Source organism: Bidens hawaiensis, unplaced genomic scaffold (genome assembly GCF_021521415.1).
Source record: "Bidens hawaiensis isolate Kalapana, Puna unplaced genomic scaffold, B.hawaiensis_p1.1 tig00004477_1, whole genome shotgun sequence".
NCBI lineage: Eukaryota > Viridiplantae > Streptophyta > Magnoliopsida > Asterales > Asteraceae > Bidens > Bidens hawaiensis.
The window spans coordinates 1545919-1618007 of record NW_027491270.1 but is presented as its reverse complement, the minus strand read 5'-3'; positions in this window follow the sequence as shown (position 1 = coordinate 1618007).

Genomic DNA, 72089 nt, shown 5'->3' with positions numbered 1-72089 from the left:
TTTCATAAGACCAAGTGTTTCTCCTTGGGGCGCACCAGTGTTATTCGTAAAGAAGAAGGATGAAAGTATGAGAATGTCCATAGACTATCGCGAGTTGAATAAGCTTACGGTAAAGAATAGATATCCTTTGCCAAGGATTGATGACCTATTTGACTAACTGCAAGGATCAAGTTGGTTCTCAAGAATAGATCTCAGATCAGGATATCATCAATTGAAGGTGAAAGAGGCAGACATCCCTAAAACAACGTTTCGGACGCGGTATGGACACTACGAGTTCCTCGTGATTTCATTCGGTCTAACGAATGCTCCCGCAGCATTTATGGACATGATGAATAGGGTGTGTCGGCCGATGTTGGATAAGTCAGTTATTGTCTTCATCGGCGATTTATTAATTTATTCAAAGAGCGAGTCTGATAATGCTGAGCATTGGAAAGAGGTATTGGAGACTCTGAAGAAAGAGAAGTTGTACGCTAAGTTTTCGAAATGCGCGTTCTGGCTACGGGAAGTGCAATTTTTAGGTCCCGTGATTAATCCTGAAGGGATTACCGTGGACCCAGCTAAGATTGAAGCGATAACTAATTGGAAAACTCCACAGAATCTAACTGATATACGAAGCTTCCTTGGGTTAGCTGGCTACTATAGGAGATTCATCGAAGGTTTCTCCAAGATAGCAGCACCTTTGACCGCTATGACCCGAAAGTCGATAGTATTCGGTTGGGGTAAGTTTCAAGAAGAGGCTTTTTAAGAGTTAAAGAAGACACTCACGCAAGCTCCAATCCTTGCTTTACCCGATGGTGACGAGGATTTGGTTGTCTGTACAAATGCTTCGCATCGTGGGTTAGGTTGCGTGTTGATGCAACGAGAAAGAGTGATAGCTTACACGTCTAGACGGTTGAAGGTCCATGAGAGTACCTATCCGACGCATGATTTGGAGCTAGCTGCAGTAGTGCATGCTCTCAAGATATGGAGACACTATCTGTATGGTACTAAGTGTACCATTTACACAGATCATAAGATTTTAAAGTACTTCTTCGAGCAGAAGGAATTGAACATGAGGCAGAGAAGATGGTTAGAATTGATAAAGGATTACGACTGTGATATTAAGTACTACCCTGATAAATCTAATGTGGTTGCCGATGCGCTAAGCCGTAAGAATGAGGAAGTCATTGCAATAGTGAAGTCATACCAGTTGATTATGAACTCAAGTCTATTTGAAGATATCGTCAAAGTGCAATCAGAGGTGCTGGTAGATGAAGGGCAAGTGAAGAAAGAAAGAATTTTCGGTCAGCAGGACGAGTTGGTGGAAAACACACATGGTGTTAAGACTAGGTTTGACCGTATGTGGATTCCACGCCACAGAGATCTCAGAGATCGAATCTTAGACGGAGCTCATAAGTCGAGATATTAGATTCACCCTGGAGCTACTAAGATGTACCAAGATTTGAAAAGAGATTATTGGTGGCCGGGTATGAAGAATAATGTAGTAGATTATGTCAGTAAGTGTTTAACTTGCTTGCAAGTCAAAGCAGAGCACCAGAAGCCTAATGGGAAAATGCAACCGCTTGAGATACCTGTATGGAAATGGGAACACATCACCATGGATTTCATAACTAAGCTACCTCGTACAGCTAAGCATCATGATACCATCTGGGTGATTGTGGACCATTTGACCAAGAGTGCTCACTTTCTGCCTATACAAGAGGCTATCTCGTTAGATACGTTAGCAAGCTTATTCATTAAAGTGGTTGTATCTAAGCATGGAGTGCCGTTATCAATCGTGTCTGATAGAGATACTCGGTTTACTTCGAGGTTTTGGAAGAAGTTCCATGAAGCTATGGGAACAAGATTGAACATCAGTACGGCGTATCATCTTCAAACAGATGGACGGTCTTAAAGGACGATCCAAACCCTTGAGGATATGCTACGTGCTTGTGTTTTAGACTTTGGAGGGAGTTGGGATGATCATCTGCATCTGGCAGAGTTCTCTTATAACAACAGCTACCATTCAAGTATTGGTATGCCACCATTTGAAATGTTGTATGGAAGGCGTTGTAGAACTCCGATATGTTAAGGAGAGATTGGTCAAAAAGAGATGGGAAGTTTCGAATTTGTTCAAGAAACCTCTTCAAAATTCTGTCAGATCAGAGCAAGAATGAAAGCTGCTCAAGATCGACAGAAGTCGTATGCTGATAAGCGGCGACGGCCGATTGAGTTTAACGTTGGTGACAATGTGATGCTCAAGGTCTCGCCTTAGAAAGGAATTATTCGTTTTAGGAAGAGAGGGAAGTTGAGTCCGAGGTACATTGGACCATTTAAGATTGTGGAACGTGTGGGCGAAGTTGCTTACAAATTAGATTTACCAAAAGAGTTGGAAGGAATACATTCTACCTTTCATGTTTCTCATCTGAGAAAATGTCTAGCTGATAACACTTCTCATGTGCCAGTAATGGACATTGAGGTTGATGAACATTTGAACTACATTGAGCAACCAATCGAGATAGTTGATCTCAAGGAAAAACAACTCCGACACAAGGTTAAACCCTTAGTGAAAGTGATATGGAAGCATCACAAAGGATCGGACGCTACATGGGAAGCTGAGGATGAGATGCGCAAGTTTTATCCGAATTTATTTATGTAATAGTTAGGTTTTGGGGACGAAACCTCTTTAAGGAGGGAAGACTTGTATCATCCCGTTTTCTAGTTTCGGTTATTAAATGAAAATACGAGTTATTATGAGTCGGGCTAGTGTTGGGTAAATGGATATGGGTCATGGACTTGGGTTATGAAGGAAATGAGGAAAGACCATGGGCTTAAGCCCATGATCAATAAATATATATACCTTTAATCACCCATTTAATTTCTTTTCACACATATTCCATACATCATCAAAACACACTTAAGCTCTCTCTCTAGTTTCTCTCTCTAGCCGAAATCACCAAGGAGAACCGATCCCGATCCAAGGTAATGATAGTATGTTGTTATATGAGCTTAAACCCGTTAGATATGGTCACGAAACGACGAGTCGACACCGCGGTTTTCCGGCGGTGGCGCCGGAAAAGATAATACGAGGTTAAGGATATCAGAGAATCTTCTGCCATTCTCTGACCTAACCCTAATTCTTTAAATGGAAGTTAACGAATTAGAGGTGATTCGTTAACGGAGATTTAACGAATTAAAGGTGATTCGCTAGCTGATTCGCCTATGGGAGCATAACGAACTAGCTACAGTTCGTGTTCAATTCTTTAAGGGGAAAGGATGACGAATCACCCTTGATTCGTTATAGCCAGTTTGTTAGAAGAGATAACTGTAGGTCCCCCCGAGGCGTCGCCGATCGATACGAGATCCGCACGAGGTCTAGGAGTGCGGAATCCTCCTACACTCGTTTAATGGTGTAGAAGACGAAGAACACGATTACACACATACAAACACACGAACAAACACACGAATGGGATAAACACATCTGCAGATCTCTTATATCATAACCAAACCATGTTACAAAACGAACAAAAACAAAGACACGGCCGACCCGAGGTGAGCTCTACCTCGGGCCGTCCCACACAACTCTCCCTCTTGGTTTCTCTCTAGACAAATAAACTGATCACAAAACACTCTGACTTTCTGGATTCCCAACTCTAAACAAGACACACCTATATATAGATACACAACTTCACAGGCTTGGGCTTAGGCCAGTAGGCGAAGTTGTTATAACTTCGCCTATGGCGAAGTTGTTCTAACTTCGCCTATGGCAGAAGTTGTTACAACTTCTCCTATGGCGAAGTTGTTATAACTTCGCCTATGGTGAAGTTGTTCTAACTTCGTACTTCGTTTCCGCTGATCAGAATTGCATAGCGACGGTCACAAAATGCACCAACAGACTCCCCTTTGACCGTTGCTCTCAATTCTAACAAACACAAAAGATCATCTGTTACAAAACATGCACCAACAGACTCCCTCTTAACTGATGATCTTCTGTTTGCTCTTCAACCAGCCGTGTCTGAAACTGTCTTGTAGCTTCACAAATCTACCAATCACCCAGCGTCTTCCATATAAGATCTCCCCTTCAGTGTAAGCTTCTCCGACTATATAGATTGAGGTCTTTGAAATGCATGCATCCCCGTGCCTAATTGATCATCTCAACCAATCACGTGAGTCCTTCTGACTTCACAACACGTGAAGTTGGGCTCCCTCCACAACTTCACCAACACGTCGGCATACGATAAGGTTTAATCTTTAAGTACTCAACATCAAGTGATCAATTTCATCACAAAACCACATTGACAGAATCTAACACACATGACCATTAATTAATCCGAAGCATCTTCAATCACCAGGGATAACGATCAAGAACATAAACACTTTAATTCCCGATTAAATCCAACTTGTTCCAGAATTTTCACTTTAATAAATAAGCATCACGTTTCAGGATCCAATTCTCGAACGCCTTGAAAATAACATAAATAATATGCTCTGACCGCAATCCAGTAATGACAAAAACCTTCAGTTCAATTTGACTTTCTTCAGTTGGTCAACCTCGAACAACAACTATTTCATTGCCCACAAACACCCAAATATGTGTCAATATCCAGTTTCAATCAATATCCCATTCACAACCTCAACTCCATATCCAGAGTTGACACGTATTTGTTCACACGTAAGACCAAGAGATAACAAGTTTCACTCGTTGACGGAACAACGTCTTAGGTCTCACAATAATCGTGTACACCTGGCCACACAGACGAAAACTCCAAACAATTTTTTTTTTTAACTTCGCCAAAAGTCAACTTCGCCTAAAAGTCAACTTCGCCCCTCCATAACTTCGCCTGTCCATAACTTCGCCTGTCCATAACTTCGCCTGACTGATAACTTCGCCTAAACCCTAAAATTTAAGCGACAACTTCGCCTGAAACCCATAACTTCGCCTGCGGCAGCTGTTCGGCCAAAAACCGCATCAGAAACGTGCCAGAAACACCAAAACGCAGATCTCGAACCATAGCATAAGAGCCTAAGGCTCTGATACCACTTGTAGGTCCCCCCGAGGCGTTGCCGATCGATACGAGATCCGCACGAGGTCTAGGAGTGCGGAATCCTCCTACACTCGTTTAATGGTGTAGAAGACGAAGAACACGATTACACACATACAAACACACGAACAAACACACGAATGGGATAAACACATCTGCAGATCTCTTATATCATAACCAAACCATGTTACAAAACGAACAAAAACAAAGACACGGCCGACCCGAGGTGAGCTCTACCTCGGGCCATCCCACACGACTCTCCCTCTCGGTTTCTCTCTAGACAAATAAACTGATCACAAAACACTCTGACTTTCTGGATTCCCAACTCTAAACAAGACACACCTATATATAGATACACAACTTCGCAGGCTTGGGCTTGGGCCAGTAGGCGAAGTTGTTCTAACTTCGCCTATGGCAGAAGTTGTTACAACTTCTCCTATGGCGAAGTTGTTATAACTTCGCCTATGGTGAAGTTGTTCTAACTTCGTACTTCGTTTCCGCTGATCAGAATTGCATAGCGACGGTCACAAAATGCACCAACAGACTCCCCTTTGACCGTTGCTCTCAATTCTAACAAACACAAAAGATCATCTGTTACAAAACATGCACCAACAGACTCCCTCTTAACTGATGATCTTCTGTTTGCTCTTCAACCAGCCGTGTCTGAAACTGTCTTGTAGCTTCACAAATCTACCAATCACCCAGCGTCTTCCATATAAGATCTCCCCTTCAGTGTAAGCTTCTCCGACTATATAGATTGAGGTCTTTGAAATGCATGCATCCCCGTGCCTAATTGATCATCTCAACCAATCACGTGAGTCCTTCTGACTTCACAACACGTGAAGTTGGGCTCCCTCCACAACTTCACCAACACGTGGGCATACGATAAGGTTTAATCTTTAAGTACTCAACATCAAGTGATCAATTTCATCACAAAACCACCTTGACAGAATCTAACACACATGACCATTAATTAATCCGAAGCATCTTCAATCACCAGGGATAACGATCAAGAACATAAACACTTTAATTCCCGATTAAATCCAACTTGTTCCAGAATTTTCACTTTAATAAATAAGCATCACGTTTCAGGATCCAATTCTCGAACGCCTTGAAAATAACATAAATAATATGCTCTGACCGCAATCCAGTAATGACAAAAACCTTCAGTTCAATTTGACTTTCTTCAGTTGGTCAACCTCGAACAACAACTATTTCATTGCCCACAAACACCCAAATATGTGTCAATATCCAGTTTCAATCAATATCCCATTCACAACCTCAACTCCATATCCAGAGTTGACACGTATTTGTTCACACGTAAGACCAAGAGATAACAAGTTTCACTCGTTGACGGAACAACGTCTTAGGTCTCACAATAATCGTGTACACCTGGCCACACAGACGAAAACTCCAAACAATTTTTTTTTTTAACTTCACCAAAAGTCAACTTCGCCTAAAAGTCAACTTCGCCCCTCCATAACTTCGCCTGTCCATAACTTCGCCTGTCCATAACTTCGCCTGACTGATAACTTCGCCTAAACCCTAAAATTTAAGCGACAACTTCGCCTGAAACCCATAACTTCGCCTGCGGCAGCTGTTCGGCCAAAAACCGCATCAGAAACGTGCCAGAAACACCAAAACGCAGATCTCGAACCATAGCATAAGAGCCTAAGGCTCTGATACCACTTGTAGGTCCCCCCGAGGCGTTGCCGATCGATACGAGATCCGCACGAGGTCTAGGAGTGCGGAATCCTCCTACACTCGTTTAATGGTGTAGAAGACGAAGAACACGATTACACACATACAAACACACGAACAAACACACGAATGGGATAAACACATCTGCAGATCTCTTATATCATAACCAAACCATGTTACAAAACGAACAAAAACAAAGACACGGCCGACCCGAGGTGAGCTCTACCTCGGGCCATCCCACACGACTCTCCCTCTCGGTTTCTCTCTAGACAAATAAACTGATCACAAAACACTCTGACTTTCTGGATTCCCAACTCTAAACAAGACACACCTATATATAGCTACACAACTTCGCAGGCTTGGGCTTGGGCCAGTAGGCGAAGTTGTTCTAACTTCGCCTGCGGCGAAGTTGTTCTAACTTCGCCTATGGCAGAAGTTGTTACAACTTCGCCTATGGCAGAAGTTGTTACAACTTCGCCTATGGCGAAGTTGTTATAACTTCGCCTATGGTGAAGTTGTTCTAACTTCGTACTTCGTTTCCGCTGATCAGAATTACATAGCGACGGTCACAAAATGCACCAACAGACTCCCCTTTGACCGTTGCTCTCAATTCTAACAAACACAAAAGATCATCTGTTACAAAACATGCACCAACAATAACGAATTAGATGGACTGGTTCGCTATGGACTGATTCGTTAAGGAGTCCAGTTCGTTAAAGGGTTCAATTCGTTATAGGATCCAGTTCGATAAGATAAGCCAATTCGTTATGAGCCAGTAATGAATTAGAAGTTTAACAGAATGACAAGAACAGTCTCTGGACTTAGTAAAGAATGATATAATTACAAAGAAGCCCTTGAACTTTTAAGTTAGTAAATTAATTAATGATTCAAAATTTTAATGGAAAATGTGTTAAGACAGTTAATGGAAATAAAATTTTTCCAAGCTGACCTGGCAGCTCGACCCAAGCCAGGGGCTCTGCCCCTTGGACCCCGCTAGGGGATGCCGCCCCTAGAACCTCCCTGCCAGAGGCGCTGCCCCCGGACCCCCGTTCGTTGAGGGTTATAGTTAGACCAGAAACGCGATATGGGTAGTGATAGTTAATTGATACGTGTAATTGTTATACAGTTAGTCATGCACAGCTCAAGAAAGGAATAAGCATAAACGGTGAACGTAATCGCGTTCAGGTGAGTTTCTAGCCCCTTTCCTTGTCATGTATTCGGGGTTGTGTGCATACTCGATGTGATTAGTTAATACACTTATCTTAAATGATAAGTGTATGCCATATATGTTTTATGTGAAACGAATGATCGACTGCTTGTCAGTACATGAACGATCTTGAATATTGCATGTACTGTCAGGTGAAGGTTTGATGATAAAATTGTTGTATATGAAGATTGAATGTTGTATGTATGTATGAAACTTACAATTATGTAAATAGAAAGGTATGGTATAGAGGTATGGAAGAAAGGGTGACCGGACCCTAATAATATCCGAGGATGGAGGGTACTGGACCCTAATAATATCCGAGGATGAAGGGAGGGTACCAGACCCTAATAATATCCGAGGATGAAGGGAGACCGGACCCTAATAATATCCGAGGATGAAGGGAGACCGGACCCTAATAATATCCGAGGATGGAGGGTACCGGACCCTAATAATATCCGAGGTATATAGGGTGAAATGCCCTTTATAACTTAAGGTTAGTTATAAATTTGTATGGACGAGTGAAGTACAGGTTATGTATGTAATGCATACCTTCCGGCACGTATTTGTGTATGTAAAGTAAGATATGTGATTAACTAGAATTCACTCAGTGTAGCTGACTTTTAGTATGCACGCAGGTTAACAGATTGAGACACATGGTTTGAAATGGACACATGGCAGGATTGAAGAGGCTGGCACCCGAAGATTATCATGATGTTTTGAATGTTATAAATTATGTTCGTTTTAAAAGACAAGTTTGGATATTTGTAACGAATGGTTGATGTTTTATAATATTCCGCGAAAGTTTTAATTAACTCTGATATTTAGAACTGCGTTTATGAGTAAATCCAACGTCCAATGTAGGGCACCGGTAACAGGGCCTTACAGTATATTTGTAAACTAGAATAGTACCCGTGTTACACACGTTGGAACATTTTAAACGTTGGAACATTTTTAAAAACATAATATATATGTAACATCATATAAATGTAATGAAATGCAAATGTTGTACTTATAAACAAATGAAAATTTTACATGAATTATAAGATATCATAACTTATTTAAATCATATAAAAAACATACAAAGAATAAAAAAGATAAATAAAAAGTTAAATTATTTTATTACTTATACCATTAGTACAATAATAAGCAAACAAAATAAATTAGTCTCCAAATCAATAAAACAATTTTATAATGTCGATTCCACAATACTACTATCTCAATGTTAATTCAAAAGATGAACTCTCTGTAAGATATTTATTACAAATCAATAACTGTAATGTTTATTACTCTTATATAGTACTTGTGTTTATTTACACATCAATTTAAAACATTTATTACACATCAATTTTAAAATGTGTTAAAAGATGAACAATATCTAAGACATTTCTTTTTATAAGTATATTATAAAATTATGTTACAAAACAAATTGTTATGACAATCAAAAACCTAAATTTAGTTTTTCATAATACAATAATTAATTGGTCTTTAAAATAAAGTCTTAATCAATATTCAATAACATATTAATTTTCATCCAAGTGTAGTTGATATATAGTTGTTCCTAATATATATCATTCAGGAAATTAGAAAAAAACTTTTTTATTCAATTTTTTGTAACTCTTTTGTAGATAAATTGTGTTAAATAATCATGGAATACATATAATAATAATCAAATATTGTTTTAATAAATTGCGCTCTTTAGTTTTTATGTTTCTTTCAGTATGTACCCATTTAACTTGTTTCCTTTGTAGCTATATTTTGTTTTTACCCATTTAGAGAATTGCATCTACTCAGTAGATTAAACTTTTTGTCATATTTCGTACATGCTAATTTAGCAGTGACGAAAATAGAAAATTAATTTTTTTAAAACTTTTTTTCCTTATGGGAATAACATGAATAAATTAAGAAAACATTCCATGTTCACTAATAGTTATTTTACGGAGAAAAATGTATAAATTGAGGAGAAAACGTGTTTTATTTTTTAGCAAACACTATTTTTTTGACAACTATGTTAAATCTATATATATATATATATATATATATATATAGTTAGTAAATTTTCATCTTAAAAAAATCCACTTTTGAATTAAATAACCTAGTGAGTGAACCAGTGTAATACATGAGCGGAAATTATAGAAAGCGTAAAAAATATATATATATATATATGTTTTGAATTTAAATGAATTGTAAACGTTATATTTATAATAACAGGTTATTTTAGATGAATTATAAGATATTACATCATGAATATTAAATAAACGGTAAGTGCATTATTTGAAATTAAATTATATTATTAATTATTGTTAATAAAATTAGAATAACATACACATTTACCAAAATTAGAGTCAAATCATATTAATAAAAATAGTAAAATGGCTAACCTAATAAAATTCGGTTTTTGAAAATATGGTCAAAGTCCAAATGTATCACCTATTTTTGTTAATTTAATAGAAGTGGTAAAAAATTCGAATTTCAAAATGGTTTAAATAAATAATTTTTATTATTCTCATTTAGGAAGAAATATATATTAAAAGATTTATTTGAAATTGACATTAAATTCATAATAGCTTAAAATATTTTGAAATTGTTATTAAAAATAAATTTTTTTATTTAAGGCATGAATAGTGAAAAAGTATGAAATGAGTTTATCATTATGGATAATATTAAAAAATATTAAAAAGTGTTGAAAAAAATTAGTCAAAATAGGAATGGGAATTATGGTTGTCTATATGTAAATGTTATTTAAAACTATTTAATATAAAGGGTCAAATTCAATTAAATCGTTAATATATTTAAATTCGGTTTTTTAACAAATTGCTGAAAGTCAAACTGTATAACATATTTTTGTAAATTTCATATAAATGGTAAGAATCAGATTTGTATATTCAGTTATATATATATATATATATATATATATATATATATATAGCAATGTTATAATAAGAAGTTGATTTTTCCTAAGAAGTGTAGAAAGTGTGTTTTCACCATTAGATCTAATAAAACATACCGCACAATAAACATACTTTCTATATCCACCATCAGATCAACATATATAACGCACAAAATTACTTCTTACACTACTTAGACACGCTTCACTTCTTATTTTAACCCCATCACACACACACACACACATATATATATAAATATATTATTTTTGACATTATGAATAAATATATTAACAGGTTTAGATAAATGTGAAATTAAAATCATAATAAATTTAAATATGTAGAAATTCTTAATGAAAAAAAAATTAATTAAGGAACGAATTTTGATAAATTATTAAATGTATAAAACTTACTTTTCGTAAAGGTCATACAAAGATTAAAAATTTTAGTCAACTTATTATTATGGATAATTAATTATAAAATTAACTTGTTATCATATACTAAAAATGTATACAGTTGTCGTAAACTTATTTTGAATTTTAATTGGGGGAAATTATTTGAAATTATTTTAGAATTTGTAAAGATTTAAATATAACTATAAAAGGAATTACCATAATTAAAAAAAAGTAGTAACAAAGTATTATAAATAGAGAAAATTCCAATTTGCCTCCATGGAAAACATCATCGCGAGATGGAATAATCACTGAAAAAGAATTTGCGCACGTTGTACCCTTGGATTTCTCGGGTGTGTTTTTTTTAACTCCTACAGTTAGTTGACCTTCCTTTGACCTGTTAAAATTTTTTGAAATAACTCATTTACCTCTTTATCTTCATCTTCATCATCTAACCTAGAAATATTCATCATGTAACCCATAAATCTTGTTCAAAATCTCAAGAACCCTATTTTTTAAATTTGGGGCTTTCTCAAATCTTGTCCAAAATCTACAATTCTAATTTCAAATCTTGTTCTACAATATTATAACATATTTGTGATACATACGAGAATTTAGAAAAAGAAAATTATAGATTTGTTCTTGGCATCTTCTCTCACACACAGTGTGTATGTGTGTTCTTGGTGTTTTAATAATAATAATAATAATAATAATAATAATAATAGTAATATGAGAACCAAAACTTCATCCATGGCTGCCCTATTTCTTTAGTTTAGTATAATAATAATAATAATAATAATAATAATAATAATAATAATAATAATCATCATCATCATCTTATGTCACGCACCACTCACCGGAAACCCTATGTCCTCCACCGCCACCGTGGTCGTCCTAGACAACGACGGCGGCCAAATAAAAGCCGGGTTCGGTGGCGAACGCAACCCTCGCCCGTACACCCTCCTACAGAAAAACCATTACTCCCCTCTCTCCATCCTAACCACAAACGACGCCGTTTCCAAACTCCGATATAAACAACCAATTACTCTCGCCGGAGTTAGTTGGAGAACCGACGTCGTTAACGGTGGCAGAGATCAAGGGTCATGATTTCATCAAGGGAGTTGAGCGGCTTGACTGGGATGGTATACTGAGGATGATGTTGAGCGGCTTGATGATGATGATTATTATTAAGATCCATGCCATCCTATTATTATCTATTAATAATGAAGAATATTATCTATTATTATTATTATTATTATTGTTGTTGTTGTTGTTGTTATTGTTGTTGTTGTTGTTGTTAAGAGATGATTACCAAAATGCCCTTGGCATCCGTCAGTCAACTGATGGTCAATTAACAGAAGGAGCCAAAAAGGCCCGCCCGAGTTATATAAGGGCACAACATTCGCAAATTCTTTTTCAGTGGTTATTCCATCTCGCGACGATATTACCCATGGAGGCAAATTGGAATTTTCTCTTATAAATATGTAAATGTTATTTAATATTTAAAATGATTTAATATTAATGGTCAAAACTATTTAATATTAATTGTAGTAACAAACTACTATAACTTTGTAAATTATAATATAAATAGAAATGATAACAAACTTATTTTACTTCACATCATTTGTCCACTTATAAGTCAAATAATGTCTCAATTAAACAGAATTTAAATGATATCGTTTTGTAATTTATCAAAATATGGTTGTTAGTAATATAGTGAAAGTTTAAATGTATATAACTTATTTTAGTAAAGTTCATATTAAGGTTGAAAATTTTAGTCAATTTATTATTATGGATCATTAATTATAAAATTAAGTTGTTATCGTATACCAAAAATGTATACAATCCGTAAACTTATTTTGAATTTGAATTGGGGGAAATTATTTGAAATTATTTTAATATTCGTTAACATTTAAATATTAATATAAAAGAAATTACCATAATTTAAAATGGTAGTAACAAAGTACTACAAATATGTAAATGTTATTTAATAATAAAAAGATTTAATATAAATGGTAAAAACGATTTAATATAAATGGTCAAGTAGTAAATCAGGTCGGAAATTTAGTTAAGTTTTTCATTCGGTTTTCTTTAACAAATAAGGAAAGTCAAAGTATATAAAATGTAATAATGGGATCATTAGAGTAAATCAAACTATATAAATTACAATATCTATGTAAATGTAATTTAAAATTAAAAAATATTTTTTAGCAATGGTGAAAAAAAGTTCGATAATTAATTAGGTCAGAAAGTTAATTAATTTGTTAATTCGGTTATTTAAACAAATAAGGAAAAAAAACTCCATAAATTGTATTAATAGGATACTTAAATGTGTAAATTATGTATACTAAGGTACGCCAGAATAGAAATATATATCAAGGTATCTTCAATATAGATCAATATACACCAATATTTCCTTTTATATACAAATAAGGAAGATACATGAATATCCAAAAAAGAAATATACATCAATATAAAAAAATAATACATCTTATAAAGTAATGCTCAATCCATGAAATTAGCTTATATGAGTCGGGACAATAACATGAAATGATAAGGTCGAATATTAATATTCATATTATGGTATATTTGAATTATAATTTATAACCGGAAAATTTGAACGGTCTTACCGGAAAAACAAAATAGTGTGAATGACCATGGTATCTCGGATTTATATTTAGAACCTAAAATAACAACATGTATAACAAACACAGGAAAAATATAAAAATTCGAATGAATATAAAACGACCATTGTTATAGATATAACACATCACCGGAAAAACTTACTGGAAAATCTTACCATGGTTATTAATCGAATTGAGATTCGATTAGAACACAAAGGTTAAGTGATCGAATGGTTATTCGATTAGACATGAAAAATCTAAAAAAAATTTAAAGGACCATGTGATTGAATGCCCATTCGATTAGACAACTATCATGCGTAAAATCTGCCAAGTATCAAGTGATCGAATGACCGTCCGATTAGAAAAGAAATTTATGAAAACATATCAAGGACAAAGTGATCGAATGTTCATTCGATTAAGGAAGAAAGCTTCACAAGAAATGTTAAGTCATAAGTAATCGAATCTCCATTAAATTAAAGAACCAGAAAACTAAATATGACAAGGACATTCTAATCGAATAAAAGTTATAACCGAATAAAATAGAATATCTAATCTAATCGAATGATCATTCGATTCGATTAGATCATTTGATTAGATTAGAACTTGCATTTGATTAGATCAATTAAGACTTTTAAACTTAAACTGATTGAACTTCAATCTAATCTAAACTATAAATTATCCCAATCAAATGCATATTCTATTAGTTTATCTTGTAAATAGATTCGATTACATTAAAGCTCGATTAGACCAATTCTACTTGTAATCTTTTTAATCATCTCACAATAAACTGTTACGATGCGATTACTTACGCCTTAAGAAATTTTTTAACCATTTAATTCAATCATTTGAAACTTGAAACATTTTTGTTAAAACTAAAGCTCATTTGATTCGATTATCCAACACTTAGATAGTTTTCATAACTTAAACTTCAAACATGTTCATCAAATCTTGTTAATTTTTATTTTGTTTTTAATTTTATCTTTTATTTTTCCTTTATTTTCTTTTATTTTTAGTTTATTTTATGTAATCTAGTTGGTATATAATTTTGCGTATTTAATACTCAATTATCAACACCAATGTTCCTTTTGTGTCTTGTAGAACCGTAACAGCTCATGTCCTTTGGATATCCCTAAGAAAAGGAAGTACAACGTTTTTATCTCTATGATCAAAGGACTACGGGATTGTCCACTATCTTATGCTATATCTGCTGATCCTGAAGTTCATAGCTCATGGATTGAGCAATTCTGGACCAAGGCTAAGACTGTAAAGAGGGTTCAGAGATCACTTCAAAGATAGATGGACTGGTTGTTGTAGTAACTGAGGAAGTCATTCATAGAGCATTGAAGATCAAAGATGATGTTGCTGACCCGTTTACTACATTGTCAAAGGAAAACATTGTAGGATATCTTCACGAGATTGGCTAAGATGTGAAATGGAGTATTTGTGAGAATAAGCATCTTCCCGTTTATTGGAAGCTTCTTTTTCACATCGTTACTAACTGCTTGTCATCATAGAAAGGTGGATTTGACAAGTTGAATTCTGATTGGGTTGGAGTGATGTTGTTCTTGACACACCACAATTTGTACAGCTACTCGAAGCTGCTCTTCAAGTACATGCAAATGAATGTGCTTTCCACCGAACAGACGTATGATGTATCCAAGGTTTGTACAGTTGATCTTGGATGAATAACTTCCTGAAACCCCTAATCCAGTGTATATGGATGAAGTTCACGATGAAGGGAATGTTATTGAATCATCCGAGCCATATCATGTGAAGATGGTTCGACAATCTGCATTGTAGGCTATTCTTGAGCCGACTAGGAGAAGTTTGTACAAGTACAATGAGAACACCTTAAAGCTTCGATTGATCGATTCAAATCGATTAGTAACAAGATCTAGTTATATGATATATGTATGTGTATAATAAGCTTAATTATGTTAATAAAGTGTTGAGTAATCAGTTGGACAGAGTAACGACAAGGAGAAAATACTTTTAAAACATTTAACTTAATATGCAGGCTAATCAGCCTATATATAGAAGACGAATGTCATTCGTTACATATTCTGTAACGCATGGCCTTCATTCGTCTTCATTATATAAGTAAAAAAATGGTATAGCGAATGACTCATTCGCTATACCTCATTCGTCAACATTTCATGATGAATGGATACATAACACATAACAATTAATGTCCATTCGTTAAACATCCTTAACGAATGGACATTGATAAATACGATTGGTCTCATTCGTTAAACATCCTTAACGAATGAGCTATAAAAACAATGAATGAGACTTATAAATTACTAAAATGCCCTTACATTAAAATAATAATAAATTACAAACGATTACAAAGACTCGAGACAACAAAAAACATGCACTAACAAACACTCCCTCGTCTCGTGCTCTTTGTCTTTACTTTATTTAAACTCTTAGTCTTCCAGTCAGGAAAACTATGAATTCTAAACGCATGACATAAACGAACGACGCGTTGAAATTGCCAAAATCTAGCTGCTTCGATACATCGATAAACACAATACGATTACAAATACGTTAAATACGATTTATTGATAATTTAGAGTAAATACATTATGGTGAATGGAAATAACTTATGGAGAGCATAATTACCATAACTTAGATCTCTCACTATGTACACTCCTAACTTATGAGCATAATCTACCTATTTATAGGCCAAAGCCCAATTTACAATAAATATACATTAAATACCCAGACTATACTATACATAACTTATTCGATTTCTACGGACACCAAAACCGTGCACTAACACATAACTCAATCATAATCTTCACGTCTTGCAAATAAAATCTTGTTCTCGAACAAAACGTCGTTTTCGGTCTCTGATAAATTAACGAGCCACATCGGGTCTATGACTCGTATAAAATTAGTCTTCAGCCCTTTGCCCAACAAGATGATCGCTTTGCCTGTTTTGTTGTCGTAGTACCATCGATTAAAGGATACATGAAGATATTGCGGAAAGGTCTTCTCTGGTACTTGCTTCATAGTCCTAGGTGGCTTTACTTTAAGTACAAGCTTCCTCCAACCAGTTTGAGGATCAATCTCATCGATATATTTCCTGGTTGGCACCTGCGGTTTAAAAAATTTAAACACGTTGTTGAACTCAAAGAGAAGATTCTGGTGAAACCATCCTGCTAATTGATTTCCACCACGGTTGATGAAAGGCCGACTGGCGAGCGTCCGCACGTCCCACCTCGGCAGTGGGAGAACGTCAGTAGTATACTGAAAGTACTGGACGCCGTTCTCCTACTTAATGTTACAAACCCTTAACTCCGAATCGTATAACCAAGAAACGATGTCACATTTGACGGTTTGCACGACTTTGAAAGTAGTCTTCTGATTTGTTTTGGCGCGTGCACTGACATCCATCTTATGTTCTTGATCAACATATCGATAGGCTTCAATGATCTTCGAAGTCAGGTGTTTTTTGTGATCCCCAAACCAAGCCTCAACATCAAGATCCAATGAGCTTGACCCCTTTGCCGATAATTTCTCTTTCTTCTTGGTTGTCTTCTCAAGATGATATTCGGCAGCTTTAACATGTTCTTCTGTGAATGATGGAACACCCTGATCAACATTTGAGCGTGTATAGAGATTATGGTACGCCTCTGCAGTCACATCTTCGATCTCGATCTCCTAGTCCTCATAAATATACGACGTATTCCAGTGTGGGATACTCGTGTCAAACAGGACCTCCTTGTCATTAATTACCTCAACATCTTCCTTAGCCTCCAATGCATCCAACTCTTTATCGTTCAACCCCAGTAATAAAGATATCTAATCACGAGACAGAGCATAATCAACAAATTCACCTTCCTCGATCTCATTTGTATTGTCCGTACTCATGAACACACCCTTATCAAAATCCATAAATAATATGGGGTTGGCTTTGATCGACTTGATAGGCTTGACATTAGTCGTATCTTGATAAACAACTATCTGTCGATCGTTTCCGTCACCACCACCACTACTTGTACCAGAAGAGGATGAGCCGTGAGCTTGTTTCGGCTCACTTTCACCTGCTCCAGTGATGGTTGGTTAATTTGTATGCATTTTAGTTCGTTTATTTATTAGTTTTAATCGTTTATTGTAGGAACTTCACTACTTCATACGTGTTTGTTGTTAACTGTTAATGATTAATCTGTTAGGTTGCATGAGATTACTGTAAGTTACTTACATGAAGTCCCGGGTGCGATTTGCTCTTACTATTTTATTGAAACTTGTTTACTTGTTTATTTGCTTAATTTTAAACTAAAACTATTTGCTCGTGTGATCAGCACTACAACCTGTTACTTCATAATATTGAACTTGTTTACACGATTTGCATTGACCACATATTCTTGTTGGATACGATACCTTACTTATCCTAGCTACTTAGGTTAATTAGGTTTTTTCATGACTCAAACGACGGTCGTCAAAATGGCGCCGTTGCCGTGGAGTTAGTCCGCTTAGTGTTTTTCGTGTTATTTGATTTTTGTGTTTATTTCAGTTTTAAATTTAGTTTTTAATTTTCAGTTTTAGTTTAAATTTTATTTTTTCCATTTTACGCGGGGTGTGTTGTTTGTGTAGATAACAGGTTTATGCACACCCGCCACTCGGGCAGACAGTCACCGCTAGTTTTCGAGCCGAAATTGAGAGATTAGCTCGGCAGAACCGAGCTCAGAACAGAACCTAAGAAATGGAAGATCAAGACCAGAACTAGAACCAGAACCAGAACCAGAACCAGAACCAGAACCAAAACCAAAACCAAAACAAAAACCAAAACCAAAACCAAAACCAAAACCAAAATCAAAACCAGAACCAGAATGAAAACAATAACCAAGACCCACAACCACTCCCAGAAAATAACACTTTTCACCCAGATAACATACCCCCACCACTAAATTTCAATCACCAAAACAACCAAAACAACTTAGCTCGTTTTCTAGAACCCGAAACCGAAACCTTGATCAGGTTGAACCTTCAATCCCACATAACACCCCTAACCGCAGAGTTCGGATTAATCTTGATGAAGATTATCCCAGCATTCCGACAGAAGATGAAGAAGAGGGGGAAGAGAATGATGTGAACCAGGGTTTTGAAGCTGAGAATGAGTTTAACCGGCGAGTTAGAAGGGATCAGGTAGTTGAGCCAGAGAATGAGGGTTTTGATATGGAAAATGAGGGGAATGAAAATTGGGATGAGGAGGTTGAAGAACCAATAAATCAGAGACAGGGTTATGCGGTTAACAGGAACAGGGGAAGGAATGATATGGGTCGAGACAGAATTAATCGGGAAAAAAGGGCCGAAAGAGTTCGAAATATTCAGGTGAACAGGGGTGCTTTGGTAAACCGCGCGGGGCGAAGAAGGGATTTTGTAGCCCCAGTTCAGGGTGTTAACAGTCAGTTTAGACCGGCTATATCAGATGGAGCATCCCTATTGGTTCCACAGGTACGAGTGCCGTGACAACAAACTTTTAAGTCCCGGCTATAATACATTAACATCGTACCGCATTTTCACGGGATGGCTTCTGAGGACCCGTATTCTCATTTGTTTGATTTTCGGCCATTTGCGGGTTGATTGGTGACGGTACATATGATCTGGACGAGGTTCGGTTGTAGTTATTCTAGTTTTTGTTAAAAGACAAAGCAAAGCACTGGTTTAAGTCGCTACCAATGCACAATATTTGGAACTGGGCCGAGATGAAACATGTGTTCTTAAACGAATACTATTCACAGTCGAAGACGAGCGAGGCCCGAATGGAAATTCGCCACTTTTCACAGTTATCGGGTGAATTAATTCACAAATCGTTAACCAGGTTTAAGGAGATGATCAGAAAATGCCCACACCACCAGATTATATAATGGGAATTGGTGAAATTCTTTGTAGACGGGTTGACATACGAGGACCGAAAGCATCTGAATTCCTCGTATAATGGGCAGCTGCTCAATCAACCTGAGGAGGATGATTGGGATTTTTTGGAGTTTACGTGTGAAGATTCTAAAGCAGAGGAATCAGCTGAAAGGTGAAAACACGGTACTTCTTCCAGGTCAGTAAAGTCAGTCACGAGTGAGTCTGGAAGAATTGCTGAGTTAGAACGTTAACTGGCTGGGTACATAAAGGGTAAGAAGAAAGAAGTCGGGAAAGTTGGAGTGAAATTCCCAGTTTATGAAGATTGTGGTGAACTCGGGCATAAGGCAGAAAATTGCACTGAGTTTTTGATGACGAGGAGGATGAGCCTGAGGAAGTTAATTATGCTTACGGGGATTCCAAGGGTCAAGGGTTGAATTCAAACACCTATCACCCGGGCTTGAGGAATCACCTGAATTTTCATTACGGGAACACGTCTACACAGGTTAACCCGAACTTTTAGGGATCGAGCCAAAACAGATCGTAGGGTAGTTACCGCCAGGGCCGTTATCAGCAGCAGCATGGCTTGTATAATCAGAATCGGGGGGGGGGGGGTATAACATGGACGGTAACCGGGGTGGAAATTCGTTGGGTAATCAGGACCAGGAGAGGGGGTCCTCAGGAAATGCAGATACGTCAGTGCGTGCAAAGTCGGAAGCATTGATGAAGGTTATGACAGATCCTAAGGCTGAAATTAAGCAACAGTTCGAGTTACGGGATAAATCATCAGAGGCAATGTTGAAGCAGATTGGTCAGCTCACAGAAGATATGGAAAAGTTGCAGAAGAACGCGAGCCAACGCCTGAGTGACACCACAGTCAACCCGAACCACTACAGCTCGAGTTCGAAAAAGCACGTCAACCAGGTAAGTATTTTAAGAAGTGGTAAAAAGTATGATAACAAGGTTGGGGTTCCACCACCATTGGTTGATGGGGTGGTGGAAGAGATTGATGAAAATCTCGTCAGTGATGACGAGCCGGAACCGGTTAAATTAACTAAATCTAATAAAAGTGAAAATAATATTAACAAACCGGTTCCAAGAGATGACACCAACAACTCTAAGGACTAGGAGAAGGTGAAAACCGTCCCCTATCCCGATGCTTTTTTTTTTAAAAGGGCATTGCCCTTGGTAAAATTTACTAAAACAAAAAAAGTGGTTACAAACAAGTGCATCTTCCCCATCCTGGACATAAACCAAAGACGGGAAAAGACCATAAAACCAAAATGAAACAAACTTGGAACATAAAATAAAACAAACTAAGAGACACTAGATTCAATAATAATGTGGCTTTCTCCTATGCTTGTTCTTTCTTTTGCTCCTTAAACTGTCATTTGTCATATAACGTGCCATTCCATCTGATTCAGAATCCACATCCCTTTGAAATATTTCATAATCATCCTCAACATAGTTGTCTTCATCAAGGTTCGAGAATTTGTTACTAACCTGAAGCTCATTCATTCTGGATTGGACCCCAATCTCATTTTGTGATGCAATTGTTGTACGTTTTGGGCTTAAGCCCACCGATTGCTTTGATGGTCCAGCCCCCGTATTTGGAATGGGCTTCCAAGTAGGAGCTGTGATTATCACCTATTTAGAAGAACCCGTCCCAACAGGAACTGGGCCCTGCTCAATTGGACCTTGGGCTTAGTCTTCTTCTTTCTTTTCCTTTTTACCTTCGTGAATCCATCTGGCCCAGGCCCAATTAAAACATCACCCGGTTCCACTTCCTTAAGTTTACTACCTTCTTTCAGACCATCTTCATTGAGTTCGTTAGGCCCATTGAGAACCTTGTGAACCACCGAGCTCTTAGGCCCATTTCGGGCTTCTTTATTCGCCATAACAATTGGGTCAAGATATAGCCTTTGTTTCTTATAAATATCTTTTTCGTTGGTAGAAACATGATAGCAGTTTTCCCAAACATGACCAAATACCACACATTTGGAACATAACGATGGCTTCCATTTATAACATAACTCAATTTCAATGGTTTTACTAGGAGCAAAATCAATTTTTGGAATTCTAACCTTTGCCGTAGTAGGGAGGCCATTTTCCGCTATAGCATCAACAAGTACTCTAGCGAACTCCGAAGGACCTTTTTTGTTTTACACCTTTCATGTGTAGCTTTGTCTAACAGTAGAGGTTTTCCCACTTTGCTGACAATTTGACAAATGTTACCCCCATTCCAAAGACCTCTTGGAAGATCTTTAATTCCCACCCAAATAGGGACCGTCTTAAGGTTGGGTTTGGTAAGGTGAGAGCTCGGTTCCCAAATCTAGAGCACAAGGGGAACATTTTAAACAGCCCAAGGGCTCGTCTTCAAAACATTTAACATACCCTCCTCCGTATTTAAATGAAAGAAATAAAACCCCTTTCTATTTTTAAATATAGACTTTAACCCAAACTTATGCCACATGTGGATTAAATTTTGCCTAACCATTTGAAAGTTGGGGTTACCTCCCACAAAGTAGCCATAAAGTTGAACCACATGAGAATCAATACTCTTTCTAATAAAGTGTGCGTTTATTTCAATTATTTGTTCCCCATTTTCATCTAACTTGGGTGGGTCATACAAGAGTCTAGTCTCACTATATTCATCCAAAACACCATTAGTAAGCTTGGTGAATAACTCCTTATTCCACAAATAAGATCCCCTGACCGGATCTTGCTCGGGGATATCATCATCAAAATGCATAATACTATTAAGTTCATAATTAAACATGGTGCTTACTTGAGAAGAGGTCCAAGATTTCTTCAACAGATGGTTCGTATTAGCCTAGGTAGATGGAATATTATGGGTTAAAGGGTTTTCCCCACTGGGCCGAACAAGCTCAGGCCCAACCAAGTTTCCTTGTATCCGATCCACTCCCTTTGTCGTATTGATTTCATTAGCCCGTAAGCCTATGACATCACCAACATTTGGGCTTTGTTGGGCTGGTCCCGGTTTAAGAGCATCATTTGGGTCTGGATCCAAGGTATCCGGTAACCAAACCTGACCCGATTAGGCTTAGGGGGAGAAACAGGATTGTTTGTTGCATCAACTTTTGGATCCGAATTAGCAGGAGAACAACTTTGATTTGAAATAGAATTTAGATCTTCATCAATCTCTTCCCGAAAACTGGGGATTGGTTGTGCATCTAGGATATCCCTAGCCTTAGCCAACGCCACCGATGACACTTCCGACGTTCCATATATAGTTTCTTCTGACCAGTTGGTATTAACAAACCTTAAAGCTGAAATTTTTTCCCTGGTGGCTGGGGTGTATGCATGCTCCAGATTTATCTTCTCATGTTGATCTCCATCTTTAGTTGGAGTATGAACAGGTGAAAGTGCCTCATTATTTGTAACTTGATTAACGAAAATTGGATTGGATGAAGGCGTCGTCACTTGCGTGCTTCCATTACCCACCATCGGAGTGTCTTGCAAGTTAAGAATTTCATCTTGATTAACTGATTCAATATTTGGCGAGGCCAATTAATCCTCCTTCAAACTTGGTATTGAAGACGCCTCTTTATTAGTGACACATACCTCAGTATTTGTAGGAGTTGCATGTTTTGCATGTTGGCCTTCATCAAACTGAACACGGCTGGTCCCCAAACCATCACCTAGGTTTAACGAAGATCTGGATCTAGAAGAAGGCACTCTAGATCTGGATGGGAGGATACGGGTTGGAGGCGGAGGTGGACGTTGATTTTTCTTTGCTTTTTCCATAGGGTATCATAAAGAGATTGAGAATGTGGGTTGGATTGTGATCGGATGTGGTTAATGAGGGAGGAGAATGGCTGGATATTGAGAGAGAGGGAGGCGGAGTAATGGTAAACCGGTGAAAGGTTAGAGAGAGTTTTCTTTCACACCTTTAAGTGTGTGTAGATGCTTGGTTTGGTTACCGAGATCTAGTGAAGTTTTATGGATGTACTGTGTGGTTACCGAGTTTCATATCTTCTTTGATGATGGCGGGTAGAATCTGGGCTGTTTTTATGGTTCAAGAGTCAATCGGCTGCGGTGATGATCATGGCCGTTACCCGATGATGACGATCTATGTATCATTCTTTCAAATCTGGTCTGTTTTTTATGGTTCAAGAGTCAATCGGCTCCTTCAGCTAAACATATGCTATCCTGATGCTTTGTTGGCGCCATCTAAGGCAAAGATGGCATCAAAAAGGGTCCCACAACAAGAGGAAATGTGGGAAAAGTACAAAAAAGTTAAAATTAATATCACTCTTTTAGATGCCATAAAATAGACTCCCGCCTATACGAAGTACTTGAAGAAATTTTGCACAAAGAAAATGAGTCATAAGATTCCTACACAGATCGATTTTACTTATAATGTGAGTGCAATTCTTTCGGGTTTCCTTCCACGCAAGCTACAAGATCCGGGAACGCCCTTATACCCATTCAAGTAGGTGATTTTAAAATGACTCGGGCGCTTCTGGATCTTGGAGCTAGCATTAGTATTCTCCCAGGAAGTCTATACAATCTGTATGATTTCGGTCCGCTTCTGGCAGCCGCTACCACGGTTATCTTAGTTGACCAGACAACAAAACTTTCCCGAGGGATACTAACTGAAGTTATCGTCAAGGTGGAAGATTTTTATTTTCCAGTTGACCTTTTGGTCCTCGGCTATGTTTCGGGTGAAATGACCAAACAGCCCACGATTATCCTCGGTAGACCATTTTTGGCCATCGCAAATGCCAACATTAACTGTAGAAATGGTACTATTTACATGGCACTTGGTAACCGTAAGTTGACGATTAATGTTTTCACGCATGGAAATAATTCTCCGGTTGATGACGAGTGCTTCATGGTTGATGTCATTGACGAGTGACTCCCGCTATACCCCTTTGTCGTCAGCACGGATGGCACAACGAAGATGTGTTTTTTTTACAGGTTACATGTGGAGACGAACAGGTTGTTGGAAGAGGAGGAGAGACAACTGGAAATTGCAGCTGTGCGAGGAGACCGTCCACCATGGTCAGTTCAGGTGGAACCACTTCCCAGGAAAATCAATACCGGGTTGAAACCGTCACTGTTGGAAGCACCAAAAGTTGAGCTGAAGGAGCTCCCAAAGCATTTGAAATACATATGCTTTCCTGGGTAAGAATGATACTTAGCCTGTTATTATAGCTTCTAATTTATCTATTGAACAGAAAAATGCTTTGATGGCGGTGCTGGTTGCCAACAAGGAAGCAATCGGGTGGACAATAGCGGATCTGAAGGGAATCAGTCCCTCAATCATGATGCATAAGATTTTAACAGATCCATATGTCAGACCGCACATGATGCCCAGCGGAGGTTGAACCCGAACATGCGAGAAGTGGTGAAAAAAGAAGTGCTGAAATGGTTAGATGCTGGTATTATTTTTGCTATCTTAGACAGCACGTGGGTAAGCCCGACACAGACAGTACCGAAAAAAGCGGGCATTCAGGTCGCCAAGGACGACACAGGTAATGAGGTCGCCACCCGGCCAGTAACCGGGTGGCGCATTTGTATTGATTATCTAAAACTGAACGCGGAAACATCGAAAGATACTTTCCGCTTCCGTTTATCGCTCAGATTGTCGAAAAGCTATCTGGTAAAAAATTTTGTTGCTTTTTAGAAGGGTATTCCTAGTATAACCAGATAGCTATTCATCCTGAGGATCAGGAGAAGACTACGTTTACGTGCCCGTATGGAACAATCGCGTAGGAGAATGCCATTTGGGCTATGTTAAGCCCCCGCCACCTTTCGAAGGTGCATGATGAGTATTTTTTCCGATATGGTGGGGGGGAGTCTTTAGAAATTTCATGGATGATTTTTTGATTTTCGGCACATCTTTTGAGTCATGATTAAATCAACTTGAAAGAGTTTTGAAAAGATGTGTTGAAAATAACTTGGTTCTTAGTTGGGAGATAAGCCATTTTATGGTCCAAGAGGGGAGTGTTTTGGGCCATGTTGTGTCAAGTCGTGGGATTGAGGTGGACCGAGCTAAGGTTTAAATTATTTCCACCTTACCTAATCCCACAAATGTTAAAGGCATTAGATCATTTTTGGGTCATTCCGGGTTTTATAGACGGTTCAGTAAGGGTTTTAGTGATATTACCAAACCCTTATGTAATTTATTACTTAAGGATGCCCCGTTTGACTTTAATGATGAAGGTGTTAAAGCCTTTGACATTTTGAAGATGAAATTAGTTGAAGCCCCGATCTTGAAATCACCCAATTGGAATTTACCTTTTGAAATAATGTGTGATGCAAGTGATTATGTGGTCGGGGCTATTTTGGGTCAACGGGTTGACAAGAAACCCGTTGCCATATATTATGCGAGTAAAACTCTCTCGGATGCTCGATTGAATTACACAACAACCGAGAAAGATCAACTAGCAGTGGTATATGCTCTAGATAAATTCAGGTCTTATATTTGGGGAAGTAAAGTAATCATTTATTCTGACCACTCTGTAGTTAGATACCTCATGGACAAAAAGGATGCAAAACCGAGGCATATTAGATGGATTTTGCTGCTGCAGGAATTTGATCTAGAGATTCGGGACAAGAAAGGAAGTGAAAATGTTGTTGCAGATCACTTGTCCCGGATTATTGTGGAAGATGGAGACAATGATGGGCCCATTAACGAGTCTTTCCTGGATGAACACATTTTGGCAGTCTCACAAAATCCTTGGTTTGCTCATATTGTTAATTATAAAGTTTTAGGTGACCTACCGGAGCATTGGCCAAGGAGAAAGAAGAAACATTTGATGTCACAGGCCAAATAGTACATTTGGGATGACCCGGACCTGTTCAAGATTGGTGCAGATCAGATGATCAGACAATGCTTACCCGAAGAGGATGTCAGATCGGTGTTGGAACACAAGCATTCGTTTGCGTGTGGGGGTTACTTTAGTGGCCAGAAAACTGCACGAAAAGTCCTTACGAGTGGCTTCTTTTGGCCATCATTGTTTAAGGATGCTCACGAGTTCGCGACACACTGTTTAAAGTGTCAACAACTCGGGAGCATTTCTTAGAGGGATGAGATGCCCTTGAAACCGATCCTAGTAGTTGATATTTTTGATGTTTGAGGGATCAAATTCATGGCCCATTCCTGAATTCACACGGTAATTTATACATCCTTGTGGCCGTCGACTATGTGTCTAAATGGGTTGAGGCGATAGCCACTAGGACGAATGATCACACGGTCGTTTGCAATATTGTGCAAAGTAACATATTTTCTAGATTTGGATTCCCCCGAACCATCATTAGTGATGGGGGATCTCATTTCAAAAACTATAAATTTGGAAAATTGCTTAAACGATATGGTGTTGATCATAGAATTGCGACTCCTTTCCATCCACAAACGAGTGGACAAGTCGAGGTTTACGTTAGGAAAATCAAACAAATTATACAGAAAACTGTTCGAACGGACAGAAAGGATTGGTCCACCACGTTGACTGATGCTTTATGGGCCTACCGAACCGCGTATAAAACGCCAATTGGAACCACTCCTAAAAGACTTGGGTATGGAAAGGATTGCCATTTACAGGTAGAAATTGCACAAAGGGCATTTTGGGATACTAAACAGGTTAATATGGATTATGATGATGCAGCTAAGGAAAAGAAGTTAGCTTTGTGCGAGATTGAGGAGCAAAGGGACGAGGCGTACGATTGTGCATCCGCTTATATGGCAAAGATAAAGAAGGTTCATGATGCAAATATCTGGTTGAAGAACTTCGAGGTTGGACAAATGGTTTGGTTATACAACACGAGGATGAAGCTCTTCCCGGGTAAGTTGAAAAGTAAGTGGACGTGCCCGTATTCGGTTGTTAGAGTTGGAAACCATGGTCAGTACGAGATTGGGGATTTTGATGATCATGTGAGGCAAGTGGTAAATGGATATAGGTTAAAGCCATACATGGAAATGATGGATATTCACGAGATGGACAAGGAATCGGTGAGTTTTATTATGACTTCACCGACTTATGAAGACAATTGAGAGTTCGAGGAAATGTCAACCTGTAGACATGAAATTCAGCGCTTATGGGAGGCAACGTAGGGTTTGTAAGTGTCTGTCCAGTTTGTTTTCATTTTGTTGAGTCTTGTAATATATGTCGTCTTGAGTTTTGTGCACCAAACATCAAGTGTGGGGAAGCTAGTTTGAAGAGTTGGAAGTTCTTGAAGTTCGGTAAGAGTTTGGTCAATTACACGTCTTTCCATGTACAAAAAGTATGTTTTGAGTTCAGAAACGTGTTCAGGGTGATGTCGGGATGCCGAAAAGTGGCCGGGTCGGAAAATGTTGGGACCCATTTTCGCGATAAAATTTCTGTTGATAAGGTCCGTCGCGATAAAATTCCACAAAGTGATGGAAGATAGGATCCTGACTGGTCTGACGTCATCGTGAAACGCAATGACGCCACTCTACACCCCATCACGTATCGCGATGGGGTCAAAACCCTAATTGACCCCATATGGGTGGAGATATGTGTCACACCCCCGGCCAAAGGCTGAAAGCCAAGGGCGTGGACGAAGTCGCAGATTGAATAAGCCATAACACAGGTTAAGAGTCTAAATGAAATGCATACATAAATATTCAAGTTACATTGTTCAAAAGATACAAATAACACCACAATTGTCCAACAGATACTAAATCTAGTACTACGCCTTCGGTCTTCTCCTAAGGCCATCTAGAAATCCCTGTTCTTCATCTATCAGCATTATCTGAAAAATATGCAGGAAAACGTCAACTACAAAAATAGTTGAGTGAGAACATAAGTTTGTGGTAAAAAGAAAAAGGGATTTCATACACAAGCATGCTAGACCAAGTTGTAGGGGTTTATATATAGGGTGTACCAGCGGCTAACCCACCACTCCTACAACTTGTCCTACCATGTTTGAGTATGATCCCGGTTTTTAGGAAAAATAGTTAGAAAAAAGAACAAGCGCACCAAAATAGGTTGTAGGGGTTTATATATAGGGTGTACCAGCAGCTAACCCACCACTCCTACAGCATATTTTGTTGTGCTTGTTGGTTTATAAATCCAAAGTGAGAAGACAGATCATAAGTAAAAGCGTAGTGCGGGTACATGGATCATTACAGTTCATAATAGTGCGCGAAAAGCGTGCACGTGGGTCATTGAGTGGAGAGGAGAGTCCAGAGTTACGATGTGTGTGAGGCAACGCAATAGTTCATAATACTCGAGATAATTGCACATAACAGATAGACCAAAAGAGCAAGTAATAACACATAATACACATAAGAGGCCATGCGAGGAATACGAGACTTACATGGATTCACACAGAATCCAAGGCCGTCGAGTCAGTGTTGGTTAGATGAGCCTTACATGGGTCCCGCAGGATACCCAAAGCAGTCGAGACAGTGGCCGTGGTTCATAGAGCGACAGTGTAGGGAGCATATAGTTCATAGTACAATAACGTGTAGAGCAAACGTGTATAGTGCAACAGTTCATAAAGTAACAGTTCATAGGGCAGCAGTTCATAGTGAAGTTACAATTTATAGAGTAAGTAAAATAATTGTGATAGTGCTTACATTACATTAAGTTGTAAGTGAAAGCGTGTAAAAGCAGAGAAAACAGTGTGTAAAGGTTTTGAAGTAAAGTGTTTTTGCATATTTCCACCCCGTGGTTTGATAAAGCAATACAGTTAAAAAAGGGGTTATGAACTCACCTTGATCTCGGGTTAGGATGGTGCTACAATAGATCTCCTTAGCCTAGAATTGGACATATATATAAGGTTAACAACGCGTTATAAGTCTAAGAAAACGAGCTTACGCGACCTCGAGCAAAAACTAGGTTTTAAAGACGAAAACAGCTTGGTTCTGGCTTGATTCGGTCGAATAGGCACACATTCGGTCGAATCTGAGGCACACTCGATCGAACTAGACACACACTCGGTCGAACCAGCTGGGAAAACTCGTTCGGTCGAACATGGCACTTGTTCGGTCGAATAGACACTCGTTCGGTCGAATACGAAGCTCATTCGGTCGAATGAGGTGGAGACCATTCGGTTGCTTCCCTATTCGGTCGAATGGACTGGTTCGGTCGACTGGTTCGACCGAATGAGTCCTGAGTCGACGCCTTCAAGCCGGGCGACGGAGAAACCTACGGGATTTCGCGATTTTCATGATTTTTCACCCAAAATCGAAGTTTTTGACATGGAAATGCTCGGGATTGAAAGAACTAATGATTCCTAGTGTTTTTATACACCAAGACCGGCATTTTGACACCAAAACAAGACGGTTTTTGACCCGAAAACTCTAGAAACGAAAATGGGTGTTTTTGCTCGATTTGAGGCCGAAAATGGTTATGAAAACGGATGATTTTCGAGAGGGACTTACCAAAAACGAATTGCTACAAGATTCCGGGCTCGGATTTGCGTTTTGAACACTTTCTCTCTCTAGCTTCTCTCTCTAGAATGAGAGCGTTTGGGTGTGGGAGTGGGAGAGAAGAAGAGAAAATGGGGGAGTTGTCTTGAACTTACGTTTATATACTCGGTTTCTTTGGTTCGGGTTTTGGCTCGGGTTGGTTTTTTTTTTTTTTTTTTTTTTTTTTCCTACGGGTCAAGACGGGTCGAGTTCATAAAATTTATAAAACGAAACATTTTTCTAAAAAAAACTTTTATAAAATAACTTTAAATAAAATATCTGGAATCTTTTAAAATAATAAAAATATCATTTATTTACGAAAAATAGATTTTGGTCAGCGGGTTAAATTTCGGGATGTTACAGTCTCCCCAACTTTAGGGAATTTCGTCCCGAAATTCAAGCACACGGTCCAACTTATGAAATAGATTCTACCAAATCAATACAGGTCATTCTTTTGATGTGCACTTTCAGGGATTCGCAAATTAACGAGGAGGGGGCTTATATATAGGGTGTACCATCGGCTAACCCACCACTCCCTCATCGTAATTTGAGAATTTCTCCTTTCCATGCATAACGTCCAAATGGCCTATATTAACTTTTAAATATCATGAAATTTGAGCATGAGGTAACTTGGTTCGAGATAGAGTAATCAATCCAAGAGAGAAAATAAATTGCGCATAGTGGTTCAAATAGTGAGTTCATGAGCATAAATAGTCCATTCGCGATCCTAGTGATTAGAGCAACTTAGTTCATCCAAACACAAAACTATGAGCATTCACCCAAGACTTGCTTCGGGCGCATCCACGTACTGCTGAAGGGGTTTATGTATAGGGTGTACCATCGGCTAACCCACCACCCCTTCAACTTTACCCGAATGTTCCTTTCCGCTGATCATGGACTAGGACTCACAGTGACACTCCTACTCCCCTCACAAGCCCTAAATTTCCAATTTTCGTATTCGATCATATTCAATTCCAGTTGTAGGAGTTTATATATAGGGTGTACCAGTGGCGTACCCACCACTCCTACAACATTCCTTGAATACTCTCTCAACTGCCATTGGGTTCAAGACTTGCGACACACTTTACTACCACAAGTCCCTACCTCCAATACCCGCTTCAGAACTACACACGCCCTGCCGAAGGGGTTTATATATAGGGTGTACCAGCGGCGTACCCACCACTCCTTCGACATTCTTTGAGTAGCCCTTACTCCACGAATATTGGGCTCAGGACTCACAGTACCATGATGGAACATCTGCATACGTACACACCTGTGACTTAACAATTATATTCCGGACTATAATCGTTATTTCACCTTGCATCGTCCTTGCAACTGTCACTCCATCGCGTAAGTGCTTAAGGGAAAACTCTACACATAATCACATAACCAGGCAATCACATAAGCGGCAGCAGTATAATGCGTAAATAGTTCGATCGGTCGTGAAGCACGTTTGCTCGTTGGTCATAGTGTGAGGGATACGAGAGCATTGCGTTTGTGCGTGGTTCGTGTAATAGTGCTTAGTGTACAAAGTGTAGTAGTGATAATAGTGGAAAGTGTGTTGATCATAAGTGGTGTTGTCAAGAATTCGAGTTAAACTAGTTGTGCGGGCGTGTAGGGGTCAAAGGCGAGCAGCTCCGGCAAGGGTTAAAGTCGTAAGAAGAGAGCAAGGAGAAAAGGGTTAGAATCGTGTCGGAAGGAAAGGAAGAGAACATACCTGGAGCGGCGTCTTGATCTTGCTGGGCTGCGGCGGCTCCGATCCTGTAAACGCGTCCTCTTGCAGGAGGAATCTCGACGGTGATGCGGGGGCAGCGATTCCTGAGGTGATCGGTGGCTCCACACTCGTAACAGGCTCTCGCGTTGGAGGCGGCGTTGTTGGCGGCGGCAGGTGCAGATCTGCAGGTATTAGCTAGGTGGCCGAGTCGTCCACAATTTGTGCATCTGTAGCATTGGACTCCCTGGGGGTGATGACGTTGGCAAGTGTGGCATTTGGGATGGGCACCGGCGTATCCCGCTCGGGGTCTGTTGGAGGCATCAGGAGCAACTGTGTTCAGGGGAACAGCTTGAGTGACAGTTGTGGTGGCGGCAAGGACCTTCTGCTTCTTGCGATTCGGTTCGTCAGATAGTTGGCCGGCTTTGATTAGGCTCTGGGCCACAAGAGCGGTGAGGTGAACAGCGGCTTGGACCGTCTGGGGATCAGCTGCGATGAGGATGGCGCGCATGCAATCGGGAAGGCCACGGATGTAAGCTTCAACAGCACGTTCTGCGGGAGTAACCATATGTGGTACCAAAAGGGCGAGCTCGTGGTAACGTTCGGTGTATCCTTGGTAGTCAGCCCCTTCCATCTTATGTTCCCAAAACTCTGCTTCGAGCTTCTGTTGCTCGCTACGGGGTACGAACTTTCGGGTGACGACTTCCTTGAATTCGGTCCAGGGCAAAGCGTTGGCAGCTTCACGGCCACGAGTTCTGACTTCGTTGTTCCACCAGTTTAGAGCGCGCTTGAGGAACATACTTGCAGCATAGCGGACTCTCAGATTTTCCGGGCAAGCAACGATATCGAACGTAACTTCCATCTTTTCGAACCATTGTAGAAGACCAGCATCGCCTTCAGATCCTTCGAAGTTCGTCGGTCGGGCACTTTGGAAGGCCTTGTAGTGTCGATCGGTTGCATTAGCGTTCGGGTTCTGGTCTTGGTTTGCAGCGGGTTGAACTCCCTCTTGCATGGTCTGGGCGATTTGGGTCACCATTCCAGGAAGGACAGCAGCTATCTGCTGTGCGATAATGTTGGCCAGCTCGGCAGGGTCAGTGTTATCAGCGCGTCGGGGAGGCATTCTGGGAATAGACAAAATGAGAGACAAGTGAAAAAGAGATACATCGAGGATATAGCAATAGAGTAAGGCGATCACAAGATAAGCAAACAATGTGTAGATGTGATACAAGTGGCGATATAGTGATGTGTGGCATCATGCTCGAACATAGATCAGAGTGGAGAGACAAGCGATTAAACAGATAAACATGTAAGCAAGTAGCAAGTAAATAGTTGGCAAGTAAGCAAGTGTGATATGTGCAAGTGATGCATGAAACTATCCAGAGTATGGTCCCTAAGTTATAGTCTAGGTCATACCTAATTCTCTATAACCTTGGGCTCTGATACCAATCTGTCACACCCCCGGCCAAAGGCGGAAAGCCAAGGGCGTGGACGAAGTCGCAGATTGAATAAGCCATAACACAGGTTAAGAGTCTAAATGAAATGCATACATAAATATTCAAGTTACATTGTTCAAAAGATACAAATAACACCACAATTGTCCAACATATACTAAATCTAGTACTACGCCTTCGGTCTTCTCCTAAGGCCATCTAGAAATCCCTGTTCTTCATCTATCAGCATTATCTGAAAAATATGCAGGAAAACGTCAACTACAAAAATAGTTGAGTGAGAACATAAGTTTGTGGTAAAAAGAAAAAGGGATTTCATACACAAGCATGCTAGACCAAGTTGTAGGGGTTTATATATAGGGTGTACCAGCGGCTAACCCACCACTCCTACAACTTGTCCTACCATGTTTGAGTATGATCCCGGTTTTTAGGAAAAATAGTTAGAAAAAAGAACAAGCGCACCAAAATAGGTTGTAGGGGTTTATATATAGGGTGTACCAGCGGCTAACCCACCACTCCTACAGCATATTTTGTTGTGCTTGTTGGTTTATAAATCCAAAGTGAGAAGACAGATCATAAGTAAAAGCGTAGTGCGGGTACATGGATCATTACAGTTCATAATAGTGCGCGAAAAGCGTGCACGTGGGTCATTGAGTGGAGAGGAGAGTCCAGAGTTACGATGTGTGTGAGGCAACGCAATAGTTCATAATACTCGAGATAATTGCACATAACAGATAGACCAAAAGAGCAAGTAATAACACATAATACACATAAGAGGCCATGCGAGGAATACGAGACTTACATGGATTCACACAGAATCCAAGGCCGTCGAGTCAGTGTTGGTTAGATGAGCCTTACATGGGTCCCTCAGGATACCCAAAGCAGTGGAGACAGTGGCCGTGGTTCATAGAGCGACAGTGTAGGGAGCATATAGTTCATAGTACAATAACGTGTAGAGCAAACGTGTATAGTGCAACAGTTCATAAAGTAACAGTTCATAGGGCAGCAGTTCATAGTGAAGTTACAATTTATAGAGTAAGTAAAATAATTGTGATAGTGCTTACATTACATTAAGTTGTAAGTGAAAGCGTGTAAAAGCAGAGAAAACAGTGTGTAAAGGTTTTGAAGTAAAGTGTTTTTGCATATTTCCACCCCGTGGTTTGATAAAGCAATACAGTTAAAAAAGGGGTTATGAACTCACCTTGATCTCGGGTTAGGATGGTGCTACAATAGATCTCCTTAGCCTAGAATTGGACATATATATAAGGTTAACAACGCGTTATAAGTCTAAGAAAACGAGCTTACGCGACCTCGAGCAAAAACTAGGTTTTAAAGACGAAAACAGCTTGGTTCTGGCTTGATTCGGTCGAATAGGCACACATTCGGTCGAATCTGAGGCACACTCGATCGAACTAGACACACACTCGGTCGAACCAGCTGGGAAAACTCGTTCGGTCGAACATGGCACTTGTTCGGTCGAATAGACACTCGTTCGGTCGAATACGAAGCTCATTCGGTCGAATGAGGTGGAGACCATTCGGTTGCTTCCCTATTCGGTCGAATGGACTGGTTCGGTCGACTGGTTCGACCGAATGAGTCCTGAGTCGACGCCTTCAAGCCGGGCGACGGAGAAACCTACGGGATTTCGCGATTTTCATGATTTTTCACCCAAAATCGAAGTTTTTGACATGGAAATGCTCGGGATTGAAAGAACTAATGATTCCTAGTGTTTTTATACACCAAGACCGGCATTTTGACACCAAAACAAGACGGTTTTTGACCCGAAAACTCTAGAAACGAAAATGGGTGTTTTTGCTCGATTTGAGGCCGAAAATGGTTATGAAAACGGATGATTTTCGAGAGGGACTTACCAAAAACGAATTGCTACAAGATTCCGGGCTCGGATTTGCGTTTTGAACACTTTCTCTCTCTAGCTTCTCTCTCTAGAATAAGAGCGTTTGGGTGTGGGAGTGGGAGAGAAGAAGAGAAAATGGGGGAGTTGTCTTGAACTTACGTTTATATACTCGGTTTCTTTGGTTCGGGTTTTGGCTCGGGTTGGTTTTTTTTTTTTTTTTTTTTTTTTTTTTCCTACGGGTCAAGACGGGTCGAGTTCATAAAATTTATAAAATGAAACATTTTTCTAAAAAAAACTTTTATAAAATAACTTTAAATAAAATATCTGGAATCTTTTAAAATAATAAAAATATCATTTATTTACGAAAAATAGATTTTGGTCAGCGGGTTAAATTTCGGGATGTTACAGTCTCCCCAACTTTAGGGAATTTCGTCCCGAAATTCAAGCACACGGTCCAACTTATGAAATAGATTCTACCAAATCAATACAGGTCATTCTTTTGATGTGCACTTTCAGGGATTCGCAAATTAACGAGGAGGGGGCTTATATATAGGGTGTACCATCGGCTAACCCACCACTCCCTCATCGTAATTTGAGAATTTCTCCTTTCCATGCATAACGTCCAAATGGCCTATATTAACTTTTAAATATCATGAAATTTGAGCATGAGGTAACTTGGTTCGAGATAGAGTAATCAATCCAAGAGAGAAAATAAATTGCGCATAGTGGTTCAAATAGTGAGTTCATGAGCATAAATAGTCCATTCGCGATCCTAGTGATTAGAGCAACTTAGTTCATCCAAACACAAAACTATGAGCATTCACCCAAGACTTGCTTCGGGCGCATCCACGTACTGCTGAAGGGGTTTATGTATAGGGTGTACCATCGGCTAACCCACCACCCCTTCAACTTTACCCGAATGTTCCTTTCCGCTGATCATGGACTAGGACTCACAGTGACACTCCTACTCCCCTCACAAGCCCTAAATTTCCAATTTTCGTATTCGATCATATTCAATTCCAGTTGTAGGAGTTTATATATAGGGTGTACCAGCGGCGTACCCACCACTCCTACAACATTCCTTGAATACTCTCTCAACTGCCATTGGGTTCAAGACTTGCGACACACTTTACTACCACAAGTCCCTACCTCCAATACCCGCTTCAGAACTACACACGCCCTGCCGAAGGGGTTTATATATAGGGTGTACCAGCGGCGTACCCACCACTCCTTCGACATTCTTTGAGTAGCCCTTACTCCACGAATATTGGGCTCAGGACTCACAGTACCATGATGGAACATCTGCATACGTACACACCTGTGACTTAACAATTATATTCCGGACTATAATCGTTATTTCACCTTGCATCGTCCTTGCAACTGTCACTCCATCGCGTAAGTGCTTAAGGGAAAACTCTACACATAATCACATAACCAGGCAATCACATAAGCGGCAGCAGTATAATGCGTAAATAGTTCGATCGGTCGTGAAGCACGTTTGCTCGTTGGTCATAGTGTGAGGGATACGAGAGCATTGCGTTTGTGCGTGGTTCGTGTAATAGTGCTTAGTGTACAAAGTGTAGTAGTGATAATAGTGGAAAGTGTGTTGATCATAAGTGGTGTTGTCAAGAATTCGAGTTAAACTAGTTGTGCGGGCGTGTAGGGGTCAAAGGCGAGCAGCTCCGGCAAGGGTTAAAGTCGTAAGAAGAGAGCAAGGAGAAAAGGGTTAGAATCGTGTCGGAAGGAAAGGAAGAGAACATACCTGGAGCGGCGTCTTGATCTTGCTGGGCTGCGGCGGCTCCGATCCTGTAAACGCGTCCTCTTGCAGGAGGAATCTCGACGGTGATGCGGGGGCAGCGATTCCTGAGGTGATCGGTGGCTCCACACTCGTAACAGGCTCTCGCGTTGGAGGCGGCGTTGTTGGCGGCGGCAGGTGCAGATCTGCAGGTATTAGCTAGGTGGCCGAGTCGTCCACAATTTGTGCATCTGTAGCATTGGACTCCCTGGGGGTGATGACGTTGGCAAGTGTGGCATTTGGGATGGGCACCGGCGTATCCCGCTCGGGGTCTGTTGGAGGCATCAGGAGCAACTGTGTTCAGGGGAACAGCTTGAGTGACAGTTGTGGTGGCGGCAAGGACCTTCTGCTTCTTGCGATTCGGTTCGTCAGATAGTTGGCCGGCTTTGATTAGGCTCTGGGCCACAAGAGCGGTGAGGTGAACAGCGGCTTGGACCGTCTGGGGATCAGCTGCGATGAGGATGGCGCGCATGCAATCGGGAAGGCCACGGATGTAAGCTTCAACAGCACGTTCTGCGGGAGTAACCATATGTGGTACCAAAAGGGCGAGCTCGTGGTAACGTTCGGTGTATCCTTGGTAGTCAGCCCCTTCCATCTTATGTTCCCAAAACTCTGCTTCGAGCTTCTGTTGCTCGCTACGGGGTACGAACTTTCGGGTGACGACTTCCTTGAATTCGGTCCAGGGCAAAGCGTTGGCAGCTTCACGGCCACGAGTTCTGACTTCGTTGTTCCACCAGTTTAGAGCGCGCTTGAGGAACATACTTGCAGCATAGCGGACTCTCAGATTTTCCGGGCAAGCAACGATATCGAACGTAACTTCCATCTTTTCGAACCATTGTAGAAGACCAGCATCGCCTTCAGATCCTTCGAAGTTCGTCGGTCGGGCACTTTGGAAGGCCTTGTAGTGTCGATCGGTTGCATTAGCGTTCGGGTTCTGGTCTTGGTTTGCAGCGGGTTGAACTCCCTCTTGCATGGTCTGGGCGATTTGGGTCACCATTCCAGGAAGGACAGCAGCTATCTGCTGTGCGATAATGTTGGCCAGCTCGGCAGGGTCAGTGTTATCAGCGCGTCGGGGAGGCATTCTGGGAATAGACAAAATGAGAGACAAGTGAAAAAGAGATACATCGAGGATATAGCAATAGAGTAAGGCGATCACAAGATAAGCAAACAATGTGTAGATGTGATACAAGTGGCGATATAGTGATGTGTGGCATCATGCTCGAACATAGATCAGAGTGGAGAGACAAGCGATTAAACAGATAAACATGTAAGCAAGTAGCAAGTAAATAGTTGGCAAGTAAGCAAGTGTGATATGTGCAAGTGATGCATGAAACTATCCAGAGTATGGTCCCTAAGTTATAGTCTAGGTCATACCTAATTCTCTATAACCTTGGGCTCTGATACCAATCTGTCACACCCCCGGCCAAAGGCGGAAAGCCAAGGGCGTGGACGAAGTCGCAGATTGAATAAGCCATAACACAGGTTAAGAGTCTAAATGAAATGCATACATAAATATTCAAGTTACATTGTTCAAAAGATACAAATAACACCACAATTGTCCAACTGATACTAAATCTAGTACTACGCCTTCGGTCTTCTCCTAAGGCCATCTAGAAATCCCTGTTCTTCATCTATCAGCATTATCTGAAAAATATGCAGGAAAACGTCAACTACAAAAATAGTTGAGTGAGAACATAAGTTTGTGGTAAAAAGAAAAAGGGATTTCATACACAAGCATGCTAGACCAAGTTGTAGGGGTTTATATATAGGGTGTACCAGCGGCTAACCCACCACTCCTACAACTTGTCCTACCATGTTTGAGTATGATCCCGGTTTTTAGGAAAAATAGTTAGAAAAAAGAACAAGCGCACCAAAATAGGTTGTAGGGGTTTATATATAGGGTGTACCAGCGGCTAACCCACCACTCCTACAGCATATTTTGTTGTGCTTGTTGGTTTATAAATCCAAAGTGAGAAGACAGATCATAAGTAAAAGCGTAGTGCGGGTACATGGATCATTACAGTTCATAATAGTGCGCGAAAAGCGTGCACGTGGGTCATTGAGTGGAGAGGAGAGTCCAGAGTTACGATGTGTGTGAGGCAACGCAATAGTTCATAATACTCGAGATAATTGCACATAACAGATAGACCAAAAGAGCAAGTAATAACACATAATACACATAAGAGGCCATGCGAGGAATACGAGACTTACATGGATTCACACAGAATCCAAGGCCGTCGAGTCAGTGTTGGTTAGATGAGCCTTACATGGGTCCCGCAGGATACCCAAAGCAGTCGAGACAGTGGCCGTGGTTCATAGAGCGACAGTGTAGGGAGCATATAGTTCATAGTACAATAACGTGTAGAGCAAACGTGTATAGTGCAACAGTTCATAAAGTAACAGTTCATAGGGCAGCAGTTCATAGTGAAGTTACAATTTATAGAGTAAGTAAAATAATTGTGATAGTGCTTACATTACATTAAGTTGTAAGTGAAAGCGTGTAAAAGCAGAGAAAACAGTGTGTAAAGGTTTTGAAGTAAAGTGTTTTTGCATATTTCCACCCCGTGGTTTGATAAAGCAATACAGTTAAAAAAGGGGTTATGAACTCACCTTGATCTCGGGTTAGGATGGTGCTACAATAGATCTCCTTAGCCTAGAATTGGACATATATATAAGGTTAACAACGCGTTATAAGTCTAAGAAAACGAGCTTACGCGACCTCGAGCAAAAACTAGGTTTTAAAGACGAAAACAGCTTGGTTCTGGCTTGATTCGGTCGAATAGGCACACATTCGGTCGAATCTGAGGCACACTCGATCGAACTAGACACACACTCGGTCGAACCAGCTGGGAAAACTCGTTCGGTCGAACATGGCACTTGTTCGGTCGAATAGACACTCGTTCGGTCGAATACGAAGCTCATTCGGTCGAATGAGGTGGAGACCATTCGGTTGCTTCCCTATTCGGTCGAATGGACTGGTTCGGTCGACTGGCTCGACCGAATGAGTCCTGAGTCGACGCCTTCAAGCCGGGCGACGGAGAAACCTACGGGATTTCGCGATTTTCATGATTTTTCACCCAAAATCGAAGTTTTTGACATGGAAATGCTCGGGATTGAAAGAACTAATGATTCCTAGTGTTTTTATACACCAAGACCGGCATTTTGACACCAAAACAAGACGGTTTTTGACCCGAAAACTCTAGAAACGAAAATGGGTGTTTTTGCTTGATTTGAGGCCGAAAATGGTTATGACAACGGATGATTTTCGAGAGGGACTTACCAAAAACGAATTGCTACAAGATTCCGGGCTCAGATTTGCGTTTTGAACACTTTCTCTCTCTAGCTTCTCTCTCTAGAATGAGAGCGTTTGGGTGTGGGAGTGGGAGAGAAGAAGAGAAAATGGGGGAGTTGTCTTGAACTTACGTTTATATACTCGGTTTCTTTGGTTCGGGTTTTGGCTCGGGTTGGTTTTTTTTTTTTTTTTTTTTTTTTTTCCTACGGGTCAAGACGGGTCGAGTTCATAAAATTTATAAAACGAAACATTTTTCTAAAAAAAACTTTTATAAAATAACTTTAAATAAAATATCTGGAATCTTTTAAAATAATAAAAATATCATTTATTTACGAAAAATAGATTTTGGTCAGCGGGTTAAATTTCGGGATGTTACAATATGCGATTAAGATGATACACGATGGGTCTTAAAATATCTGGAAAAAAAATTAATATTTATAATCCGTCTCTTCTTCTTCTTCTTCTTCTTCTTCTTCTTCTTCTTCTTCTTCTTCTTCTTCCGGCCACCATAACACCAGTCACCGCCACCACTCACCGTTTTATTCACCACCAATCACCCGTCTTCCAAAATAACCACTACCCATCCCCGTCACCGTACACCACCACCATAATCCACTGCCGTCATCGCCACTTCCCATAGTCACCACCATCTACCCTCCGCCATCCACTATACACCACCATCATTACAGCCGTTGTCCATCCACCAATGCCACCGTACCACCCCCATTTCCACCGTCTAGTATTCGTATTACTTTCATTCATCCCGACCCAAAGGTATGTAAATAATTTTATTTTATTAACCCGGATTGAATTTTATCGGTTTGTGGGTTCGGGTTCTTGGGGTTTAGCTAGATGTGTTTGTTTTTTGGTTTAGATAGTGGCGGGTTTGCGAGTTGGGGTTACTTTGGTTACTGGGTTGTTGGTTTTGATAAATTTTGGAGATGTGAAATTTTGGGTGTGTCGGGTGGTTTTTTAGTTTATTATGTGAAGTATCAGTTCCTACAATAAACGATTAAAACTAATAAATAAATGAACTAAATCACATACAAATTAACCAACCATCACATCCCCACACTTATCTTTTGCTTGCCCTCAAGCAAACTCTAAAGCAAACATCAACCTTAATGATAGGTATGTAAATTATCACCATTAATACTAGTAAGGTTTAAGGTCATATCCAGCTTCCTAGACCGACGCTTTCTAGATTGACATCCCACAAATATGGTTAAATGATATAATAAAAACAATAGAGCCACCCGGACGAGTCTACTTTGTTTCCGGTTAAGGCACACATGCTCATACCCCTCATAATATAATATCTCTCCTCTCGGTTTAATATCTGGACTAGCAAAAAATGTGCTAGTATCTCTCTGCCCTCTAAACCAAGTCTGAACACAAAGTAATAAGCTTGGAAGCAAGTCAAATCTCCACCCACATAAATGCATTGACACGAATGCAAATCAAGAGGGCTTAAAACGGGTTGTAATAGGGCTAAGTGTAAGGGTATGGAAGGGAATTTTTCAAGTAGCTCAAACGATCTGATCCGACTTACAAAACAACTAAGTAAACAATGACATAATATAAACAACTAACTTCAACTTTTTTTTATAGTAATAATACTTGAACATTGCAACTTTAACAAACACGTCTTTTAAGCATAATAAACATAATGTTGAATATATCCTATTGATAAATACTAAACCAATTACAAAGAAACCTATTAAGCCAGATCGTCTCGTAAAATAACATCGGGGTTTGATTAAATGAAAAAAAGGAGGTCCAACAATGTTTTCTAAGGAACCAAACCGCCATCCCTCACATTATCCACGCTCATATATATAACGTATGAGGCCCAACCCCCAATACCCACACTCTCGCTCATTCAGACGAGGCTTAACGTAATTGCATCTATCACTTTTGCATTTAGTCCAAGCTAAGATCCCGAAATGTATGAGACAACCAAGTTCTAGATATTATTGGCATACTGGTTACTCTAGATAATGGCACTCAAATGACATGTGTGTATACTATATAGTATATGTGTATTATATATAAAGCAAATCTTACATACATACCGGAGGAAATAGGCCGCCGACATAAACATGCGTACTTGTCCCCATGACTTGTTATCCCCGCCTAAACTAATCCATTTTTAACTTCTCGTTATGAAAACATTTGCGAGTAAGACTATTGAGAAGCTGAAAAACCAACCGTGACCAGAAACCTATAACTTGGTATTAATGACAATAATTAACAGTTAACAACTTTGGTTTCCGAACACACTTCTAGGAACTACCGGGCTCAAATTTCCAAATTTCCCCCATCCCCACACTTGAGGGTTTCATTGTCCTCAATGTTAAAATTTTTAAACAATTAATGAACATTCGAGGGAAGGGGTTGAAAATGACTTTTTTAACAATTTAAAACTCGAGGCTCTAACGTGATGGTTCTACTAGCAATAATACAATTACACTTTTAACATTTAAACTAATAAAACAAAATAGATTATGAAACTGAAATCACCTGATATCGACGACAATGGAATGGACCAGTCGGCTCGCGAAATGTCGTAAACACTATTACACTCTCGTCTCAACCAATTACCAAAACTGGCAACTGAACCTGCAAAATCTCGAGACGTGTAAAAGCAAGCTTCTCACAAGTGTAAGACATAGGTCTTTTAAGAGTTATGAAAATGATTTATGTTAATTTATTAAGACAATTACCGAGCCGAATTAAGTCGTTTCATAATAAATTTTGTTAAACAAGTTAAAAAAGTTAAAAGACCAACCTCACTTTCGGAGAAATCACGATTTCATTTAGCATATGCAACAAGCCCTTTAAACCCCCCCCCCCCCCCCCCCCGTTGCCCGGGAGGACGAGTGGGGTCTCGTAAGGGTTTATAGTGAACTACACCCACAAAGTTCGGTTACAACATAATATACAATAAATAAAACACAGCAGACATCAAAAGATATAAATACATATAAGCTCAACCAGTTACTCATACAATATTCCCAATATTAGGATCCTTATCAGAATTAGGATCCTTATCTTCATTGTCGTTCTTCAATTTCTTTAATGTATCATCTATTCAAGTCAATTGAAGAATAAGGTCATCATGTTCGTTGATTCTCCCCCCCTGAGATGTAACAATCTCAAACCGCTCTTTTGTCTCCTTTTGGCAGTAAGAAATATAACTCATTAATATTCTTTGATTCATCAACATTTAATCCTGTTGTTGACGATCATCTACCATTTCATTCGCGTATAAATGAATCAAGATGAGAAGAATATCCACCTGCTGAGCGTGCGGTAAAACATAGAAGTTTGGCGGAATAGGCTGCACCGGGCCTTGTAGACGAGTAACTCTCATGAATGACAAATCCGAAGGTTGTGTCGACATCATTGTAGCAACATGAGAAGTTACTGATGATGTGACAGGAAGTGTTGGCATATGAGATAAAATCGATTGAGGAATCGAGCCAAACCTTGGATAAGATGATGCAGTCATCGTAAGAGTAATTGTCGGGGTGCTAACAGTAAGCGACACCACCGGCCTTTGTTGCACAAATGACCTAGGAACTTGTGGCTATTTCCACACCCGAACCATGCCTAATCCGACGATTGGGAGGTTTACCTTGAAATTTTTCTTTGCCCTTACGTGTACTTTGAGCAGCATACGAACTGGCTGCCTCAACGTCAGCTCGTCGTCCATCACCCCCATTTCCACCGTCTACACCTTCATCATTACCACCATCACCATCGATCCCACCTGGTTCCTCTTCACGTTCATAATCCGAGTCTTCATGGATCCAACGATCATTAGAAGGACATACATAATACAGATTCTCAAAGTGACCAATTAAATGCTTGGTCCTAGGACGATCTTCTGTTGCTTGACCCCGATATGTCTTCATTCTTTTCATCATATTAGCCCTCATGTGTTCTAATTTCAACTTATCATCTTGTAATGACTAATCAATCACCAGATTAGGAATCAAGTCCTGAATAAATAGATGCTCGAATTGTGGATACATGAGAAACTTGCTCCAAAGATTCTTATCCAAACAATTCTCCTTTAGATGGTAAAAGATAAGCTCGGAGAAATTGAATGGTTTGTTCAATATAAGAGCAACGAACGCGGATTGGAGCATTATCAGACATTCGCCAAAACCTCCCTTTCGCCCCCAAGGAAATGAATCAAAACATGCAATAAATACTTGTGTGGAGCACACAAGTATGCCATATTGTATTGGGAACGTTCAAGGTCGCCAGTGTAGAACAACCTCTTAAATAACCAATGTATCAGTGCCTTATCAAATTCACATGGAAGGTCAATGTTGTCGGAAAACCTCAGCACCCGACGTATCACACCAGGAGTGATTGTTATAGTCGTCTTGTTAATCTCGGCAATGTTGTGTTTCTCGGACACCACCTATTTAGCTGAATCCCAGAATGGAGGAATTATGCAAAAATGTATCGAAACATTAGCAGTGATAGGTTAGTGGATCCGGGATCGGCGTAAAAATGTAATAATGTCTCCAAAAACTTCTTGATCTTCAAAGTTGCCCAGTACAAGTGCACAAATATTGTGCTTCTTGTCATATTGTAACACTGGACCTGCTTGAGCTTGTTGTTGCTGCTTCTTGTCATATTGTAACACTGGACCTGCTTAAGCTTGTTGTTGCTATACAGGAGGTTGTGCTGGTTGATCAATAGGTTGAGGATCAATAACAGGAACATCTGGGATCATTTCATCAGCCATTGTTGTAGTCACAAAAACCCGAGCATTAGTAAAGTAGAACATAATATTCATTTAAATAATAAAAATTCAATATTTATTTAAACATATTGAATTCTGTTTGAAATTATAAGTATTATTCGTTAACACATTCATTCTGATGAATCATGCCATTCGTTATAACGAATGACACCATTCGTTGTCATCTTATTACCGAAAGAATGAATAACGAATATATATGGACGAATGAGTCCATTCGTCAAATATGTGGGACGAATGAATGTTCATTTAGACACGAATTAACATCTATTCATTATTCATTATCGAATAGATACCAATAATTATCAACTTTGACCTCAGCTCATTAAAGTCAAAATCAGTTAGAAACACAGATGGTCAACATGCAGCCAAAGTTCAATAAAACCATGTATGACGATGAATCAATGAAATACACATATCATAGAACTCGTATGCACATCGCTAACCATTCCTAACCAAACATTAAGATCAAAATACAGATTTAAATTGATTTTAGTTTATTACATTGTCCCGGTTAATAAATTTACTAATTAACCTAGCAAATGTTCATGAAATTTGACGAAAATCATCACGTGTGCATCACCTTTACCTTATGGATCTTAATCAATCAACAAAAATCTATTTGGTCATTGTCAAAAATCTAGGAAAAATTGGATAGGGTTTTGCCTTGTTTTTGTGATAATCGAGGCGAATTAATGAGCCGATTCGTTCACCTCCTATTCATTATATAGGATAAAAATTGCACGCAATCCCAGAAAAACGAATGGACCCATTCGTTAATTTTGAATTCAAAATTAAGGAATGGTTCACATTTTTTGGCTCATTCGTTAATACCGTAACGAATAACCAATACGTTACATTTCATAATGAATCAACCAAGATTCGTGATGCGTGTGCAGTGGTGGTAAAATTATTAAAGGATGGATTATGTAGCTTTTGCACAAGATCGTGTTTTAAATTTATAAAAGTGATTTCTACTAAGACTAAACAAACAAAAAATAGACAAGTATACCTATCGTATATGTAGAATGTATTGGTAAGAACCAAGTATCGATCCGTGGACACAAATGTTTCTAACAATGAATCTTCGTTTTACTTTAATCGGAGGTTTTAATCATATTGGGGTTGATTTTTGAACTTTTCATAAAATATAAATACTTATATATAATATATAGGTGACCAAGACGAGAAATTCTAAACAAGTAGATCAATTATATGAAGGATACCATCTAAGACCAAGAATCCACTCCATTGTTCCTTGATGATTATTAAATAAACACGTGATAAACTTGCCGTCATAATATATGATAGAATATCCCCTCATATCTAAGTGAGCATATCCTATGACATAAAAGAAAGTAGCATGCGCATTTTAAAATTAACCCTTTCCTAATGTCATGCTACCACGAGAATGTCAATTTGAGTTGGCAAGTAGTTTAGTAAAGTAGAAAGATTAGGATTAACTTCGATTTCTTAAATACCAATTCTAACAACTTTGGGTGATTATAGTTTAGTCACATAACCTCCCCTTGGTTGATTTAAGTAGGTTATAATTACACATTCCTATAACATATGATTTCTTTAACTAGCATGATAACCTAAGCAATCGTGTTAACGATGTTATTTCAGAATTACCAAAACTAGAGAAATAGATTATAACTTACATCTTATCATTTCTAAGTACAATATAAAGATCCATGTTTTGATAAATTATCATAGTATTTATATCTTTCAAGAACATGAATCAATCATGAACGATTGTCAATATAATTGTCAATCACCAACTTTGAATTGTTGAATTAGGATGGTGAAACATTTCCCATCAAAAGATAATTACAAGATAACCATGTACTTTACTAAACTAAATCACATGTTTAATATAATCATCAAGTAAAACAAAGCTTCTTCATAGATTTTAGATGGTAAATGGAGTTTAGCTCATAATGAGCATTGTTATGAACATTACAAGAGATGATGATAACAAACACATGATTAAACTAAAACAATCTAACCAAATGTGGATGAATCTCCCTTCTTAATGATGATGATGGATTATGATGATGTTGATGATGATGGATGATGATGGTAACCTCCAAGCCTTCAAACTCCTCACAAAATCTTCAATATGAGTGTTAGTGGGTGTTTTTATAAGTGAAAAACCGTATAGAACTCTCTTCAAGGCACACTTGATCAATGCAACATGAGCCACTATTTATAGGCAGTTTGGAGGATGACGCACGGCCCCATGCTTAGGTAGGCACGCCCCCGTGCTTTTATTGACATGTGATATAATTGTTTTGTCTTTTTGTTGAGGGTGACCACGGCCCCGTGGTCAAGAGGCACGGCCCCGTGCTTTTGTTCTCAAAATTTGTTTTTTCTTGTAGATTTTTGTCTTTTCTTGTGTTTAAAAGCATGGGGGCGTGTTTCTTGAGGCATGGGGTAGTGTTTCTTGTTTTTCTTGTGTTTTCTTCCGTTTTTCTTTGTCTTTTCTTGCAGTTTTTAGAGATTATTTGATGCTAAAAAGATGTATAAATTTATGTACATCAAACATCCCCACACTTGAACATTTCATGTCCTCAAGCAATCTACTTATAGATTTCCTCTAAAAATAGCAAGTTAGGACCATAGCATAAACATCCCCAAAAGAGTTCCAAGAAAATGGAAACAAAATAACCATACTTAAGTCATACGAATATATGTGGTGATACATAAAAAGTTTATGAGATTCTGTTTATGCAAAACATCACGTTCTCACAATGTTCACTCACGCTCGGTTTATATACCTGATCATAAATGTGATTTATGTATGTGAACACTCTTAGCCAAAATATAACCTGTGATAAATAAGCTTGTAACAAGTCCAAGTCTCCACCTTTGTGAAGGGTTGCATAGAGCAGAAGGTAATATGGGTTGGTTTAGAGATTTTGGTATTTTTGTGGTGGTTCAAGGGTTTAGGTTAATGGGGACGGTAAATACAACTTCTATTGATCGTCGGGAGTCGTAGGATGTCTTCAACTGTTAGCTCCTTTCTTCTCCTGATTTTTTTTATACTAAACCTAATGACTCTTTTAAGGTCAAATCGTCAAGACCAGTTTTGTCTAGGATGTGAATAAGTTCTTCCTCAATCCTATTTTGAACATAACTTCGAACTCTAATGGATCGTTCGGATTTGAGCCTAATAGCCCCCACCCTCATTAGTTCGGTATATTCATGCTGAGACCGAGTTTGACTTTTTCTACATCTTCCTTCGTGAGACGAGTTTCCGCAAACTAAGCATCATTCGTATCTTTTTCCTCTTCTTTTAAATGTACTTTTGGAAACTCCACAAAATGGTGGCATTTGTTCGTTTTGGCGCCACTTTTTTCCTCAACTCATTGCTAAATAGAAAAATTCTCTCCATAAGTTCTGGAGGCAACCTAGGTTTTGCTAAATGTATGCAGAAAAGGAAACTGAAATCGAAAGAATGCATTTCCAGTTTTTTGAGTCTGCCGGTAAAAGACCACTGTTGTATTTTACCGGTGAGAGGGATAAAGTGGTGTGATAGGGTTTTCGGGTTTTGTAATTTGGAGAATTGTTTGAGAGGTTTGTAGTGATATTACCTTCTTCCTTATATAACGCTTCGTGCGGTCTTAAAATGAATAATTGCGACAAGTTCTAATTCACATGAAATATGGCATGAGGTTTATCTCACAGTAACGGAGGAATTGGGTATACACGCCATATCTTGCATAAACTTGTTCTCGGTATTACAAAACTTCTTTTTACTTTTTCACTCTTTGGTTATAATAGATTTTTAGTTTGGTTATTTGCAAAAAATTGTCCTAGATTTTCTTTTGGTTTGATTGTGAGAAATAGTCTTTGTTTGCTACAAGATATTTTAGTTTAATAGAGAATTTTATGATAGAACCGAGCCCCGGTACGGAAGCGTGAATAATCGGTATTAACGGTGGAGCTCGGATCTGGGTTAAGATCGAATCTCAATCGTATTTAATCTTGAATGATAATAATGGACGTATGTGGAGAGTTCGTTTAGATTAACAATAATCAATAAAGTAGGATGAAAAATTGTATGTAATCGAAACACAATAGATAGATGTAACAGTATGATTTCATTAACCGAATGATTGTCATGATGAACACTCATACATACAAAGGAACGGCCACTCGGGGAGATCTCTTCCCCGGGGGAAAACTCTCCTAATACAATAATAAATCTCACAATGCACACACAACATAAACAAATAACCTACATCATCTATTTATACTAGTCTTGTGCCTTGGTCTTCACTACACCGCCACTTTGATAAGACCAAAGGAATAAAATATAATATAATATTTCACCCGTCAAATGCTTCAATTACTCGTTATAATATCTTGTTGTCTTTCTTTAATTTCTTATTATAAACGAGTAACGATTCGATGCATCGGTCTAAATTATAGTACCCAACATTTTATAATTAGTTGATCAAGCAATTGTCAAATAATTCCCCTCCCCACACTTGAATCTCACATTGTCCTTAATGTGAAAAGATTCATAAGAAGATTAAAATTCTAATTAAGTATGGTGGGTAAAATGGAGAGGGTACTTCCCTACGGGTTAACAAAATTTTGACAGAGAATCCTCTGTTTATCGTATGTTTTCCTGTTTTGTACCTGTATAATATAAAACTGCAAACAACCACAAACAACCAAGCGTGATTCTACTGAAAATTGGGTATGGAATCATCCATACCCTGCCCACAAGGGCTAAATAAGTACCTGCTACGATGTCTTGGAACCCATGGCCATAAAAAGTATCCAACCAACCAACCAACCAAACAAACAAACAAACAACAAACAACAAAAAAATGACAGAATGTAAATTGTTCAAGCATGCATAATAATGTCATGAAATACTACCACCCCATCCATGCCCATAGCTTGACCTACCGTTGCAGCTGTTCATCAGTTACCCATGTCCGGATCAAATGGTTTACGAAGCCTTGTTTGTGCATACTCAGCTGCTATCTGTGCTTCTATTCTGTCCTTCCGTTCGTCATCCATTGTCGTCTCTAATTGGCTTTCCGGGTCCCAAATTTGGCCCCGGTTGTCTATGAACCTCCAAATCTCCGGCCTTACGTTTAAATATCGGGCTATTTGCATTATGCTGCAGAAACTGACGTCAAGAGCAATAGGGTCAGGGCTTTGTGTTCCTTTTCTCTCCACATGATAAGCTTCGTAAAGCTTATAGATCCATGCACCGCCAAAGATTGGAGTATTCGAACTTTCTACGTTTGCATTCGTTCTAAAAAGCTGGCATAAAAGATAAGTAATATTGCAAACAGTTCTATTATTTATGCAATAAAGTGCCCACAAATCCCTCATATTCACCACTCCTTTATTCCTGCTACGTGCCGTTACTGTTTGGCTCAGTAGTCGGTGAATGTATCTCATGAGTGGGTTTCGTAGTGCGGTGCTTCTTGAGCTGTTTGCGCAGTTTGCTTCATCCCAGAAGCTCAGTAGTTCCCATGCTTGTACCTGTGTATTTCCAGCCTCTGCATTTTCATTACCATCTTCATCTTTGAACGTGGTTGCGGCTGCATACCAGATTGCGGTGTTCATTTCCTCACTTGTGTAAATACCCAAACCAATACCCAACTTGGTAATCGATGTCGTGTACAACTCACCCCCACACCTGAACTCAACGGCTTCTTCATCGCACATGTCCAATTTTTTCGTCTTAAATGAGAAGGAGGCTAAGAATTCCTTTGTTAAATCGGTTATAGCCTTCCCTTTTTGACTAAAAACCTATCACCATGGCCCTTTCACAATGGACTTGTACCTGTTCCACTGGTTAACTTTTATCAACGTATCCCTGCTAGCATAGAGGTTCGGTTCTGGCTGGCGTTGGTTAAGTTAGGTTAACTTGGTTTGGGCTCTTCTATTCCATGCATCGCGCCCGAAAAAGACCAGAAATGCATGAATGTCGTCCCCATACTCGGCCATCTGCAATTTGTGTTAAAATTAGTCAAAATGTATCGATAATTATTAATATGCTAAAACAGAGATAAAACCACGGTGCCGTGCTTTTAAAAGCACGACCCGTGCTGTTGCTGTTCTTCAGTTCCTTTCAATTTTGACTTTCTGTTGACCAAAGGATGACCACGATTCGTGTTGTTTAAAGCATGGTCCGTGTTTTTAATCCTAGTTTCAAATCCTTCAAGACTTGAACTTGCCTTTCTAACCGGTTATTTCAACTGGGTTTTCATTTGTTATATATTTACCCAAGATCCGAACCCGAATGATTTCTTTCAACAAATCTTAGAATAAAACCTAGCTATCAATTCATTATCTTAAATCTAAATGAATAACCCAACTAATTTTCAGGTTTAAACCCGATTTGATTAATTGGTGAGATATGGGGGTTAATCTATACATAAGAATATGAAATTGAACAATAGATTCGTTAATTTAACGTACCTTTGGTTGGAGAACGAGGAATTGATGGAGAGAATTGTGAAATTGATTAGTGGTCGGCTGTTTGTGGTGATGAACGAAGTTGTTTTTAGGGTTAAGTGGGTAAAAAAATTAGTTTATTGGTTTAAAACTCGTAACTGCCGTGGACTCAAAAGCATGACCCCGTGCTTTTAAAAGCACGGCCCGTGCTGCACGAGGCAGACAATTTCTTTTGTTTATGTTGTTTATTTGTCGAGCTGGTTTGTTGTTTTTTTTAACTAATTTTCTTTGAGGGTTAGAATCAAGATAGTAATTAAAAGTCATAGATTACATTAAAACATAAAAATATAGTTAAACATAGTATAAATAAAAATACAACAACAATCCCGAATCATGAAACATAACACTAGAAAAAGCAACTTCTATCAAGAAAAAGTCGGAACTTCAACGACCACCATTTCCGAACCGGTATTGGATGTGTGGTGGAGCTCGTTTGGCTTCCAAGAGCTCGAAAAGCTTTTTGTATTGCTTTGTGATCTCCTGGTTGAGTTAGTTGAGCTTGAAAGCCACATCCTTGTTGTGGCTATCCACCACATGGAAGTTTTCGAACCGTAGTAGTTCGACTTTGTTGATTAGCTCGATTAATCGAGCTTCGGTTTGGATGTTGCTTTCGACTTGGTCCCTTATGATGCATTGTAGCCTCATGACCTCTTCCTCAATATTTGAGGAAGAATCATGTTGCTTGTCTTTCCTCACTGGCCTCCATTCAACTTTCTTGCTTTCCATTTTAGTAATTTTTTTGTTTGGTGTGAATGGAATAATGAGTTTTTGCATGCATTATATAGAGACTGGAAAGTTGAGCACGTCCACGTACTTCATGAAGCACGACCCTGTGCTGCTAGGGGAATAAATGTTTGTGATTCAGAGAATTGTACGGAGTAAGCGCGTATCATGCTGAAGATTCTAAGGTGACCACGCTCTCGTGCTTCAAGAAGCAGGGCCCGTGCTTTTTGTCACTACAAATTTTTCCATTGTTTTTCAGCCAAACGTGAGAGTCAGAATTTTTAGAATGATGTTTAGCATGTTATTTAAGAGTTTGATCATCCTAAAAATTATTTTTCTTAAAAATTAAAAGTCCTAAAACAAATACGAGATAAGCCCAGTTATCCTCCAAACGTAAAATTATTCGGGTTAAGCCTGAAATTCCTAACACGATGTGCCTAGTGCAATTTTATACATGAAAATAGAAAATTAAGGTTCCTAGATTTCTCCGAAGGGTTATCCTCCGCCGAATGGTCCTGGTGGTGGAAAGTACGTGAAACCGAGAACTTGAAACTGGAGTTGTTCGTTAATGTCTCGAAGTTCCATTTTCATATTTTCCACTGATTCGGTAAGTTGTACGAGACACATTTTAGCAAGGAGATACATTTCGGTAAGATCCTTGGCGAGTTCTTGAAGTTTCAAGAGAAGCTCAGGGTTGGAAACATGTCGGGCATTGTTTCTCGATTGTCGAGGAACGGGAATTGCTTCACTCATTTTAGTAGGCATATCGAATTTTTTTGAGAGTAGTGTTTTGGTTTTGGTTGGTGCAAGGAATGCATTGGCAAGAGGTGCCTTTTATAGCCAACCAGAGACCAGGCACGACCCCGTGTCTTTAGAAGCACGGTCCCGTGTTTTTGCTCTAATAGTTCTGATATAAACCATTCTGATTGAGATTTTTGCAGCGAAGATTCCGGCCCGCATTTTGTGGCATGGTACCATGCTTTTTTAGGCACGCCCCGTGTTTATTTTTATTTTTTTTTTAAAAAAACTTTGTTTTATTGTTATTATTTTTTTACAATGCGTAGTTTATGAAGGTCTTGGCCAGACCTTACTTCCAATTTATTCATCAGTTCTGGTGGAGGATTAGTACCTCAGAGATGGTCTCGAATGGTCCATCGATGTATGGTTTTAATCGATGTCCATTAACTTTGAACTTGTGGCCGTCAGAATTTGAAATCTCAATTGTCCCATAGTCAAAAACTGATTCAACCATGTGTGGACCTGTCCAACGAGATTTCGATTTTCCTGGGAAAAGACGTAAACGTGTGTTATATAACAGTACACGATCTCCAACTTGAAATTTTTTGTTTCCTTTTAGATGGGCGTCGTGTAAACGTTTAGTCTTTTCTTTGTGAGACAAGGAATTTTCTTATGACAGTGCTCTTAGTTCTTCTAGCTCGTGAATTTGATCTTCCCGGTTTCTATCGGCGGACATTAGATTGAAGTTCACTGCTCTAAGAGCCCAGTAAGCTTTGTGTTTTAGTTCTACTAGTAGATGACATGCTTTCCTATAAACAAGTTTGAATGGTGTTGTTCCTTTGGGGGTTTTGTAGGTTGTCATAAAGGCCCACAAAGCGTCATCTAATTTTATTGCCTAATTCTTGCGATTCATCCCTATGGTTCTTTCTAAAATCCTTTTTATTCCTTGATTCGAGACCTCTACTGCCCACTGGTCTGAGGGTGATATAGTGTTGCCAGTCAGTGGTTAACTCCATATCGTGCTAAGACTTTGTCCATTAAAACATTGCAGAAGTGAGTACCTCTGTCGCTGATTAGGGCTTTTGGAGTACCGAATCGTGAGAATAACCTTTTCAGAAATCGTACAACTACTCGAGCATCGTTAGTGGGGAGAGCTTGTGCTTCTACCCATTTAGATACTTAGTCGACTGCTACGAGGATGTTCTTTTTTCAAAGGAGTTAAGAAATGGTCCCATGAAATCTATTCCCCATACATCAAAGACTTCACAAATTTGAATGCCTTTTTGAGCCATCTCATTTTTGTCTGAGATGTTTCCGGCTCTTTGACAAGCATCACATGCTTGAATCAAAGCATGTGTGTCTTTGTATATGGTGGGCCATAAAAATCTTGCGTCAAACACTTTTCTTACCGTGGTGGCGGTGCTGTGGTGTCCACCAGTTGGACCTTCATGGTAGTGTTTGAGAATATCTAAGGCTTCCTTTCCTGCTACACACCTATGAACAACCTGATCGGCACCTATCCTAAACAAGTATGGATCTTCCCATAAGTAGAATTTAAGGTCAGAAAAGAATTTCTTCCGTTGTTGATGAGTTAGCCCTTTTCTTAGGATCCTACAAGCTAGATAGTTTGCAAAGTCGGCAAAACAAGGACTTTCATCCTTCTCTTGTATGACTGCTTGGATATGCATGAGAACTTCATGTGGAAAATTATCATTGATAATTTACTTGTCTCAGGTCCCCGTTTTAAGGTAGATCTTTACAAAATCAAGTCATAACTCACATAGATAAATGTGTCGACAAGGGAGTTAATGACGGGTTGCTATTTTTAATAAGATAAAAGTTTGTTAAAGGCAGAATCAATAACAAAAAGGGTAGTTGCTGAACAATAAATCAAAAGGTAACTAACACAATCATAATTCATTTAAAAGATTTCCGTTCATATAATGTTCATCATACAAACGGTAATCGATTTAGGGTTTCTTGAAGGGAAAGCTATTTCCGTACAATTCTATTCAACCGTCACACTCAAAATATTCTTTTTGTATGTCGTAATCAGCCATCTGTTTTTCCGTGTCCTTGAGGTGTGACCTAATTATTCCTTTTATAGGCTTGACACCTCAGGACAGCTGTCATTCCTTCTAGAAACCCTAAATATATCGTACATACTAAAATTACATATTCAAAATAATCCTAAGTGTAAAACAAGTCTTCCGGGTAGGCTTTGTAGAAGTAAACTTCTTCGAGTAGACTGTGTGCTCTGCCTGCCTTGTTAGACTTGGTAACCTTGAAGTGTGCCCGGGAAAAGTTTTCTGGGTATGCTTTACTTAGAGTATTTTCCATGAGAAAATTCTCACCGAGTAGACTTCAATCTTCCTGATTATATCAGACTTTGCCCGACATAACCTTACTAGCAACCTTGTTCTTCAATGATCCGTTCAACTCTTTGCTTGGAAATAGCTTATTAGCAAAGTGTGCTTGGTAGCACTGTACCCTGCTTGATTTGAACCTTGCCCGATGATACTTAAGATAATTCATTATACATCAAAGCATACTTGGACCACTGTATTATTAATGAATACCTTGCCCGGTCTTCCAATCACTTGGCTTCATGAGCTTGGTTAGCCAAGAGCTTACTCTGAAGTAAACCTTACTCGGCTATGAAGAACAACCCTTCTTGATATAGTGAACCTTGCCCGGCTATACACAAAGTGAACTCTGCCCGGATATCCACTAAAGAAGACTTCTAGAAGATAACCTTGCCCCGTAGGCAAGATATCATGCCCGGCTAAGTAAAACCTTGCTCGGAAGTCTAAGGTGTGCACGGATCCATACTTAGCGAAGTCTGAGGAGGTTGAGAAGATTCTAATCTTCCATATGATCAGTTTTGGGTCAAATCTTGACTCAACGCCTTGTGATGTTCTTCTAAATCTGGGCGTTCTAAGCGTGAGAGATGGTCTGCGACCACATTCTCTGCTCCTTTCTTGTCCTTAACTTCAATGTAAAATTCTTGGAGCAGTAGAATCCATCGGATATGTCTGGTTTTGACATCTTGCTTGTTAAACAGGTAACGTATGGCTGCATGGTCTTTGTAAACTATGGTTTTGTTACGGACTAGGTAGGATCTAAATTTTTCAAAGGCAAAGACTACTGCTAGTAAATCTTTTTCTGTTGTGGTGTAATTTTCTTGTGCATCATTAAGAGTTTTACTAGCATAGTAAATTGGGTGAAAAGGTTTTCTTTGCGTTGTCCAAGTACAGATCCAACCGCAAAGTCACTTGCATCGCACATGATCTCGAATGGAAGGGTCCAATAAGGTGTAGTCATGATTGGTGCGTTGACCCTAAGAGTGAGTTTGCCGGTGCAAATGTCAATAATAGCCTTTGTAGTGGCTAAGAAGGGTCTTCCTAAAATCAGAGGTACACTTTTGTCTTCCTCCATGTCTAGATTTACAAAATCTATTATGAAAACAAACTTGTCAATTTTGATAAGCATGTTTTCAACAATGCCCCGAGGGTATTTAACAGATCGGTCAGCTAACTGAATGCTCATGCGGGTGGGCTTTGGTTCTCCTATCCCTAGTTTTGCAAAGACCGCATATGGAATTAGGTTAATACTGGCTCTTAGGTCGGCCATGGCATTGCTAACAGACAAATTTTCTATGTGACAAGGGATAGTAAAGCTCCCTGGATCGGTCATTTTTGTTGGCAGCTTGTTTTGGAGGACTGTTGAACATTCTTCACTTAGGGTGACATGTGATAGTTCCTCCAGCTTCCTCTTGTTTGTCAGCACTTCTTTGAGAAACTTGGCGTATTTTGGCATTTGAGCGATGGCTTCGATAAAAGGGATGTTGATGTGGAGTTGTTTGAAAAGTCTAAAAACTTCCCGTACTGAGCTTCCAATCGTTCGTGCTTCAGCCATCCAGGGTATGGAATAGGTGAAATATATGTTCGGACTGGCTCCTTGGGTTGTACGGTGCCCGTTGGATCAGTCTTTCCTTATTTTATCAGGGGATTCCTTTTCCGTAACTGATTCTGAAGTTGGAGAGGCAACAGTGGTTGTACCGCTTCTGAGTGTAACAGCGTTAGCTGTTGCATTCGGGTTGATGATTGTGTTACTTGGAAGAGTGTCGGGTGATCTTTCGGATAATTATCGGGCAATTTGTCCGATCTTAGTTTCTAGATTCTGTAGTTATGCTAGTTGACTTTTAGGTAGGATAATTGTCCGGGCAATTTGTCCGATCTTCTTTTCTACTTCATTTGTTTTGGTCATGATTTGGAATAACATTTCTTCTATGTTTGAGTAGCTTGGGTTTTGATGGCTACTGAAACTTTGATCTAGAAATTGGGGTTTCGGTTGGAAGGTTTGATTTAGTTGTCTTTTTTCGAATCTGGGTAAGGGTTGAGTGGTACCTCCGTCTTTCCAGCTGAAATTCGGGTGGTTTCTCCATCCTGGATGGTAGTTATTACTGAAAGCGTTGTTCTGTCGAGCGATGAAATCAACCTCTTCCATAGCCATGATGACTTGTTTACAGTCACTTGTCTTATGACCTCCTCCACAAGTGTCACGGGTGATCTTGGTTTTTGATAGTTCGACTTGAAGTTGTTCGAATTTCTTGGAACAGGCTTTAAGCTGTGCGGTGACAAGAGTGTTGGAATCGACGTGGTGTATTCCTTTATGGGTTGGTGTAGATCTTGGTGGGTTATAGGTGAAACTCTTCTTTGCTGCTTTTTCCAAGACTTCAAATGCTTCGTTAGGTGATTTGGATCCCAGGTCTCCACCGGCGATTTGGCCGATGGCCTGTTTTGTTTTGACTTGATTGTGATTCAAAGAAAGTTTGTACTTGTAACTATACACTCAGTCCATGATGTGGGCATCTTCTCTGAAGACTTTTGTATCTCTCCAATGCTGCGTGTAACGACTCACCATCATCGGTCCAGAATCCGGTAATGCCGGTATTTGGTAGTTTTATCAGGCGAAAAGTATTTGAGGAGAAACTGTTCAACCATCTGGTCCCAGGTAGTGATGGAGCCAGAGGTAAGAGATTCTATCTATTCCAAGGCTTGACCCCTTAGAGAGAAAGGAAAGAGTTTGAGTTTGATCTGATCTTCTGAACAGTTCTGTATTTTAAAGGTTTCGCAGATTCGTAGGAATCAAGATATATGAGAAAGAGGGTCTTCGTCGAGGAGACCATGAAATTGAACTGAATTTTCTACCATATGAATGGTGCTTGATTTGATTTCGAAATGTTCGGTGATATCGGGTGGAGCCACTCCATTGTCGTAGCCTTCGAGAGTTGGCTTGGCATGCTGGCTCATGTTCGGCTCATTGTTTTGGGCCGCCATCATTTCTTCTGTTTGATTTTCTCCTGATGTGGTGGCATCTACTGACTCGTCTTTGATTTTTTCGGCGGTTTCTGCAGTCCGTTTACGCGCTTGTCGACGAAAAATGCTTTCCGATTCTGAAATTGGAGAAACAAGCTCAGATCCGAATGTAGAGGACACACATGGGATTAAATCAAAATTTAAACTATTTAAACTAAATTAATGGTTAGTTAAGTTAAACTACGAGTTAGGCTAAGCTATTCTAAACTAAACTAAGGTCTAAGTTAATTAAGCTAAGGCAAAGGTTAGGTAAATAAAGGTTAAAATTAGGCTAGCCGTAAAATTAAATAATTTAATAGTTAGTAAAAAATAAAAAAAAAGTAAAAATTTTTATACAAATATAAACAATAATTAAATTAAAACTTGGATCGTTCTTAGAAACGTACCGTGTCCCCGGCTACGACGCCAAAAACTTTGATGCGTGTGCGGTGGTGGTAAAATTATGAAAGGATGGATTATTTAGCTTTTGCATAAGATCGTCTTTTAAATTTATAAAAGTGATTTCTACTAAGACTAAACACACACAAAATAGGAAAGTGTACATATCGTATATGTAGAATACTATTGGTAACAACCAAGTATCGATCCGTGGACACAAATGTTTCTAACAACGAATCCTCGTTTTACTTTAATCGGAGGTTTTAATCATATTGGGGTTGATTTTTGAACTTTTCATAAAATATAAATACTTATAGATAATATATAGGTGACCAAGACAAGAAATTCTAAACAAGTAGTTCAATTATATGAATGGTACCATCTAAGATCAAGAATCCACTACATTGTTCCTTGATGATTATTAAATAAACACGTGATAAACTTGCCGTAATAATATATGATAGAATAGCCCCTCATTTCTATGTGAGCAAATCCTATGGCATAAAAGAAAGTAGCATGCGCATTTTAAAGTCAACCCATTCCTAATGTCATGCTACCACGAGAATGTCAATTTGAGTTGGCATGTAGTTTAGTAAAGTAGAAAGATTAGGATTGACTTCGATTTCACAAATACCAATTCTAACAACTTTGGGAGATTATAGTTTAGTCACATAACCTTCCCTTGATTGATTTAAGTACTTTATAATTACACGTTCCTTTAACATATCATTTCTTTAACTAGCATGATAACCTAAGCAATCGTGTTAACGATGTTATTTCAGAATTACCAAAACTAGAGAAATAGATCATAACTTATATCTCATCATTTCTAAGTACAATATAAAGATCCATGTTTCAATAAATTATCAAAACATTTCTATCTTTCAAGAACATGAATCGATCATGAACGATTGTCAATATAATTGTCAATCACCAACTTTGAATTGTTGAATTAAGATGGTGAAACATTTCTCATCAAAATATAATTGCAAGATAACCATGTACTTTACTAAAATAAATCACATGTTTAATAAAATTATTAAGTAAAACAAAACTTCTTCATATATTTTATATGGTAAATGGAGTTTAGCTCGTAATGAGCATTGTTATGAACATTAAAAGAGATGATGATAACAAACACATGATTAAACTAGAACAATCTAACCAAAAGTGGATGAATCTCCCTTCTTAATGATGATGATTGATTATGATGATGTTGATGATGATGGATGATGATGGTAACCTCCAAGCCTTCAAACTCCTCACAAGATCTTCAATATGAGGGTAAGTGGGTGTTTTTATAAGTGAAAAACCGTATAGAACTCTCTTCAAGGCACACTTGATCAATGCAACATGAACCACTATTTATATGCAGTATGGAGGATGAACCACGGCCCCGTGCTTAGGTAGGCACGCCCCCGTGCTTTTATTGACATGTAGTATAATTGTTTTGTCTTTTTGTTGAGGGTGACCACAGCCTCGTGGTCAAGAGGCACGACCCCGTGCTTCTATTCTCAGAATTTGTATTTTCTTGTTGATTTTTGTCCTTTCTTGTGTTTAAAAGCATGGGGGCGTGTTTCTTGAGGCATGGGGTCGTGTTTCTTGCTTTTCTTGTGTTTCTTTCCATTTTTCTTCGTCTTTTCACTTGTTTCTTCGTTTAGGGCTTGGGTTTACCTGAAATTGTATTTTATTATGATAAGTAGCCTTCTGTGCTATGTTATTTGATAGAAGTTGCAGTTTTTAGAGATTATTTGATGCTTAAAAGATGTATAAATTTATATACATCAATTCGTCTTTCATTCATTATCATTATTAATGATGAATGAGGTCATACGAAATCAAAGTGAGCAGAAGCAAATAGGATAGTGAATGTGTACATTCGTTATACTATTTAAGGCACGAATGACCATCAATCGTTATCAACAATGCTAACGAATGGGTTCTATTCGTTATGAATTCTCATAACGAAAAGAAACAAATTAAGAAATATTCATTTTGTTTTCATTAACTAAATAATACATCGAAACTCGTGTCCTGATGAACATTACCTTAAAATTCTTACCACTCAGAGTAAGATGATATCTTAACGTGCTTTGCGTTCAAAAAACATAAGTTAAATGAATTAACATAAAAACCGATTAACTTAAATCAATTAAATAAAACAATTAATTAAACGGATTAAATAAAAATGTGGGAAAAGTTTTCTGATATTTTCTTTTTCAAATTTGTACTCTTTATTTCGAAAATCGAAACTAAAGCAGAAAACAAACTAAATACACAATATTTTGGGATTTTTGTATATATATGAATTAAAACAAAAGAAAAACAAAGCCAAATATGAAATCTATTCTATGAAAGCAGTACATATTTTTGTGAGTTAATCAGAGAATTATATTGACCAAATCGCCCTTCCATCACAGTTTTAGATTTCAGTGTTATTATGACTGGCATTAAATCGGTCATTGATATTATTGTCTAATTAAATATTATAAAAAACCTTCGAGTATTTTTTTGATATTATTTAATTTTTAATTAAGGCAAAGAATATCAGAAACTATCAGCCCCTAATCTCGGTTCAGGCTTAGTTTGATATTTATCATATCACCCCAACTTGACTTAAACCATTATGATGCTGATCAAAATATAGATTTTATAGATTTATAAACAATATAAGCTCATAATTCCCAATACAAGGTATACCCCCATTATCAAGCAATACACCAAGTCTTTTTTATTGTGAGTGAGTATGCACGAGTTCATCTGTAGGCTTACAGACATTGTATCCCCTACGGTCAGTTTCTTACTGGTATTAAGACGTGCGCAAGGAAGGAACAATGTATGACTAACAGTAGATTTTGATCAAGTCAGTAATGAGTTTGTACAATGTACAGCGGTGATCAAGTTTAATGACATTGGGTTTGCTATAAAAGCATTTGAAATATTCATGTTTATTAATACCAAGATAATTAAGCCGCATAAAGACTCACAGTGTCTAGAAATCGGATGCATCCCATCAATAGAAGATTTGAGGACATAAGACCATACACCATTGAAGCGTTAACCATAAACTAGATGAATTTTATTTAGAATTATGTTTTTGGTGATCAAACAAACATAAGGTTTGAGTATGACATGCTATTACATTTCTGGCTTCATTACCGAAACTTTTGGAAGAGACTAACACCTATTTCAATTTGGCAGTTCTTTATGTTTAAGACCTTTAAGCTTATTTCTTTCTGGATATGGGACTAGATGATCAATTAACTATCATTTTCTATTTTTGCTTCCCACGGGAAGAGGCGTCGAAGGGATTTTTCCGGCAAATTATCTTGAATCGGCTCAAGACATCATTCACATATTTCGTCTTATGAATAAAAATTCCAGTATCAGACTGATGAACCTACAACCCTAAGAAGAAATTCATCTTCCCCATCGAGCTCATTTCAAATTTCATCTGCATTGACTTCTCAAAATCCTTACACAGCTTATCGTTCATAGAACCAAATATAATGTCGTCAACATATATCTGGAGGAGTAGAAAATCATCACCGAAAACTTATAAAAGAGAAAACAGTCCATAGTACCTCGTTTGAAGCCACTATCAGTCAGATAGTCAGCAAGTGTGTCGTGCCAAGCTCTCAGGGCTTGGTGTAGACCATAAAGAACATTGTTTAATCGGTAAACACGGTCAGGATAGTCTACATCCTCAAAACCAGGAGGCTGCAACACCAACACCTCTTCATGAAGTTCCCCATTGAGAAACACACTCTTGAAGTCCATTTGATAAACTTTAATATTCTTGAAACCTGCATAGGCAAAAAATATTTTTATAGCCTCCAATCGAGCGACTAAAGCATATACTTTCGTGTAATCTACGCCTTCTTGATGGTGAAACCCTTGCACAACCAAACCTACTTTATTTCTGACGATAAACCCACGATCATACTTCTTACATTTAAATACCCGTTTGGTTGAAGTTGGTTTCTTAACTATATCAGGCTTGTCAATGAGATCCCAAACACCTAGTCGATTAAACTGTTGCAGTTCCTTTTGCATAGCTTCTACCCACGAAGAATCTTCAAGCGTCATACAAACACTTGTCGGTTCCATTTGAGACGGAAAGCAAGTGTATTTAGCGAGATTCGTGATTCCTGAAGAATGCATATTGGCATACACACACAATACATTAACATAACTAGTATCAGCAATCTGATGGCGTGTTTGCACACCAACATTCAGATCACCAATAATGTTGTCCTGAGGATGATACGTTTGAATCCGAAGTGTTTGATTCTCAGGCACAACAACATTATCGTTTAAGTTAGTAGGATTCTCTTAAGCATCATGAGACGATTCACCAATCTCATGAGTTTCAGGAAATGGAGCTGAAGAGGAGTCAACAAAATGACTATCATCCAATGAAATAGAAATAACATCAGTCGTATCAGGAAAATCATCTTGTATAACACTCTCATAATTAGAAATTGAAGACCTTGGTGTGAAAGAAATTGATCTTATAAATAAACACACACCAAGTCTTCATCAGATTGATCAACTATGGGAGTGAAAGAATTAAATAAACTCTCAAAATCAAACATCCACTTAGGACCCTTGCCAACAGGAGGTGTTGTGTATCGTTGACAATCAACATGTAACCACACTTCAACGCAACCCGAAGTAAAGTTAAAGACCAGTTTCTTAAGAGATGCATAGCCCAAGAAATATCCTTCAATAGCATTTTCTTTGAATTTTCCCGCATCACTTTTCAACATAGTGCAAGGACACCCGAACGGTTCTAAAAACTTTAAATTAGGTTTTTGATTATTTAGAAACTCATAATTTGTCTTTTGCAACTTCTTCACAGTCAGAATATGATTAAGCGTGTAGCAAGCAGTGTTCACCGCCTCATTCCAGAATTGGACTAGAAGCTTTGAATCTGCTAACATTGTTCATCTAGCTTCAATCAGTGTTCGGTTCTTCCGTTCAGCAACACCATTATATTGAGGTACATATGGAGTACTATATTCTCGATGAATTTCTTTTTTAATACAAAAGAAATCCAATACAATATTTTTGAACTCCGTACCATTATCACTCCGAATACGTCTCACCTTGTGTTTGTATAGTGATTCGATCTTTGTTATTAGATTTTGAACAAGAAAAGGTGTCTGATATTTAGAACTCATATATAACACCCATGACTATCTTGAATAGTCGCGAGTGACAACTAGACAATACCAATCTCCAGCAATACTCGCACGATTCACATGACCAAACAAATTCATATGAAGTCTTTCCAAAGGAGTATCAATAGAATTAATTAACTTACACGGGTGTGACTTCTTTTTCTGTTTTCCCTTTTTGCATGCAACATTGTGATCGGATAGCTTGAAGTGTTTCAGGGAAACCTAATCCACCAAATCATTTGCCATCAGATAATTCATCTTTCTGGCATGAATATGACCCATACGCCTATGCCACATAATCGAGTCTTTCTCAGTTGCTTTTGAGACAAAACACGTTTCAACAGAAGTGGATACCTTAGTACAAATATTTAGTACATAAATATCATTTGACTGAGAAGACCACATAACAACCATGTCTTCTGGAATGACATATCCTGGTTTGAGTATTATGCACTCCTTGTTAGTAAATACCGTGGTATACTTCTTATCACAAATTTGAGGCACGCTTAGCAGATTGTGATCCACTTTATCACAATAATTAACTTTCTCAAATGTAATATGACCAATTGACACATCCTCTTTTTTGTAATCATTCCCCCAAAATTACCCGCGAAAGCAACATAACCCCCTTGAATATTCTTGACATTGGTTAGTAGGTTGTTGTTGCTGGTAATATGACGAGAACATCCACTATCCATAAACCAGTTTTCACCATATATAGTTTTGGATGAACTCTTCACATATAGGTAAAATGATTAGTTCAAAAAGGCAGCCCAAGCCCCAGTCTTGGGCACCACTTTTATTTCACTTGAAGGGTGAATTTTGATTGAATCCAAATGAGGTTTAGCTGCTTGTGAATAAGTCACGGGACTTTAGACTTTCATCTCAAGTATAGAGTTTGAAATACATTTGTGTTCACATTATACAAATTGGTTCCATAGGAACAAATTTGGGTTTTAAATTAACTTTGCTTTCATCAATATGAATCACTTTGCATGAATTCACATTTAAAAACATGTTGTGAGTCTTATCATCACAAGACATGGGTCTTTTCAGAATTTCTTTAATCAAAGAAACATGTTTGGCTTGTTCCTTGATAAACGGATGAAGATTATGTGACTTCTTCATTCCACAGTTTCTTACAATGTGACCAGGTTCATCACATAAAAAGCATGTTCTCATGTCAACAAACATATGTTGTTGTTTGACAGAAATTGGTGTAACCAAAGGTTGATGAGAAACTCCCGGAACATGCAATTTGTTCAAGTCATCAAACATAACATATTTCTTTTTCATATAAAAATAAAGGTTTGAACAATTAGGAAAACTCTGTAACGTATCAGTTCCAGTTGAATTAACCAATTGAACTTTCTTAACATGGATATTAGCAAATGTTTTGCTTTAACCAATGGATCTGTTGTGTTTGATACTTTAGATTTAGCAAATGCATGTTCAAGAGCTTGTATCTTTGAAGTTTCATTGTTAAAGACACTGATCAATTCGGGTTTAATTAAATTAAGTGGAATGTATTTCTCAGTGAACACTTTGCTAATACCTTTTACTTAAACACACGACCAGTGTCTTCATTAGAATGAAATGGATTGATGAAACGTATCAAATCAGCATCAGAAATTTTGGTTTTTCTGATTTATTAGCCTTTACCTTATATGTCTTAGTCTTTTTTATTTTAGATGTATTTGAACCGTACACATCTTTTTTCAAATTCATGAGGTTGACACGAAATGTGATTTGAACGTGAAATGTTCGACTCCTTGTGTACAATTTCTGGTTCAACTGCATCCTTAATAATGAATTTCTCAACAAAGACTTTGTTACTTTGAATATGTGGTTTATGAGTTGTATATATTTCTTTGACATTTTGTTTCAGTTTCTCCACATGAATGACTGGTTCAATTACAACATCTTCCTTTCCCGCAGATGAATTTTGGGAAAAGTCATCATGAAATGGTGGAGGAATCTCACAAAACAACCACTTTTAGAACTTTTTTGTTTACGAGATACTTCAATAATTTTATTAAAAAAAAGATGAATTTCTAAATTGGTCTAATTTGTTTTTCATCTCTAGAACCTCATTTTCAAGCTTGGTTATTTTAGATCTTTGTATGAGAATTTTTTTAAATTGTTTTTCATTAATTGTCATTTTCATTGAAAGTTCTGCTTTCAGATCATGATTACTTACAGACAATCCTTCAATCTTATCCTTAGATTTCTTTTGTGTTTCTAGTGATTGTCTATATTTATCCTTGATCGAAGCAAGTTCTTTAAGCTAGTGAATCATTTTGAACATTAATTAAATCAATTTTATGACTTAAATGTTTCACAATTAGAACAAAACGCATTTTCTTATAATTTAAAAGAAGCAGATGAAGAACTGCCCTCGTCAATTTTTTCCATGAAAGTAAAGGTTGTCGGTTTCATGTTGCAAGAAATATCTGAATCTGATTCAGTGTCAACTTCACTTTCAGAAGTCAATCCCACTCCACTAGCATGTTGAAAATTTGTATGCTCGAATATTGTCAGATTAGCTTGACTTTATTGCCCAGCAGTCGTTGATTCCAATCTATCCCTTCAACTGTGAGTAAAACTTGTGATGCTACATCCTTTGAAGAATCTCTCACAAACGGTTTATCTTTCACCTCAGTAAAAGTCTTTCCTGAACTTCTGTCTTGAGAACGGGGACCATTGTATTCCTTCTTTGGCTTATCACATTCCTTAGAAAAATGACCAAACTCTTGGCAATTGTAACATTTGACCTTTAATTTGTAAAAACCAACCCGTTTGTTCAATGATGGTAAATCTGTTCCAGTTCGTTACATAAACTTCTTCACTTTTTGTACTATCATAGCCATGTTTCACTTGAGATCCATTAACTCTAGATCATCAAGATTAATTTGATCATAATCTTCATCAGTCAAATCACTTGTAGCAATCTTACTTCCCACCAAGTTTTTAAGATGTCATGAAAGCACTAAGAAAAGAAAATTTCTGTTAAGCCTCCTTCATTTTTACATTAGGTGATGCAGTGAAAACATTTGCAGTTGATCCACTAGGGATGCCATTAAACCCGGAAGCCATGAAACATATATTCGAATCACCATAGGAATATGATCCCACTTGTAAAGTTTGAGTAAGAAATACATTAATTGGAGCAGCAGAACTACTCAAAGGCTAACATCCTCCATATAACGTCGGATCTTGAGTTTCTTTTGATGACTTTTAACATTTCAAGTGATACTCTATATCTTAAATATTTTGCATAAATTCCATTACAGTAAGATCTTCATTCTTAAAGAAACTATTTTCTTTAAGTGCCATGAGAAACGTTAAGTAAGAACTTGGAAGAGCATTCTTCACAGTATCAATCTTATCAACCTCACTCGGTTCCATCTTTAACTTATTCATTTCAGCTATAAGATGATTGAATCTTATAAGCATTTCCTCGACAGTCTCTCCTTTTAACAAGTTAAAATTTCGAAACTGAAACTTTAACAACACCTTTTTACTTTCTTCAGTATTACCCACACTTCTCTTTTTAATGTGCTGAAACAAAGATGCACAAATTTAATACTTCCCACTTGATAGAAAATATTGTCAGGTAATGCCATTGTTAACGTGGAATATGCCTTTGTTTCAATCTCTAGAGCTTTCTTTTCTTCTTGAGAATATTGAGAAAAAGCCTTTGGTGTAAATCCAGTAGTTTCACTACCAACCGTAGGCATAGTGTATACATCATCAAGACACCTTGAACAATCAGAATGTACAGACCCTAGATGTTCTCTGAAACAAGGTTCCCATTTAGCAAAATCACTAAACTTCATTAATCGAGGAAATCTTGAATGAGATCCAATATCAGCATCAAGATGTAACATTTTTTGCATCAACCCATTCTGAGAGGCCAATGCATAAAAACCAGCCATTTCAAAAAGTAGATTTAAAGTAAAGGTTTAATTTTAAAAATGTCCAAATTTGATACTTAGAGGTTTAAAATGAAAATATCAGTAACACATGGGTATGAAGAATGAATGATAATGTAAAAAATGGTGAACAATGGTGAATGGATGTATAAATCTCGTAATAAATGAAGTAACGAATTCTTCTTAGTCTTCACGAATGAGGATAACGGATAGCTATCACAAATGAATGATCAAAAATGACAAATCAACACCCGAATAGCTTAGCGAATGACGGAAGAATGTGATAACGAATAAGATAACGAGTGGCTTTGGCACAAATGAGTTTCTATGACGAATGAGGATTCACTAGATGAAAAATGAGTGATGAAGAATGGGTTTCAATCATGAATAGCTAATAAAGAATCATCTATAGTAATGACTTAGGTTGTTATTCAGTTGTAACAAACTTGACATGTGGCACGAATCAGTTACACTCTGATAGCGAATGAATATCACACATATAGAAAATGAACATATTCATCATAACGAATGAATGTATGAATCTTCAAATCTTAAACAGATGATTTCCAAATCTGGAGATTCCCACATCCAAACCTCGATACAAATGACTAATCGAATTCCAGTCAACTCAACATCCAATTAACATCTTAGTATACTAATTCAATGAAAATTGATAAACATAAACTCTGGTCTAAAATTAATTCTCAAACAGTGAAATAATCAATTAATTCATGATGAAATCCCTTAACAAATACACAATCTAACCCTAGTATGATCAGATACCACTTGAGATCAACTTAAAGCTTCAACCGATTGATCAAGTCATATCGATTAGTAACCGGATCTAGTTATATAATATACATATATGTATAATGAGCTTAATTATGTTAACGAAGTGTTGAGTAATCAGTTGGACAGAGTAACGGCAAGGAGAAAATACTTTTAAAACACTTAACTTAATATACAGGCTAATCAGCCTGTCTATAGAAGACGAATGCCATTCGTTACACATTCTGTAACGAATAGCCTTCATTCGGCTTCATTACATAAGTAACAAAATGGTATAGAGAATGGCTCATTCGCTATACCCCATTCGTCAACATTCCATGACTAATGGATACATAACACATAACGATTAATGTCCATTCGTTATACATCCTTAACGAATGGATAGTGATAAATACAAATGGTCTCATTCGTTAAACATACTTAAAAAATGGGCCATAACAATAATGAATGGGAGTTATAAATTACTAAAATGCCCTTACATTAAAACAATAATATATTACAAATGATTACAAAGACTCGAGATGACCAAAACCGTGCACTAACATACAAGGGTACTGAGCCCGGGGTGAAGATTGGTCATTTTTCAGAAACTGAGACTGATAGTGAGGATACAGAGACTGAGGAAGAAGGAGATGATGGTGATGATGATCATGATGACGGTGATGAAGGTCATGATGATGATGGTGGAGATGACGAGGAGGAATAGGTTGAGCTTGTTGATGAGCCTGTTGATGAGCCAGCTAATAAGCTTGAGACTGAACCCGAAACAGATGTAATGGTTGAGCACCAATCCAAGCACAAGCATGATAAAGGAAAGAGGAAAGCTGGAGAGTCTTCTAAGAAGCCTGCTCCTGCTTCTGCGACAGATGAGGAAGAAGAGGAGCCGAAGCATCTGATGAAACGCTCAAAGAAGATGAAAGATTCGAAGAAGTCTCCCTCTTCCAAAGTGCCTCCTCTTTAGGTATGTTTTCCTTCGACAACCACCATGATTAGTGAATCCCTAGCATCCACACCCTCAACCACACAAACCACCATAACAAAAACCACCACCATACCTGACCCGCACATAGGATCACCCACCACCCTAGCCAAAACCTTAGAAGCCCTCCAAACCAAACAAATCAGATTCACCAAAGCCCAAACCTCAACCTCACAAAAACCCAAACCAAGCCCAAATAAAAATCTCAATCAAAATCCAAGACTTGAATTATCCTTAAAAGCAAAACCAAACCCAAACCAAAAACCTCATCACTTAGAGATGAAGCCATTATACCTCCCGAAACCTCCCCAACCCAACTAGATGAGCCCTTACCATAAATATTTGAAATCATACCTTTATCCACCCAAGCCGAGACCGAAACAATAGACCAAAACTTATCACCACCTAGGACCACCGCACCCATCACATCACCCACATACCAATTCACTTCACCGATTAGGGGAACACCAGTTTGGACCTCTACATTCAGCTCATCCATCCAATCCCAAACCACCACATCATCCTTAGAAACCAAAACCAAACCTACAAGCTTACCACTAACCATCACAACATCCTTCCCAACCCTTTCCTTAACCATGACTATACCAACCACACCACACTCAACCATATCAACCACACCTCCCTCAACCCAAAAGAGCCTAATCATAGCTGCCACTCCTATCTCTAGTGGCAAGTTGAAGAAGTCACCAATATATTGAGATCTTATCCTCGATAGGATTAGAGCACCGGAGGAAGCAAATGAGAACCAAGACAAGTGTGAGCTCTTATTGATCAAGTTCATCAAAGATTAACAAGCAATTAATGAAGAAGTAACAAGACACGGCGACGCTCTGGTTGATCGAGTGGCTATTCTACAAGAGCAGAAAGACTTAGATCATGCCTTAATTGTGAGTCAGAAAGAATGGATCGAGATGTTGTAGCACAAAACCAACAGTCAAAAAGAGTTGATTAATCAGAACTCGTTGAGGAATGCTGACCAACGTGATGGGTTAGAAAAACTTGAGTCAGGGATCTCCAATATTCTAAACAATAAGCTATTTAGCTAAGTCAAACTAGTTCACTAACTAGGGTAGTATCGTTTAAATAAAAGGATAGTTAATTTATACTTATACTTGATATACAGTTAGCACTGCACAACTAAGGAAAGGGATTACTGTTAACTCTGAACGTAACTGGACCCAGGTGAGTTTCTAGCCCCATTTTCTTATTATGTTTTCTGAGCTGTGTGCATACTCAATGTGATTTGTTAATACATTTACTTTAAGTGGTAAGTGTATGCTATTTTTATGTTTAATGATGATATATGAATGATATTGAATGTTGAAAGAATTAGAAGTATACAACGTATATGAACACATGTAGGTCTACCGTATGGTTGTATGGTTATTTGACGCATAAGGGAACCGAACCCTAATAATATCCGATGTAGGAGAGAACCATACCTAAATAATATTTGAGGCATGAGGGAACCAGACGCTAATAATATCCGAGGAACAAGGAAACTGTACCCTAATATTATCTGAGGTAGAAAGAGAACCGGGCCGTAATAACACTCGAGGAAGTAGGGCGAAATTCTCTTTAAAATGGAGAGATAAGTATGTATGTATATGTAAGATAAAACAAGAAAGAAGTAAAGTATGAAAGTAATAAAGTAAGAATGCAAGAGTGTATGAATGAAAACTAAGTTAAGCATATGACATGTGTCTTCGGATACAGATATTCGTGAATGTAATGTTAGTTTCCTGATTAACTAGAACTCACTCAGCGTAGATGACTTTTAGTATGCACGCATGTGAGTAGGATGAGATAGCTAGCTTGAAGAGGGACACATTGCAAAAGAATAAAGAAGATGACATCGGATGTCTTAATTTATGATGTTTGAACTTGAAGACCTATGTAATGAATGGTAGACATTTATCTATTCCGCAAAATGTTTTCATTCACTCTTATATTTAGAACTATGTTTATGAGTAAATCCAACGTAAAGTAGATGCACCGGGACTAGGGCCTTACATAGATGTAATTATCTAAAGTATGAGGGGACTAAGTGTCATTAGATGAAAAGTTAAACATGAAACCCTACCCTTACCTATAAGAGTAGCCATCATATCATTTTATAATCATCTTGGCATCTAACCTCAATCAAACCTGAATTCCCTATTTTCAGTGAGAAACCCACAAAGACCACACGAATCTCGAAGATCTAACTGTCGGATCGGTCTTAAATTATAACAGAATGTTAATAGCATAAAAATGAAGATTTCCACTAATAGGATCTTCAATCAGATGTCGGGAAGTCCAAACTTCATCAAGGAGACTGTAAAAGTGAAAAAGTGAGTTCTCCAGAAACTGTTTTGTTTTCTAGTGAATGTAGCAATGGTTTTTGAAGACGGAAAACATAGGAATTCGTAGATCTTGGAGATATGGTTCCAAGGCCGTTTGAATCGCCTAAATCGGAGTACGTTTGATATGGTTTTAAGCTATTC